Consider the following 72,089-nt stretch of genomic DNA (forward strand, 5'->3'; position numbering starts at 1 on the left):
ATCAGTTCTTCATTTTCTTACCTATCCTCCATCAACAGTCATTTTGTTATATCTTTAAAATACTACTCTTACCATACCACTCCTCTGGTTAAAAGTACCCCTCTCTCTCATACTCCTCTGATTAAAAGTACCTCTCTCTTTCTCTCATACTACTTCACATTTACTAATTCTAATATTCCTCAAAACAACCCTATGAAATAGGTCCTATTACTATCCCCATATTTACAGGTAAAAAATCTGAAGTACAGAAAAGTTAAGTAACTTCCCCAAAACCACACAGCTACTAAATGCTAAGAGCTAGATTCTATGAACAAAGTCTGGTTTCAGTCTGTGCTCCTAACTACCACCCCAAGTGAATCTAACAACTTCATCTTGTCCTCCAGGGCTCTCCATTATCTAGACCCTACCCCCTATATTTCCATCTTCATCTTTTTGCTCTCCTCCCTGTCTAGTATGCTTTAGCACCACAGGATACCTTACTGTCCTCAAAAACACTAAACCCTTCCCTGTCTTAGACCCTTAATTTAACCTAATCCTTACCCCTGCAGCCATCATTCTCTCCCCTTACATGGTTTGTGGGCCCTTATCCTTTAGATCTCAGCCTAAAGATCACTTCCCTAATACTTATTCAAATACCTCCTTACTTTCCTCCATCACCACTGCTCCACCTTCTCGAATTTCTTTCTTACATTCATCTTACCACAACTTTTAATTAATATTTGCTTGTTTATTTTCTCTCTGATTCTTTTCTAAACATTAATCTCAATAAAGACAGAGAACATATCACCAATGTGCACTTGGTTTTTAGCACAGGACTTCAATAATGTTTATTGCATAAATAAATGAAATACAGTTAAGATTCCAACAATTTATAAAACATATGTAACTAAATATAAAAATAAAAAATGCAAATAAACATAATCAGCAGCAGTAATGGGTTTTGTTCTGTCTTCTGTCAGGCTACAACGAGCTGAAGGTAAAGTTGAGGTAGCAAATAACAATACTTTTCTACCCTACTACAGTATTAATTAGACCTAGTCTAGTTCAAATTCTACCTCCAAAAAAGAGGGGGTGAAGGAGGTAAACTCAGGATCCTTCACAACCTAGTCTCTTAGTTTCCAGTGTTTTTAAGTGGATTACAGCAGCTTCAAAGTAGCTGGAGGCCTCTTAACTCTGATGTTGCCACTACCAAGGATGAATGTCACATTTCTGAAACACCACTGCCACCAAGCAAATGCTTCTCCAGGGCTACTGTTTTCACTAAGTCTACGGATTTACTATTGCTGTCTGCACTGTGCATATGCACTGCTGTCCTGGGGGCACATGCCTTATACTCAATTTTTTTCTTCCAAATTTTTCCTTTAAATTCTAGTTAGGTGACATAGAGTGTAAAACTGGTTTCAGGAGTAGAATTTAGTGATTGCTCACTTACATATAATACCCAGTGCTCATCATAACAAAGTGCCCTCCTTTATACCCATCACCCATTTAGCCCATCCCCCACCTACCTCCCTCCATCAACGCTCAGTTTGTTTTCTATCATTAAGTGTCTCTTATGGTTTTCCTCCCCACTCTCCTTCACTTCCCCCCCCGCCCCACAGGTCCATCTGCTTTGTTTCCTATATTCCCCATATGAGTGAAATCATGGTATTCGTCTTTCTCTGACTGACCTATTTCGCTTAGCATAATACATTCTAGCTCCATACATATCATTGCACATGGCAAGATTCCATTTCTTTTTGGATGGCTGAGTAATATTCCTGAGATATATTATATATATAATACATATATTACTCTACATCTTTATCCATTTATCAGTCTCAATGGACACTTGGGCTCTTCCCATAGTTTGGCTATTGTTGATAATGATGCTATAAACATCAGGGTGCATATGCCCCTTCAATCAGTATTTTTGTTTCCTTTGGGTAAATACCTAGCAGTGCAATTGCTGGGTTATAGGGTAGTTCTATTTTTAACTTTTGAGGAAACTCCATAGCATTTTCATTTGCATTCCCATCAATAGTATAAAAGGGTTCCCCTTTCTGCACATCCTTGCTAACATTTGTTTTCTTCTGTTATTAATGTTAGCCATTCTGACAGGTGTAAGGTATTATCACATCATGGTTTTGATTTGTATTTCACCGATAATGTGTGATGTTGAGCATCTTTTCATGTGTCTATTAGCCATCCTTATGTCTTTTTTTTTTTTTTTAATGCCAATTCATATCTTCTGCCCATTTCTTAACTGGGTTATTTGTTTTTGGGGTGTTGAGTTTGGTAAGTTCTTTATAGATTTTGGATACTAACCCTTTATCAGGTATGTCATTTGCAAATATCTTCAACCATTCTGTAGGCTGCCTTTTAGTTTCTGATTATTTCCTTCACTGTGCAGAAGCATTTATCTTGATGAAGTCCCAATATTTCATTTTTGCTTTTGTTTGCCTTGCCTCCAATGACATGTCTAGTACAAAGATGCTGTGGCTGAGGTCAAAGAGGTTGCTGCCTGTGTTCTCCTCTAGGATTTTGATGGTTTCCTACCCTACATTTAGGTCTTTTATCCATTTTGAATTTATTTTTGTGCCTGGTGTAGGAAAGTGGTCTAGTTTCATTCTTTTGCATGTTGCTGTCTAGTTTGCCCAATACCATTTGTTGAAGAGACTGTCTTTTTTCCATTGGATAGTCTTTCCTGCTTTGTTGAAGATTAGTTGACCATGTAGTTGTGTACCTTATACCCAATTTGTCTGTTCCTTTAACATTCCAACCCTCCCCCGTCCTTTGACAGTGAAACTGCAGCTGTTTTCATCCCTTTTGTACCCTAGATCCTATGGAAAACCTTCTTGACCAAAACCTTCTTGACCAGTTAAATAGTTCAAACCAAACAAACAATATCTCACTATAGCCCAACAGTTTTTTTATAGATCCTTTTGATCTCCTTCTTTTAGCCTGGGGAATTGACAGACAGCAAATCCATCCTCCTGCCTTTGTTTCCCAGTAGAATAAAGCTGAGTAAGCTCTGAAAAGGGAGGATCTGGGCAGGGTTAGTACACCCCTTCTGGAAGCCCATTTTCTTATCCCTTTCTCCTGATTGGCTCCTTAACTCTGAGTTTGAGCGGCAAACTTAAAGGATTTCCCCCCTTTCTTTAAATCTCTTGCTATACAATCATAAACTAAGTGTTTGGGAATTGGAAAATAATCAGAACTTGAAAATTTAAAGCTTCTTGGAAGAGATAAGATTTAAGAGAGGGAAAAACAAAAAGAAGAAGGAAGTTTCTAGGCATAGAAAATGCAGATTTTGTAATTCAAAAAAGTGAGTGCATGTTATATTCATGTCACTAGAGTGGGGCTGGTAGAAAAGTGAGACAAACATAATGGGATCAAGTGAAACAGATGCATTTACAGGACATGAAAGGAGTTTGAATTTACAGATGTAGTTTCATAGAAGTTGAAGATTTAGCTTTGGAGTCAAAACAGCTTGAATTTGGATTTCAACTCTGTGGCTAACTGACTTTGTGACTTTGGCAAGATACTTAACCCTGTGAGGTTCAGTATGCTTATATTAGTAATATTATATATGCCTCAGATTGATAGAAATACATATAATTACATGCCAAAGCACTTACCAATTGTTTGCTGCCTCTTTATGCTCCTCACCATTGCTATCATTATCAGTGTTATTATGTGATCCAAAGGGTGACTAGGGACAACTATATTTGGCTGAATAGGAGGAGCACTCATCATAAAGCCTCCAGTATTACAGTGTATTACATAGAAGGTATTCAATAAACATTTAATGGGTAAATAAATAAAAGTTGTAGCATATAGACTACTTAGGGAAAGTTTGGTAAGAACATGTCCATTGTGTGATATATAATATTAAAAAATATGCAAAGGCTATTGTACTAAGCAACATAGCAATGGAATTAAACAGAGATTCAGAATTACTTTCTATCATATCCCTTGCCATAGAGGAGTGGTGGACAAGGATTTAAATATGGCTGAAGATGGTCATTGCTGGCTTTTGCTGTTCCCATGCTCACCAATTAAAAAGTATAAGCACTGCCTTAAGAAGTCAAATATATATATATATACACATACACACATACATGCATATATAATTCTCTCACTGCATCCAGTATTTTTATAAGGAAAACTTTGAATTAAGGAACAATTTAAGAATCTGTACACATTTTTAAATGAAAAAAAATGAATAATCAGACTTCATGGGCTTCATATTTCCCAGAATAAGCCCGAATAAACTAAAGGAGACTTCCCTATACTCCAAATTCCAAAAATCACTGGGAAGGACTTTTCTCGTTCTTTGATCTTCATTATACTGTGTAGGTGAGACGGAAGAAACATCTTCAGAAGCTGAATGGAATGGGCTGTAGCACTTTGTGTAATGATGCCACAAACACATATGAATCCCCAAGCCTACTACACTAGGGATTTTTAGCTTGAAGGCTGACACATGAAGTGATGATAGCCTTTCAACTCTTTCCAAAGCATGCCCAGTCTCCCTGTTTTTAGAACTCTATGACTCTATCAGCAGATAATTTTGCAGGCTTATGCTTAGGGAAAAGGATTCATGGACAGTATTAGACTCTGCAACTGTAATAAAATGCTCTTTGAATGAACATAAGGTTTCCTTGACACATATTAGAGTCTGACCTTTAAAATATTTTTTAGGGGCGCCTGGGTGGCTCAGTCGTTAAGCATCTGCCTTCGGCTCAGGTCATGATCCCAGTGTCCTGGGGTCGAGCCCCGCATCGGGCTCCCTGCTTGGTGGGAGGCCTGCTTCCCCCTCTCCCTCTGCCCCTGCTTGTGTTCCCTCTCTCGCTGTGTTTCTCTCTCTGTCAAATAAATAAATAAAATCTTAAAAAAAAATAAAAATAAAAAAAATAAAATAAAATATTTTTTAAACTCTAAACTGAATGTGAATAATTTGACCTCTATATTTTGTTTTTTGGCCCCCAGGAATTTGAAGTATGTATATCAGGTAGCAGAAGATGTCTGTTCAAAGAAGGGAAAGTAATTTTTTTCACCTAAAGGAAATTGAGTTTGAATGGCCCAAATTTCCTGGAAGCTCAAACAGAATCCCCATATAAAATTGATTCAAAACCATGATAACTTTCACAATGAAAAGATTATACTGGATTTGGGGATATTGCAATGAGCACTCCCACATATGCCAATGTATAATGTAAACCTGGCCTTCTATGTAAGAGCTTTTTCAGACTTCCTTTCAAATTCCCCTGAACAGGCTTTTCCTTCCTCCTCTTTTTTTGTTACTGAACCTTTCATTCATGGATCCTATTATCCTGATTTCTCCTCATGCAGATCTTGTAATAGCTTATACTAGATAACACATTACATATATCAACAATAAAATGTCAGTGCATTATTGGATTGCTGACTTTGCTGGGATATGGCTTCTGAATAACCATTTACAGCCACAGTGCTTGTTCTTGGACACTTGTTATTTGGTATTATGTATTTCAAATTCAGGTGGCTAAAGATTACTATTATTCTATCTGTACGTGGAGACACAGCTCTATTTTTTTCAATATCATTATAGTCATAGAGATATGTACAGTTATATCTAGACCTACCAATCATCTGACTTTGAACTCTAAGTAAGTAAATAAAAATAATATATACTGTTTTAATCTCTTTCCAGAAAATTGAAGGTGAAAATCCACCGTACAAGAACAGGATATAAGCTCAAAACACCAATTAGACTGTGATTCTCAGATTTCGAAATCAATGTCTGCCACTGACTAATTTGTAATCATGGTTAAATACTTTAACCTCTCTGTGCCCTAATTCTTTCAGCTGAGAGAATAATAACAAATACTTTTCAGGGATAATTCAAGTGAGAAACAGAACACTGTGTCTGGCACATAGTAGATATTCAGGAAATATTAACTATTACCATAACCAGAAAAAACATAATTTCCTGCTGATAGGGTACAGGTCTACTGTTAGAAATATTCTAGAGTAGCCATATTTACCAGACATAGTGTGATTTTTAGTTTATACATGTCAGGTACTGTGCTCCACATTGATAATGAAAATAGAAATGATATAGTTTTCCCAAGAAGGTATGATCACTACTAGAAGGGGAGGGACACACATAAACAGAAATTTCTATGTGTAGCTGGTAGAGCCTTTATCATTATCCGGGTTTGCAGGCAAAATGTCCTAAGGGGGTGTTACTTGAATTGAGTAATGAAGAATGAAAGTTAGCCAAGTAAAATAATTTAGAGAGATCCTTCCAGGAACTGGGAGACATGACTAAGGATATATACTGATGAAAAATGGTACGTGAATGAATTGCATATAATTCAGTATCATTGGAGCAGAAATTACAAGAAATGTGAAGAAAGAGAGAAATAGGGGGCCAGGTTATAGAAGCATTGCCTTCCCTGTTAAGAACTTAGCTTTACTCTCTTTACAGCAACTTTGTTGAACTTTTTATAGTGTAGTAAAATAATAATTTAAATGTTCTGGAAGGGATTTGATAAGATATGAACAAGAACAGTGAAAATAGGAATAGAGTGAAAAAATCAAACATTCAAATACACATTCAGAAAACATTTCTGTCACAATATATTAGGTGTTAGATACTTGGGAAAAGGATATAAAATCTCATGGGTATCCTTAACATTTCTGGTTTATGTTACTAGATAGTTATACCACCAACAGAGCTATATATTATGACAAGTTAAGAAAATTATGAATTCTGAGCTCTTCAAACTCATCTATGCAGAAAACATTTGTGTACATGTCTCAAGAACAAGGAGGAACACTGGAGATATATTTTAAATCTTCGGGAGTTAAAATAATTCAGTGCAAAGGATGGCCAAGATGCGTATGAAGAGAGAAAAGCAGTAGACCGGGATCAAACATGAAGGACTACAAAGCTAAAAAAAAAAAAAAAAAAAAGATATTCACAAAGGATGATAATAGATGGCCAGAAAGGTAGAAGAACTTGGTGAATGAGGATCCATGACTAAAAGGAAGAAATTAGTTTAAAGTAGACATGAGCATTCTCAGAAAAATCAAAGGATTCTAGTAACCTAAGAGACTAAAAATTACCCATTAGATTTATAACTAGAAGGAATCTCATGGGATTGATAAAGTAGCATTGGTAGATGAAAGAAGTAGAAGACATGTACTGGGTTGATGTCTAAATAAGTAGTGGGAGAGATGGAGGATGGGTGAGTAAAATCATAATAAAAAAATATATATCTTTCATGAAACTTGGCTAAAAATGGGAAGGAAAGAGTAAAGGGATCTTGACAGAGAAGGAAATGAGAAAGACTTGATCATTTTTATTGATGGAAGAGTAAAGTTCATGGAGAGAAGGCTACTGTTAGAGAACAGATGAGGTGACTGATATAAGCAGTTCTTAGACAGGAAATACGATTTCCTTTGGCTAGGAGGAAAGTCATCTTATTCTATGATATTGGGGTAAAGTATATACTTACAGTAAAATTTGTAGGTTGAGTGGTGGAAAGTTGGAAGAAAAATGAAAAATTAAAGAATAGGGTGTTTCCTTAAGGAGGGTAGAATGGATGATATGGTAACAGGAGAAGAGAGAGCAAACATATAGGGAGATGTGACCAAGAATAAAATATCAGGGGTGCCTGCACGATTCAGTCAGTTAAGTGTCTAACTCTTTGTTTCCACTCAGGTTATGATCTTGCTGTCATGAGACTGAGCTGAGTCCCACGTGGGGCTCCACGCTCCCAGCGGAATCTGCTTCAGATTCTCTCTTCCTCTGCCGCTCCCTCCTCCTCCCCTTCTGCCCCTCTTCCAACTCATGCTCTCTCTCTCTAAAATAAATAATCTTTTAAAAAAAGAATAAGATATCAGAATTTAATACAGCAAAATGGATTGAAGGAGAATACATACATACATATATACATGCATATCAGCAATATGCCTGCTAAATGGGTTTTTGTTTAGTGTTTGAGGAAGTTTGGGAAGCAATGAAATAACCATAAGATCTAACTCTAGAGAAGCTGCAATGTTTAAGTTTAATACAAAATCACACTTAGACATGACTCCCTAATATTGTCACTAGCATCACAGTGATCAGAAGGCCAGCAGAAGGCCAGGATCAGGGGACAGTGAGGTAAAAAGTCAAGTGAGAGTTCCACTAATATTCTTAGAGACTGAAGACTAGAATTTCTATTCAACAAATTTTCAAAACAAATCAGATATATAAACCCTTGACCTTGCCACCTTTTTTATCACCCATTGTTCACCTCATATCATTTCGCTCTTTACTCAACTCATGGTCTAGAGCACATCATTATAATTGCTCTCTTGCAGCCATTCTTAATCCCTTTGTCTTTTCTTTCCATTTTTATTTTTATTACATTAAGTATTCCAACCATGGCAAACCTCCATTTTCTGCCTGCTCTATACCTGAACTGTGAAACTGAATTTGTCTGATAAGAACAGTCAACATTGCTAAATAGCTTAGTTTTATATTTATGATGATGACCTCGAGTTTTCAGCTATACTTCATTATTGGATTATATATCCATAGACAAGTTACTTTCCAGTTCTCTAAAAAACTGTTTCATGCTTTCCCCTCTCTTCTTGTGTAACTTTGAAATAAAAGCTGTAACACAAGAGCTTCCACATACCCCCACTATTGTTTATACAAAACTACAAGAATGCAGACACCCATACTTTGTCTTCCCTCCAGTGACAATGAAAACCATATATCTGTATTCCTGTGGCCAGCCCTTCCACTCGGACACTAGATTTACTTGCTTTCTCATGGACTTTGTCCTTTCTCTTGGACTTTCCTTCCTGTGTCATCAATTTATTCTCTTTACTAGACTATCTCCAGAGCATATAAACATTCTTTAATGCATCCCATATTAAAAAGCAAACAAATCTAATTTATCTCTACCTCCCATAGCTACTTACCTATTTCTTTGCTTTAAGCAAAACTCCTCATGAAAATGTTTTATATTTTACCTCCATTTCCTATCCTCCTATTTTCCATATAGCCCACTTGAATCAGTTTTTGCTTCCAACTTTCTACTGACACCTTCCATATAAAGGGATCTCGATGTAGCAAAGCAAGATGAACTCTCAAAACAACATTTGACACCATTTTTCCCTCTTTCAGTATTGAAATATTTTCCTTGATACTCTGCCAGGATACCTCTTACTTCATTCTTCTTTGCTGATTCTACATGCTCTCACCTTCTTCTGACTAAATTTCAGAAATTCCAAATTTAGCTATAATTTCTCCTTATAATAAAAACTCTTACTTAGCACTTGTATTTTGTTTTAATTCAAATTAGAACACTGCAAGGTAGGTGATATTATTAATATACTTTTATAGATACAGAAAATGAATCATAAGAAAATTACATAAACACTAACTTTATCACTTGTTATTTATTTTCCATATTAATAAGTCCAATCTCTACCTCACTAATGAACTCCAGTTTTTTTGTTTGTTTTTACCAACTCCCTTTCAACATGTCTACCCTGATGACTAATAGATATTACAAAATCAGTATTCCCTACTATTGTAAACAGAATAATGGATGGCCTCATTCTCTGTCCATTCAGGCTGCTATAACAAAATACCACAGACTAGGTACCTTATGAACAACAAAAACTTCTTTCTCACAGTTCTGAAGGCTGAATATCCAAGATCAGTGTGACAGCATGGTTGGGTTTTCTTCCAGGTTGCAGACTGCCTACTTCTCTCACTCTGTCTTCACATGATGGAAAGGGCAAGTAAGCAGTCTGGGGCCTCTTTAATAAAGACACTAATCCCATTCATGAGGGCTCCACCCTCATGATCTAAGAACCTACCAAAGGCCCACCTCCTAATGGGCATTAGGATTTCAGCATATGGATTTTGGAGAGATACAAACATTCAGACCATAGCAGCTTCCAAAGATGTCTACATCCTAACCCACAAAACCTGTAAATGTCACCTTATGTGGCAAAAGGGATTCTGCAGATGTGATTAAGATAAGGATCTTGATATGGAGAGATTATCCTGGATTATGCAGGTGGACCCAATGTAATCACAAGGCTCTTTATAAAAGGGAACTGGATGGACAAAGTCAGAGATGGAGATATGATGAAGCAGAGGTCAGAATGATGCTATTGCTGGAAAAGTACCCCTGAAACAACAAATGAAGGTAATCTCTAAAAGCTAGAAAAAATCAAAGAACAGATTCTCTTCTAATCTGCAGAAGTAATGTAGTCCTTCTGAAACATTCATTTTAGAACATAGGGCCTCCAGAACTGCAATATAACACATTTTCATTGTTTTAAGCAACTAAGTTTTGAATTTGTTAGAGTAGCAAGAAACTGATACATCCAGAATAGACTCATAACAATCAAACATTTCCTTCTACAGTGTTTACCATTTTAATAGATTAAATTACATATAAATGTAGTTGGATAGTCACAATTTGGTAGTGAGTTACCCTGAGGAGGAAAACTAGAGAATCCTATTCCTAAGGCTTTATTCTCACTGAGAGTTTAGTGCAATAATAATCCACTAAAAAGCATCAGGTTTGTCCCAAAGAGTTGAGGAAGAAAGTCTTCAATAGGAAAATAATCACACTGAACACATACACCTGAGAAATGTAGTTGTATGGATCTTGCTTTATAAATAAACTCCAATGAAAACTCTGATACAGTAGAGGCAAACAAGATGAACTAAGAAAAGCAAATAGGTTTTGTGATAAGGGGAATAGTCTATGGGAGCGAAGCAGTGCCTCAGTATGCACTAGGAAATAGCTATAAAATTTGATCCAAAATAACTTGAGGATGTGCTCTTGAGGAGTGATAGAAGTACCTGAAAATCCAGGGCAGGTAAGTATCTGTTCACAATGTGCTAAGCACAACTTTGTAAAACATTTACTCACTGTCCTAGCCTGTTTAGGCTGTTATAGCAAAGCATCATAGACTGGATGGCTTATAAACAACAGAAATTTATTCCTCACAGTTGGAGGCTGGAAGTCCAAAATCAGGGTTCCAGCAAGGTTCAGTTCTAGTAAGGGTCTTCTTCTAGGCTGCAGAGTTCTAATTGTATCCTCACATGGTGGAGAATAGAGAGAGGAAGCAATCTCTCTTATGACTTGTCATAAGAGTATAAATCCCATACAAATAGTCCCATCTACATGATCAGTATTGGTGTCTATATATATACGTGTGTGTATACACATTCATACACACATACATACATATATATATATACATGTATGTATATATATATGTATACATATATAAAGAGAGAGACAGATGGACAGACACTGGTAAAACTGTTCATGTGTATGTATGCACACACACAAACATATACATCCAGAGTCACAAGTACAAGGACATTGAAAAAGAAGATGTTTAAATTAACTGTATCTTCATATTAAAACGGAAAGTAATGATTTGGTTCTTCGTATATACTTTTTATCACAACAACTTGATAATTGTTTTTATACCCTTCAAGATCTTCAAGGATGATTCCAAGATCTTCAAGAAGGACTGAGTAAGATCTTCAAGAAGGACTGAGTAAGATCTAAGCAAATTAAATGAGGACACCAAACCTCTCATCATGTTATAATGATCATACAAGGAGATATTGGCTATGCAAGGACAGGATATGCAAATGGCAGCAGGTCTAACTAGTAAAAAGTTTGGATAGACTGAGTGAGGTACTGGATGGGAGACAACAGAAGGTAGTTTGGGAGATGTCTATGAGCCCAAGACTAAAGGTGGTCATGTGCCCATATTTTCTTCTCAATCACTATTGGCCAAACCTTAGTCAAATGGCCCCATCTATGTGCAAAGCTTGGAAATGTGTCTTCCCAGCACAACTCTATCATGGGAAAGGCTTTACATACATTACATATGTATGTAAATATACATACATATATATGTATATATATGAATCATATATACATGCCTTAGAGATGTTTTAGAAGACTCATCCAATGCTCTTCTATAGAATCCAAGAAGGTGTGTATGCTCATCATGTTCTGAGTCAATTGCAGTTCTAGATCTAAATATACATACATATATATGTATATATATGAATCATATATATATATTCAAAGATATATGAATTATCTTTCCTATAATAATTCATAAACATCCTAGGGTCTCATAAGATGAAAAGGACTTCTGAAATACAAACATCAAGTTCTGTACAGTTTGATAAATATTCAAGTCTTCCAGGATTTATGTGTCATTTATTTACCTAGCATTCTACAAGCTATTAACTCTTTCAGATTGATCAGATGCATTTTGGGATATTGATGGATGTACCACTTGGGCAAGAGTGTTAAAGTGGGAACAGAGAACTCTTAGCTAATCAGCATTGTATTGAAAACATTAATTAGTTAGTGAGAGCAAATGCAGGAATATTTTGATATACGATATCCCTGGCTCCAGTTCCCACTTTCCATACTGAGATCACGTTTCTAAAATGTATCTGAGGTGATCTGATGTCAAAAACATTTAACAGAAAGTTGCTAAATTTTTTTCACACCATGATTTTGTTTACTAAATTTAGGAAAAAAAAGTGAAAGGGAATATTTGAACTATAAAACACAAATCATGATCCTTGTCCTGAGACTAATATTATGCATATCTTATTATTATTAGGATCTTAATATTGATAAGTGGATGTTCTATATTGACTCCAACAGTCAGGAAAGTAAGTAGATATGTAAGCAGATAAATAATTACCTACTCAAAGATCACAACGGAATCATCTTCATGACTTTCTCTTCATTTTTAATCTGTGATGCAGAAATCGTTGATCGTATTAAAGATGCATCTGGATTTTCACTTTCAATTGAAACTAATAGGTTGTCATTTTCTGTTACACAGAGCAGTAAAAAGGTCATATTCCAACTTCAAATTCAAAAAAGTATAGAAATGGCCATTTTTCAATAGAACAAACTATAATTAAATGTAGATTAAATATCCACCTCTAACTCTGGTTTTTAAAAATATTATAGTGATAGAAGAAACACCCTATAGCATTATTTCTTATAGAAAACAGACAGTGCTGCATGGCATGGAACACTAGTGGAGATATGTGTCGCTTCCATAAATTATAAATCAGTCAGCAGAACACTTAAAGAAAAAATATGAAACAGAAAATGATACAATTCATAGACGAGAGAAAGCACAAATAACACACTACAAGTTTGGCTTCGAAAATCTGTCAGCTATTTTCTCATAGTGTGTTAACTGAAGGAGAAAAATAGAGCTCCAGGATATGTGACCATGTAGCATTTCAACTGGAGTCTCCTAATTGTAGAACTTGAAAAGCCATTCTTCCTTTTCAGCTCAAAAAAGTGAAACTTTGTGGCTAGAGGGCAACTTGTTTAGATTTCAGATCTCAGTCTTCTTTACCTTGTATGATTATATTATACTTGGTTTGTAGTTGCCTATAATTTTTATTTACCCAGAAGAATCAAATGCCACTTTTTCTCAACACTAAATGTTTCAAAATTTGAACCTTTGCACCAACATTTTTTTCTTATAGTTTGTATTTTGTCTAGCCTGTTTTAGATTATGTACAATATATTTTGAAAATTCCATATATATATATATATATATATATATATATACACACACACACACACACTCTACTAGAGAAATGATATATATGAAATTTAGTTGAATTAGGTAAATTAAGATTATAAAATAAAATTCACTTTTTTTTTTTCCCTTAAAGATTTTTATTTATTTGACAGAGAGAGCAAGAGAGCACAAGCAGGGGGAACAGTAGAGGGAGAGGGAGAAGCAGGCTCCCGGCTGAGCAGGGAGCCCGACATGGGGCTCGATCCCAAGACCCTGGGATAATGACCCAAGCCGCAGGCAGACTCTTAACCATCTGAGCCACCCAGGCACCCCAAAATTCACCTTTCTATTGAATTAAATACTAAAGGAAGGTCTAGGGCAAATAATTTACTATTTCAAAATGATTTATATATAATAATTGTCATAGTAAAGGGATTTGAATATTTTAAAATTCAAATGGAACATACATATGGTAAGAATTCCTTCCTAAAAAACTGAAGTATATGTGATGTTGCAGATAAATGAGATAAGCTAACCATAAAACATTTCCAAAAGAAAATTTTTTTCCTGAATTTTTTGAACATTTCAGCACATATGCCTTTGATTTTTTTTGTAGTTTGACATTTTCGATCATAGATTGTATTCATGTCTTCCAGAAACAAGTGTAAGTTTCTACAAATTTTCCCATATTCAATTTTAAATGTGGATAGCATATAAGCATTTTAAACTGCAGAAAATATTTTGGGTGACTCTGCCTTAGAGATGTTTTAGAAGACTCATCCAATGCTCTTCTATAGAATCCAAGAAGGTGTGTATGCTCATCATGTTCTGAGTCAATTGTAGTTCTAGATCTAAATATGATTAATGCAATTCAAAATATTTTAGAAGCCCATTGCTACTATAAATGTAAAAATATGCGGTTTTATGTCTTGCTACAGGTTTATTAATTTTGTCAATATTTTTAAAGAACCAGTATTTTTGTTTTACTCACTTTCTTTGATGTTTTCCTATTTTCAATTTCAATGATTTCTGCTCTTTATTATTCTCTTCCTTCTTGCTTTGGGTTTATTTGCTTTATGTTTTTTTTTAGTTTCTTGAGTAAACTATTTATTTGAAACCTTTCTTCATTTCTCATATAAGCATTTAGTATTACACATTTACCTCCTGGCAATACTTTCATTGTATCCCATATATTTCGATATGCTGAATTTTCATTTTTATTCTATTCTATGTAATTTTAAAAAACTTTCTTTGAGACTCATTCTTTGACACCTGGATTATCTAAATCTGTATTACTTAATTTCCACATGTTTGGAAATGTGCCTGTTGTCTTTCTGTTACTAATTTCTAGTTACTACCCACTATGGGTAGAGGACATACTCTGTATAACTTAAATTATTTAAATTTGTTGAGATTTGTTTTATGATACTAGATTTGGTTTACTTTGGTGAATATTCCATGGATGCTTGGGAAAAAAATGTGGAAAAAAAAGAAAAAAATATGTATCCTGCTTTTGTTAGGAAGAATGTTCAGTGTATGTCAATTAGATCTTGTTAATTAGAAATTCTGCCTCCATAACTGCATGTGAGCCAACTCTTTACAATAGATCTCTCTCTTTCTATCTACTTCTCTGTCTCTCTCTGTGTATCCTTTTGGTTCTGTTTCCTTAAAGAACCCTAAATAATAATCTTTCAGAGTTCTCTTGTGCTTGCTTCTTTTGATATTTAAAATTTATTGGTGTACTTAGTGGGGAGAAAAACAGAGAAACAAGTTTACATTATCCTGTCTAGGCCAGAAGTTCTAAAAATATACTGTAGTAAAACCGTGATCATAAGAAAAATATTTCATAAAATTCCTGTAAAATTATATACTATATCTAGGAAATCTCAATTTCTTCCTTTTCTCTTCTTCATTTAACATACTGTAATTTGCTAGAGGATAACTTGTCGCAATAGCCAGTATAAATGTATCCTTTCTGAGGTCCCACTGCTATTTGGCAGTCATTTTTAGTCATCTGATAGAGACTTTGTTGCATTTACCACAGCTGTTATCTAAGATCTACTCTCTTTCCTCAAATCTATAAGCAGGCTACTGTAGCTGTCATCCTTATCTGTAGAATGCAGCTTCTACTTCATTTGTGAAAACCCAAGTCACTTGACCCAAAATACCTGCATAGTCTTCCTCTTTACTCCAAAATCTATCTCTCCCTATTCTTCCCCATCTCAGAAAAAAGTATGTCCCTCTTTTCTTGCCACTATTCATTTCATTGATATCATCTTTGGGCCTGAATCTATCCCTTATTTCTTCCATAATTGATTTTTTTTTTTTAAATATTTATTTTGAGAGAGAGAGAGAGCATATATGCACAACCAGGGGGAGGGGCAGAGGGAGAGAGAGAGAATCTGGAGTAGACCCCCAGCTGAGCACGGAGCCCAACAAAGGGCTTGATCTCACGACCCTGAGATCATGACCTGAGCCGAAACCAAGAGCCAGATACTTAACAGAGCCACCCAGGTGCCCCATATAATTGGAATTTTTAACCTCTCACTCACTCTTGTCACTCAATTCAATGAAATTAGTGTTCCCTAGTATTCTGCAATGTGGTGGCCCTGCAACATAGAACCAGAATCTATATAAGATCCCTTTCACAGTTCAAGGGTGAATTCTCTAGAAATATTTTTTGTATTGAAATCCATTTCCAGTAATTGTAATATTTGAAAGGATGACTGACTAATTCACATTAAAATATCACTGAAAGATACCATTTTTTTATTTTATTTTATTTTTAAGATTTTATTTATTTATTTGACAGAGAGAGACACAGCAAGAGAGGGAACATAAGCAGGGGGAGTGGGAGAGGGAGAAGCAGGCTTCCTGCTGAGCAGGGAGCCCAACACGGGGCTCAATTCCAGGACCCTGGGATCATGACCTGAGCCGAAGGCAGACGCTTAACGAATGCGCCACCCAGGTGCCCCGATACCAATTTTTTTTTTTTATAGTTGACTGTGTCTTAACAAGTGACAATGCTAGAATTAACGAAATGTAATCTCAAGAAAGATATACATAATTTGAAAGTTATTATTCAGAGAGGTTGCACCCATCTTATAAAATATTACAAAAACTAAAGAGAAATAGACTTGAAATGAGAAATTGGAGAGAAGAGGTAGACAATCATTTCCCTCTTCAAAAACCTTTGATCTCATTTCAAGAGGAAGAGAGATAAGGTGTTTTCTATATTTTCCAAAGGATAATGCTAGGATACAAGGAAAAGATTGGAAGAGAAACAGATTTTGGCATAGTATCAGTAAAAATTAACCTAAAAAATAAAATTTAGCAGTATTAAAAATAAATTAGTTTCCTTCAGTAATTTGAATTATCAGTGGAGTAATTCTTATGGTTGGAATCCATGAGACTGGGCAATATTTCTGCAAAGATATTGAAAGAGGATTTAAACATCTAAAGGAACTTTAGATCAAATGTCCTCTAATGACCTTTCCAACCTTGAGATTATAAAACTGAAGCTTTGACATTTCTCCAGAGAGAAAGTAGAGCTTATATTTTGGGCTGAAGAGATCTTTCTAATACTCATAAACAGCAACAGAAGAAAAAATCTTTTAAAATCATTCACAGAACTACTGACACATATAATGTGAAAAAAAAAAAAAAAAGGAAACAGTGGTTTATCCCAGGACTACCAGCATAATGTCTTTGTTCTCCATGTAATTTACCATCTTTATGTGAAGATTTAAATGTTTTTGATCCAGATAGATTGAATTTAACCACACTGTATTTTCCAAAAGAATAGGATTACATTTGAGATTTCTACCACTATAAGTCAAATGCTTCCTTCACTAAGCATATGCTTATTTGTCCTGCACTACTTAGAGTCAATCATAGCATTTGCTCTAAATTTATTAAGAAGATATAGATTGAAGTTTTCTGATTTTAAATTTTCATATGGAGGAGCACCAAAGTGGTGGGGGGTGGGAGGGATGGGGTGGCTGTGTGATAGACATTGGGGAGGGTATGTGCTATGGTGAGTGCTGTGAATTGTGTAGGACTGTTGAATCACAGACCTGTACCTCTGAAACAAATAATACATTATATGTTAAAAAAAAAAAAGAAGATAGTAGGAAGGGAAAAATGAGGGGGAGGAATCAGAGGGGGAGACGAACCATGAGAGATTATGGACTCTGAGAAACAAACTGAGGGTTCTAGAGGGGAGGGGGGTTGGGGGATGGGTTAGCCTGGCGATGGGTATTAAAGAGGGCATGTATTGAATGGAGCACTGGGTGTTATGTGCAAACAATGAATCGTGGAACACTACATCAAAAACTAATGATGTAATGTATGGTGATTAATATAGCATAATAAAAAAAACTAATGATGTAATGTATGATGATTAACATAACAATAAAATTAAATTAAAAACAAAAAAGAAAAAATCTCAAAATAAAATATTTGCTGCTTAAAAAAAAGAACATTTATAACTCTGCTTGCAAAATGAGTTCATTTTGTTATTGTTTTTTTAGAAACTCATCCTAAAAAATGAAAACATTGATTTGCTTTTTTGTGATTTTTAATTTACAAACTTTTATAAAAAACATTGGCTTAATAATAGTCATTTTATAATGTCTTCAGAAAGATTATCAATTAATTGGCTTGGGAACCTACTATTGCATAATTGGTACTAATGTTACTACAATATACTTATGATTTTAAGTGAATCATTCTGATTTCGGTATACTTTATTTTTTTTTAAAGATTTTATTTATTTATTTGACAGAGAGAGACACAGCGAGAGAGGGAACACAAGCAGGGGGAGTGCGAGAGGGAGAAGCAGGCTTCCCGCTGAGCAGGGAGCCCGATGTGGGGCTCGATCCCAGGACCCTGGGATCATGACCTGAGCCGAAGGCAGATGCTTAACGACTGAGCCACCCAGCAGCCCCTCAGTATACTTTAAAGTGCATTACCTAAATCATGATTACATGGGGGAAGAGGAGCTGTTGATAGACCAGTCCTAGCCTTTCAGAAGCAGATTTCTGAGAATAGAGTCTGATAATTTGCATTTAAATAAAGACACAGGGGCATCTGGGTGGCTCAGTCAGTTAAGCATCTGTCTTCAGCTCGGGTCCTGATCTCAGGGTCTTGGGATCCAGCCAACAGGAGCCCCAACACCTTCTCGCTCTGCCCCTCCCTCTGCTCCTGCTCTCTTTCTCTCTCTCACACAAATAAATAAAATCTTAAAAAAAAATAAAATAAGGACACATTCAAGTCTCATGACAGAGACAATAAGCAAAATAAAATAGTAAAAAAAATAAACTAATGAAGTGAGAAAATCACTTTAAATTATTTTGAAGGTCTATGAATTTATGTATAAAACAAAAACTTTGCCTTGTTTCATATAGATGTATATATAAAAATATATACGTCCATCAGAAGATTAGCTTCTCATCTGTGTTATTTAGTCAACAGAATCTACTTTAAAAATTCTATCAATTGTATAGGGAAAAGCAGGCTGAAACATATGAAAAACCTAGTATTTGAGAATATAATTTTCACAAATTGAAAAGTGGTTGAGATTTAGATAAAAAGTTCCTAAGGTCTATCCTTAATGAGAGAAAAAAAAACTTTGTTCTTAATATTTTAATCTAAGGAATTACTAAACAAAGAACATGATAGGGTAGGGGAAGGGGCTCCAGGTAGGATGGCTGAAGGAGAGTTGACCTAATCTGGCTGTGGGTTGATTTATTGCTGAGTCAGCACAACTCATCAGCAAGGCACTATACTGATACTGCTCTGTGGGGTGGGCAGATGGAGATTTTCCCCTTCTTTTGTTTTGTTCATGTGTACTCCAGTATCCATATGTTGTCTCAAATTTTGTGTGTATTTGTGTGTGTGTGTACGTGTGTATGTGTGTTGGGGGGAGTGTGAAACCCAGATCCAAAGCTTAGTCCTATCATTGTTTTTCATGACAATGAGCCTATGCATATAGAAACATTCCATGATTTTGTACTTCATTAAATATTGAAGAGGTCTTAAGGATAATAAAATAGACAATCTTCTGCAAAATCTGTTATTTTCCTTTGCTTCATCTCTCTCAGTTCACAGTACTTGGATATATCTACAATATACTTTCTACTCTAAAAGAAATATCAAGAAATGTATTTCCAATGCAAATAATTGTACCTATGAAAGATGTCCTTATTTTTTTCCCACATGACAATGTAAGTTCTCATCAGGCATGAATTTTTGCTTGTTTGTTTTTGTTGCTCTTTGTCAAATCCCCAAGGCCTAGATAAAAATTCCCGGATCATAGCAGATCCTCAATAATTAATTGCTGATTGAATGAATAAGTGAGATTATTTTGTCTGCTGGGTTTTTTCTTATATGGGGTCAGAATCACGTGTCTTACTCACTTTGCCTTAACTTTTCTTCTGTAGGACAGGAAAGAATTCTCACTAGTACAGACTACCTTGTGATATCCATCTTCACTCTAACCAATTAAGCTAGGAGAGACTCCTGGTCTTCTCACCTGCCCAAATAATTATGAGTCCATATCTATTTACACACACACACACACACACACACATCCCAGAATACTGGTATAAGTTTAAGGGGCATTCTGATAATAGGGGGAAACACTGTTCCTAGGAGGGCTGGGGATAAGATAGACTGAGTCATATGTACATCAACTTCAGCTCCTTAAATGAGGCTAACGGTGATGGTTCCAACCTGGCTTTCTGGTCTTGCTTCATGAGGCTACCTTATGGTTTCTCACTCTCACTCTTTCTCTTTAGAATTAGTCACACATGCACTTTTCTGTAAATTACTCCCACAGTAACTCAGGTAGACTTGGATAAATTTCTCAGGCAGTACCTCATTTATCTTACTGTTTCAATGCAATATACAGTATCTCTCTTCTTTAATGTTTTCTAACAACAAATATTTAATATTGTCTTAGTCTGGTACCAGTTTCTAGTTTTGGAAACATGTAGAACTTCTACTTCTCCAATTGAGGCTCCTCTCCCTCTCCATGAATCACTCTGTGTTTTCTAGAATTAGGGACTTTTTGTTTAATCTATGGTTTCTAGGCTACAAAGATGGATGGAGAATTATTCTCTTGGCCACGGGATTAGGGTAGGCAAAATGGCACAATTTGAACATGTGCAATAGTCTAGTTGGTGCTTTAAATATGTCAGCCTCTAAGTTGCAGCATCTCTAGTTCTTATAAGCATCATAAACTGCCAGAATAAAAAAAAAATGAGATAAGTGGGGAAAAAGGATGTTGGCAGCAGCCATTGAGGAATCATTTGCAAAGGTGATGTTAAGAAGCAGAGGACTACTTTTTAAAACTACACTAAGACTTGTTTGTGTCTTTTATTATCCTAAAATACCATCCTGCTGCATAGCAGAGAGAATTTGATTTTTACTCCCTGAAAATAATCACTTGACATGCAATATAAGTCTCTGCACTTTAAAAATTGTTTTACCACTTGTCTCCAGGATAGTTATTTTACAATCCAATATAAATGCAATAATCTGAATAAGAATGTGTGGGCCTCTCACAGTTTTAGAAACAAGGGCTTGTAAGGATATTCTTTCACTGATATTAATGCAGTAACTCTTTTAGTATCGAAGGTAACAAATCTTTAGTAGTAGAAAAATATTAGGCCTCTCATTTTTGTTTACCAAGCAGCATTTCATGAGATTTCGTTCCTGTGCCATTATCCATGGAGGAAACATTACTGTCATAATGGAAAAGCTATACAGCAAACCTGCAATCACCAGATTGTCTACATAAGTAACACCGATGTGGATTTCCATTCAATAATTCACACTCCTTCAGCTCCACTGGATCACAGTAGGAACAGGTATTGTATATATGTCTTACCCAAATAAACTCCTAAATGACATATAGTCATCTTCAACCATGATTTATAACATGCCCTCTTCCTCACTCTTCATGTCAGAGATGTTGCTGCCGCCTTTGTCATTATAAATGTGAAAACACAGCAATGACTCACACATGAACTCCAGTTTTTTTAGAAAATATGTGAGTTCTGAAATAACAGCCAGGAAATGTTAAAAAACTGAAAAATTAATTGGGAATATTAAATCAGGTACAGATTCAAAGGTACAGCTGACCTCCCTATGTATTTAAATCCAAACAAGTACTTCTACCCAACTGTGTGTGCCTGATGGGCATCCATCTCTGTCTGGCAAAGCCTTAAAATGTGTACTTTTGATATATTGCCAAATCCAAAGAACAAGATATTAAGGTGGGTGCACACATCTTCAAAAAGTTTGTTACTCAGGCAAACTGCACCCAAATAGCTGTGCCCAGTACGAATGTTAAGAACAATGTAAGAGGCTGAAATTTAGACAATCTAATTGCCTGGAGATGAGAAATGCATGCATGCGTATAGTTGGGAGGGTGCCCCATAAACTTTATTTATGAAACTAATGTCTAGCCCATTGGCATTATTTGTCAATCTGATGTATTTTTTAATAAAAATGTTACATTAAATCATTAAATTACATAATTTGGTTCCTGAGTTTTTCATACCTTCTTACATTTAATGCCCAAGCTCTGAATGCCAAAGATGAGTTGCCAGCTATTATTTAAGGACACAGGTAAATCAAGATACACATCTAGCAAAAAAAAAAAAAAAAAAGATACACGTCTTGCATTTTGCTATTAATTTTAATAACATTGTCTCTATTAGAAAAGCATTTTGACCTCCAATTAATTATTTTTAAGAATTTTATTTTGGAAGATGTAGAAAGGAGAGATTGATGTTCACACACACACACACACACACACACACACACACACACACACTTCCAGGTTTTTCCCTGAGGGATCAGGAGTAATTTATTGCATTTCATTTCAGAGAGATCTCCACAATCATCTGAAGCATGCATGGTGTTTTGTTAAGCACATGGAAGTCCCTTATGACCACCCCTAAAGTGCACTATGTTTTGGGGACGAAAGCAAGTTAATACCTGGCTCCACATAGAGAATACAGTAACAAAAGTGTACATAATTCCACTGGGAAGAACACAGTGACAGCTTTGGGGGACCCCCAAGGGAGGTCGATATCAATCAGGGCAGTTGATAGTGCCTCCAATGTGCCTCTCCAGTCAGCTGGTAAACCTCACAGCTCCCATTTAAGACAAAATGACTGAGTCTAGTCCTCGTTTATACAATGACTACCTGAGAGCTTTCATTTCAACCTCTCTGCTTATCCCCATTACTGGTAATATGGCACTTTTTCTCTTTATAGAGTGTTGCAGGGATAATGATGGGAATAAGGGTGAGGAATACAACTAGAGGCATTGACAAGTATTTCACATGGGACGTACAGGATCTAAGGCCATCTCTTGCTGTTTCCAATGATTAAAGGAAACAGTGATCAATTCTTGTCAGAGTTGTCTATTTGGAGATATCAGACCCAATAGTCAGTTACATTTAAGGATCTAACATTGGTTTGGGAGAGTTGCACTAGGGTGTTTTCCTTAGTGGGTAAAATTCCAGGGATGACTGTAAAAGACAAAGATCATTAATCCCCCCTCACTATACTGTATCTCCAGGAGGTTTTCCCTTTCCAGGTATCAGAGCTGTTGCTCTTCTGCTGCCAAATCTAGACGTCCCATTCCGGTAGCCATAGTTTTACCTATTTCTAATCAGTACTTACTGGAAACCAGCTCTTCCATCTGAAAACATGAGTGTATAAAGAAAAGTGGAATGTTACAAAATGTACAGACATCTATTTGTCCCTTACTTTGTGGGCCAGTGTAGGGGGACTTGGAAATCACTGCATGCAAGTAAGTGTTCGTTTTCCTTATGATCTATTATCACATTAACCCATCAAGAGAATACAGGTAGCTGAAACAAAATTGTTTGCCATCATTTGGCTGCCTTACTAAGGTGTGTGGACGGGAGAGGGGAAGGGAAATAGAGTTATAAATTATTTGAATGGATTTTTGAGGAGGGTATTTCAATACATTATACCAAATGCTTGTGGATATTAGGGGGTGTGGAAAGTCTATCAAAACATTAATTACCAGCCATCGTTGAGTGGCTTTTGTGAAAAAAATGTGCATCATTACCACATGGGAAATTGTCCAGAAAGCTGAAAACATAACACAGTTTAGTTCCAAGAGCTATAATTATATGGCCCAAATCAGCTGATTATACCTTGAAAAAGTACCAACTTTGTTGTGGTCCCACCAGATAGTCTTGACAGTGGTCAAAGTTCTGGTACAGTCAGTACGTCAGGAGTGAGCAGGAGCCATAATCTGCACCACACTGTTATGCGACAAATGAACCAACTTTTGTCAGGAGTCACAAATCTGGCACATAGTGCTGGTCCCTGCATCAGAACTAGATTTACTTTGTGCCCAGCCTAGAATAGTGGTTCAGTGCCATGTCTGGTACAATTATTAATACAGGCAGTAGTGCTGATAATCTAGATGTTGAAATATCTTAATTAGAGCTTGACTTTGTTTGGTCTCTTCAGATAAAGGGCCCTTACTGTGTGCCTCTTATGTGAATGATCCATAGAGTCTGGTTAGTAGCCATGATTTATTTCCACCATATACATTCCCCAAGAGCAGTGTCTTTAATCTATCTGTCTGTAGTTTTGCAATGGGAGACAAAACAAGAACCCAACCTCTTGAGCAACAGCCCAAGACTCAGTGAAGATAGAACAAGTTAAATCAAGGGGAGTATTGGCCAGATAAATGACAACAGCCTTGGGTTCAGCCCACTAAACAGAGAGACCATGTCATTTTCAGTTCTCCATAGCTGATGCTGAGATGGAACAGCTGCCACCAGTGGGTGCCACCAGGTTTGGCCTCAGCCAAACTATCAGTGAACCTGGCCAGATATTTAGGGGAAGCTCTGTGAATTGAGGACCCCATTGAGTCAGTAGCTTTGCTTCAGTCCATGGAGTAGAAAATGGAGTCTTCCCTAATGAGATAGTTGCCACTTTTTCATATAAAACTCAAGAGCTACTGGGGCCAAGTCAGCTCTGTTCTTGAATCTAACTTTTCCATTTGACTAGCTAGGTTTCTGGACCCTATCTTCTTTGTTAATCATTGAGTGTGAGTTGATGTACACCTTAATAGGAATATTTGATTTGGGAGTCAGAGGACTTTCATAGGTCATGTGCTTGGTTTATACAAGAGTTGAATAATAAGCAAATAGCTGCTTTTGAAAATAAATGTGCCTGGTAGCCATTCCAGGGAGATAATGAATATAAATCCCCAAGGAGAAGGCTGCTTCCCATTGCCAGAGGTTCCAATTTTCAAAATCATCAGTCACAAAAACTCATGTTTAACAGGATTATTAGAATGGTGGGACCCTGAAGTTCTTAGCACTTCTCTACATGTGTTTTTTTGTTTGTTTGTTTTTTCCATTAGGGGAATTCCTTCTGGTACTTATGAGAAGAGAAGTAGAAGCATTTAACACACTGATTCCAACTACATATTCAGGTGTAAAAGTAATGACAACAGTTGCACAGAACTGGCTGTAGAGGTTCCAGTAATATCTTCCATGAGCAAGGATATGTATTTTCTTCTTTTGGGCAGATAGTGTGAAGGGCCAATCATCTCAATAAAATAGGGGATTGAGCTGGGTTGAGAATGGTTTATAGGTATAGTTAGACTCAGGGCAATTCTGCTTAACCCCAGTTCCACAGATGGATTCTGCTACGGTCTGAATGTTTGTGACTCCTTCACATTCATATGTTAAAAATCTAATGCCCAAGGTAATGGTATTAGGAGGCGGGGCCTTTGGGAGGTGATTACGTCATGAGGGTGGACCCTTCATGAACAGGATTAGTGCACTTATGAAAGAGCCCACAGATGGGGCGCCTGGGTGGCTCAGTCAGTTAAGTGGCTGCTTTCAGCTCAGGTCATGATCCCAGGGTCCTGGGATCGAGCCCCACGTCGGGCTCCCTGCTCAGTGGAGAGTCTGCTTCTCCCTCTCCCTCTGCCTGCCTCTCTGCCTACTTGTGCTCTCTCTCTATCTCTCTGTCAAATAAATAAATAAAATCTTTAAAAAAAAAAGTCCACAGAGAGCTAGCTTGTCTCTTCCACTATACGGGGACACAGCAAGAAGCCAGCAGTCTGAAAGCTGGAAGAGGGTTTTCACCAGAACCTGACCATGCTGGTACTTTCATCCTGGATTTCCAGACTCCAGAACTGTGAGAAATAAGTGTTTGTTGTTTATAAGCCATCCAGTCTGTGGTATTTTGTCATAGCAGCTTTAATGGACTAAGTCTCCTTACAAACTTTTAATTGAAACTAAGGCTCCTTTTCCTCAACCTTGAGAGTTCTATCCTCCAGAAGTCTTGAGCTGAATTTTTTACCTCATTCCAAGGAGATTAAAAATTGCTGAGTGAATTAAGGGGAGACCAACCTTGGCTTTGTTGCAGGCCCTTCATTCTAGCTAGACCTTGTATCCAAAGCACTGTGAAACTATGGGTGAATGCACTCCACTTTTCTGGCCTAGTCCATTGACTCAGAACTCAGAAAATACCTCATAGTGAAAAGTCCTCTTGTGTCTGGGTCAGGTGCATAATGTGGTGAGGCAGATTGTACTTGCCATAGATGGCCATAACAATAACTCTCATGCTGCATATTCTTCATGTAATGTGACTTGTGATATTCTTCCAGTGAGGGGTGGAATCTCTCTCTCCTTCAAATTGGTCAGGATTTTGTTTCAAAAGTATGATGGAAGGAACACAACGTGAGCTCTAGCTCATAAAATATGACTCAGCTTCAGCCTTTCTTGTTGGATTCTTTCACTCTTACAGCCTTCTGAGGCAATGTTAACAATTAACTGCCTGAGGCCACCAAACTGTGAAGAATCCCAAACTATTCCATAGGGATTATATGAAAAGCTCTGGGACCACATGGAAAGAAAAAAAGAAAGAGAAACCGAGACAGAAAGAGCCATTTAGCCCTCAGCTATTCCATCGTTCCACCATTCCAGCTCTAGTCACACCTGAATGCAACCACTTGAGAGACTCTAGGCCAGAATCACCCAGCTGATATTTCCTGGAATTCTTGTCCCACAGAAACTACAAGAAACTAAGATTGTTGTTATTTTGAGTCAAAGTTTAAGCCTAAATTTTGAAGTGTTTTTTTTTTTTTTTTTTTTTTTTTTTTTTCCCCAGACAAATGTATAACTGGAACATCCAGTTTCCGGTCTGAGATGCTAGCACTATAAGATGGTCAAAATTTCTGCTGTTTCTTTATTCCCCTATAAAATTTGTCTAGTAGGGCCAATAGAAACAACTTATGCCAAGATCTAGCAAATTCCCAGAGGGAATGAAATAGCTGGCAATCATTAAATCATTTTAAAAGGCTTTTTTTCTTTGGAATTTTAGTGCATCTGGTCCTTGTTGCTTCAACTGGTCTCTGATATATTTAAAAACACATTTATTTATTCATTTGTTTATTTATTTGCAGTTTATTCTTTTATTTCCTAGTTACCATGGAGGAATTCTTGGCCTGCTAAGACATAATGCATTCTGTTCCAGTTCTGTTTAAAGGCAAATATCCCCTTTACTCACTATACCTACTTCCAGCTAAGTTTTACCATTGCATCTGTCACTATTTAGAAGACACACACATACACATACACAAATGTTTTGCTCAGTTTGTTATAATACCTGTGTACTAATCAATATACTAATCTAGACTACTCAGTATAGAATTCAGGATTTTCTGACTCCAAAATAAAGTTACAGATATGCTATTCCTTATCTTGAATGATGGATAATTTTTTTCTAACTTTCACCATTTCAGAGTGTTATAGAAATAAATAGTAAAGGCAGTCATACCCAGAACAAAACAGATGCCTTCTGAAAAAGCTGTCCCACTTCTCAATGGCTCAGATTGGATCACACAACCATATACTAACCAACCACCACAGTACATCCGGGATGTAATAATTGATACAAGTCAATTAAGGCTCACTCCTGTACTTGGGGGGCAGAATGATCACTAAGAATTTTGAGGTTCTGGTTAGAAGGGGAGAGGAAATATACTAGTTGGTATTCTTAATACCAAACAATATAGAATTATTTCTGTAATTTGTGCTAAAAAATATTAGACAGCTATCAGAGGGTCCATTGTATATACAACCTAGCTAACCACTGTAGAAATGGAATGGCATACAATTTAAAGAAATACCATAAATCCAAGAATCTGTTTAGTAAAATTCCACCTACAATAAATTTGCTGCCATGCTACAGGATCTAGACATTCCAGAACACTCACCATTGCACTGCTTGCCTATGGCTTCCTAGGTTCCTATTCATTCCAAAATGATGATTCTGAGAAGAGGCATATTGTCCTCATTTAGTGTTTAAGCCAGGCCCCATATCCAACTTCTCCTGGATTTATCTGAAATATTCAGATGCTGCCTAGTAAAAGAAGAAGAACAACAAAGAAAAACAAATGTCCATGTTATGTCTCTTCTTTTTCCTTACAATGCTAGTCACACATTTCCAACACAGGTAAAGTACAGTTTAGGGTTTCTCAAGTACATCCATTGCATTAGAGGTCAAATTCAATTGTGCTCCAGACTTTCATGACCGTGACTAAATTATATCTATTGCTTCGGTAATAAATTACCACAAATTTAGTGGTTTTAAATAACTAAAATTTATAATCTTCCAGTTCTATATGTCAGAAGTATGGCATGGGTCTCACTGAGCTGAAATCAAGGTGTTGGCAGGGCTGCACTCCTTTCTGGAGGCTCTAGGGAGAATCCTTCAAAGAGAGTAACTTTTTTTTTTTTTTTTTTCCTGTGGTGTCACATTTTTGTCTGGCTAACTACACCAGGAGTTTCTCCCATTTTGATTATATTGAGCCCATTTTAACAATACAAGATAATCTCCCCATATCAAGGACCTTAACCCTAATTATGCCTCCAAAGTCCCTCTTGCCATGTAGGGTAACATACTCACAGGATCTGTGGACATTGGCGGGGGGAGGGGGAGTGTTTGAATGGAGTGCCTAGTTTATTTCTGACGTAGATGAATCCCAGCACAGTGGTAGATTCTGGGACGAAGGTGTGGGTGTCACGGTCTGAGCTAGCACTCCATCTTGCAGGTGCAGAAGGCGTTGACCTGTGTGGACGCTGTGCCGTTGCCCGCAGCACTGTGACGCCCAGCACCTGGTGCATAGCGTACGTTGCCTCGTATTACTTGTGCGTCGTCACGTAAATGAAGGTGAGTATTGGAGTCATCTGGAGGTCACGGCCCCACTTCTGCTTGTGGGTCAATAGCCTGACCAGGACTGCACCCTCGCCGTCTTCCTTGCACGGGTCTTGGACGCTGATGACGTAGCAGGGCATGCACACCCGCGAAAAAACCCTCATGCACCAGGTGGGCGCTGCCCAGATGTGCAGGTAGGCCAGGCTGAGGTAGACCCAGGGCAGGGCAGGGGAAAACGGAGGGAGCCGGCTGCCGGATGACCCGGATAAGGACCTGGGCCCCTTGTCACTCACTGGCTTCGCTCCGGACTCTGAGTTGCCCACTGGCCTGGCCCTCAACATCCACCCTCCTTGGATTGGCAATTACCAGAGTGGCTTTGAGGGAGGTAGTACCAGCGTTGGGGTGAACCAGGGACTTCCTCATATTGCTGAGGCCCTCATATTGCTGATAGCCGGGGCTGCTGCGGGGAGGGTGAACAGCACATTCACCCTCGCAGAGGGTGAGGTCCACGATGCAGATGTTGGGCCGAAGAACGCCGAAGTCCGTCTTACCCTCGGCGGAGTCCATGGTGCCAGGGGACGGTGGGTAGGGACTCGCCCCTGGCGCACCCGCCCGCCCCTGCCATTGGAGCTGCAAGGGGAGAGGGATGTCGGTGCCATGGGTACAGCCTTGTAGTGCGCAAGCTCTCCCGACCACTCCAGACACAAGCCCTCGTGCTGCGAGGAAGTAGAGAACCGCGCATGCGGCCCGGGTGCGCGAGCCTCAGCCTGTCCCCCTTCGCCTTAGTGCAGTGGTGCGCTTCAACGCAACGCATGCTCGAAGGAAGCCGAGAGGCATCTCTGTGTGGCGTGGAGAGCGCAGCCGCCCTCGGCAGGCAGCGAGGGAGTGGTCACCGTGGGTGAACCACCTGGTCTCGCGTCCATGGCCAGCAGGGGACTTAGCGACAGCCACCTGCTGACCTCAGCCTGGTGGGCTCCGGCGGGCGAGAGAGTGCGAGGGCAGGAGTTGCTGCTGACCAAAAACAGCTCCAGCGTTTTCTCCTCCAAATTATTGCCGTCTGACCCGAGGGCCTTAGCCCCACTAGCAGGCTGCTCTCCAGGCTGGGCGTGGCCACCATTTCGGGGCGCCTGGAAGTTGCTTGGCTGATTCTTCCACACCTGCAGCTGGAACACGGTAGGAGCTACTGGGCGCTTTCTCCGTGAATGGGACACCTGGGCGGGATGAGCTGTGCGCTCTGCTGGGCTTGAGGGCTACCTGGAGATCCGCCTTCCTGACACCAACCACAGGGGAGGCTGCCCTGTGTACCTCCCGGGGATGGTTCTGAGGGGTTCCTGGGCTTACCTCCTAAGGGACCTGGCTGCAACCGGGGAACAGCATCTTTCTTGGTGGGGCCATGGGGTGCCCCACCAGCCAGGCACACATGGAGGCCAGCGTGCAGTCGGTGTAGGCTGAGGTGGGTGCAGCTGGCCATAACTGTCTTCTAGAAGGATTTGTCAGGCTGGGCAGGCAGTAGCCAGTGGCTCAGGGGTAGGGGTGTGATGCTCCGCCAGTCTAGGAGGCTCTGGGCTAGCTCCGCCTAGTACTCACAGGGCACCAGCTGTGAGGCACACTGGCATTGAAAAGCAGGACACCCTGGTTGGGTGAGATAAGCCTGCAAAACCTGCCTTCCCTAGAGCCTTCACCGATGGCCGCCTCATCATACTAGTCCAACTTTTGTTTTAGGAGACTAGTGAGGCCACAGAGGCTGTCAAGGCTCAGGTGGGTCACCAGGATGGCTCCTACCTGGTCCAGGTGCCTCATTAACTTCTAGAAGCTCATTGAGATTATAGCTGCCTTTGAGCAGCACTGTGAAGCCACTGATGGTGAAGAAGGTGGCATCACCAAGGCCTTAGGGGAAGATGTAGCAGCAGGCCCTTGAGCCTGAGAAAGCCCACTGAGGCTGGTGGCTCCAGCAACTCCACCACTTACCCTAAGAACACTCCTGGGCCCTTGGAGACTGACAGCTTCATGCTTCCTGCCCAGGGTGTGGAGTATTAGTCTGGTGTGGACGTGGGTGGTTAGCTACCGTTTTTGCACCAGGGGTAGCAAGGAATGAAGGGTGGGGATCACTTTCTTTTTCTCATAGAAGAGGTTTTATCGCAGGTTTTCTCCTTCTCACTTCCACCTCCACTCAGTACCTCAGAGCCCCTTCTCTCCCCACCTATTGTCATGAGTCTCTAGATTACTTGATAGTGCTTTTTGGGATCACCACTGGGGCTACCTGAGAGGTCAAGCTGGGCTCCAATGAGAAGGAGCTGATCCTGCTGTTATGGAAAGTTGTGGATCTGGCCAACAACAATTACACAAAGTAACTGGCACAAAGTACTAGTTAGACTGGATCAGTTGGAACTGATGGAAAATTGTAAAGAAACTAAATCCATGCCAAAAACCTCCCAGCAGCAGGTGGACCCAGCCCTGAGACAGTTTAACCAGTCAGTGAGCAAGGAACTGATCATTGGGGTAGGAACCTCCTTCTGTCTCTATATTAATAGGCAACCTCATGTCAGGCAAATCCTACATCCCATGGCTTCCAGGAAGAATGTATTATTGTCTGAATACTTCTTCTTCATCTTCTTTTTTTTTTCTGTCTTTGAAGAGAATTCAAGAACTGTTACTCTGGTTCATCTGATATTGATAAACGGATATTGCAGCAATGACACAGTGTTTAAATTTTGAGAATAGTTCAGTCTCCCAGTATGGAACCTCTCAAGTTAGATGTGGGGAATATAATTTTAGCAATGATTTCAGAGCCCTATAATCATAGGTTTTCAGATCCAGAGATAGTAAGTTCCAAATTTCAAAGTGGCACTTGCAGCAAAATGGAACTTATTGATAACACTGTAGTCAGGACTCAAGGTTTACTATGGCAGTCCAGATCAAGATGTTGCATGATTCTTCAAATGACCTGATATTGCTGTGGGAAGTACAACACTTTGTCTGAATGCCCAGGGGGAAGGAATAGAGAAGCCCCAGTTAGGTTTGTAAGTGAGGAGCACAGAGACCTAGCACTGCAGAGGCTCAAATATCACATGGAGACCCAGTACACTGAGCTTTACAAAGCAACAGGTGATGATTTTCTTCTTACTTGTGGTACATGCAAAGAAGTAGCCCAGTTCCTCTCTAACGTCATCATCTGCATGTGAGTGCTCACAACTGATGAAGTGGTGGTCTTTCATTACTGGAAGGAAGACATCTTCTTTGTTACTTCCCTAGACAGTAGGCCAACAGGAAATGCTTTTGTCTTCTTTGTTCATGAGGAATATGTACAGAATACATTGAGGAAGTATAAGGACTTGTTGGGTAAAAGATACATTGAACTCTTCAAGAGCTGCTCTGCTGAAGTTTAGCAGGTAATGAATCAATTCTCAGTCCCTCTCATTTCTCTTCTAACCATTATTCCAGTGCTGCCTCAGCAGTTTGTACTCCTATAAATGTTAAAGACCATATACACCTTTGAGATCTTTCCTATGCAGCCTCAATTGAGGGCATCCTGGACTTTCTTGGGGGAGTTTTCTACAGATACTCAAACTCACAGGGTTCACATGGTATAGAATCATCAGGGCTACCCATAAGGAGATGCCATTATCCAGATGTAGTCTACAGACAAAGTATGGCAGCACAGAAGTGTCCTTAAAAACAAACAAAACAAACAATAACAACAACAACACACACACACACAAACTGTGAAGGAAGAGATCAGAAGTCTTTTAGTATTCAGATGAGGAATTGAACTTTGTGTTCATGGGATGGGGTACATTTTGGTTTTTTGTTTTTTGTTTTTACATTTACCAGTTTATTATATAATAAAACCTATGATAAAGGATACAGATGAACAGCCAGGTGAAAATGTACATAGAGTGAGGTCCCAAGCACAGGAACTTCTGTCTCTGTGGAGTTGGGGTGTGCCACCCTCCTGGCATGTGAATGTACTCACCAACCCATAAGCTCTCTGAACCTCATTCTAATTGAGATTTTTTTTTTTTTTTTTTTTTTTTTATGGAGGCTTCATCACATAGGCATGGTTGATAATTAACTCCATTTATAGTCCCTCTCCTCTCTAGGGGGAATGAGAGGTAGGGCTGAAAGTCCCAAGATTCTAGTCATAGCTTGGTCTTTCTGTGACCAGCCCCCATTGAAGAACCCACCAAAAGTCACTTCATTAGAACAAAAGACACTTCAGGATATTCCAAAGGATTTAGAAATCCAATATTGGATGTTGCTATTACTCAGGAAATTGCAAAGGACTTAGGAGCTCTGTGTCAGCAATTGGGATCAAAGATGAAATGTTAGGAAAAAAGATTCACCTAACACCTCTATTACAAGAGGTTTTAGGAGCTCTGCATCAGGAATCAGGAGCAGATAGATATATACACACACACATTATTTCACACCAGGTAATCTGAGTTTCTTTTTTTCCTCCCACACCTCACCTTCACTCCCCCAACCAACTATACAATTAATCTGGTTAAGCCAAAATCCTGCTATTGAGATTTTATTAGATTAAGCCACAGCCCTAGTGCCAAGAGGCAGTGATAGGATGTCTGTATTAGTTTTCAATTGTTACCTAACGAATTTAACCCAACTTAGTGACTTAAAGAACACTCATTTATTCACAGTTCTGTAGGTCAGAAGTTAGTCATGCTTGACTGTGTAGGGTCTCACAAGGTCAAAAAGTATGGGCCAGGCTGGGCTCTTACCTAAAGGTCATTGTGTTTTGCCCTAGCCGAATAGCCAGAGGTGGGCCAGTGAGCCCCAGATAGACCACCTTACCATGATTCCTCCTCACCCTTGTTGGGAGAGATAAATGCTGACTCTGCTCTGAAAGCTCCCAACTGCAAAGTTTTCTCCTTCAGCTGTTGTGGCTGAAGGAAGCTTGGGGACCCCACCTGCACAGGGGCTTTTTCTTTCTGAAATCCACCTGTGCTTTGCCAGGTGAGGGCCTGTGGTTGTAGAACTTTTTAATCTTCCCTAGCACAGAAGCTAGCTAGATGCTTGGACCAAAAGACAACAAGTAAACCAAGAAGATGTGGGCGGAGCCATTTCTGTTCTTCATCTCAGAAAGCACATCACTCTGGATTCTGGTAGAGGGAGTTAGCATGGTCTGGCCAGAAGGTCATATTATGATTTCAGGTATGGAAGATGGCATGGTGACCCCAGGTGCCTGTAAAAAGCCTTATGAGTCTGGAGCCTTGATAGCTCTGGTGCGAACAATTACAGAGAGTATGACATTCACATAGAGGGTCTGCCAACTTCAGAAAGCACATTCATACCTAAGAGGAAAGTCAGAGTACTACAACCCTGCATGTGGCAACTATTTACTCCATGGAGAAAGAGGATGGAGGGACACAGACAACAATTGAGAAAGATGGCTTGGTGACAGTGACCTTGGTTGGAATCAGCCATTGCATTCATTAGTGGGATCATCGTTGCAGTTGAGTGAAAAATGTTGGAAGGATACCCTGAAGAGCTAAAGAACTGTGCCATTCTACCCACATGTTTATTTTTTTTAATTTATTTTTTAAAGATTTTATTTATTTATTTGAGAGAGAGAATGAGAGAGACAGAGAGCACATGAGAGGGGGGAGGGTCAGAGGGAGAAGCAGACTCCCTGCTGAGCAAGGAGCCCGATGCGGGACTCAATCCTGGGACTCCAGGATCATGACCTGAGCCGAAGGCAGTCCCTTAACCAACTGAGCCACCCAGGCGCCCTCTACCCACATGTTTAAAAAAGAGAGTTTACTGGGGCACCTGGGTGGCTCAGTCGTTAAGCGTCTGCCTTCGGCTCAGGTCATGATCCCAGGGTCCTGGGATGGAGCCCCGCATCAGGCTCCCTGCTCAGCGGGAAGCCGGCTTCTCCCTCTCCCACTCCCCCTGCTTGTTTTCCTGCTCTCGCTGTGTCTCTCTCTGTCAAATAAATAAATAAAATCTTAAAAAAAAAAAAAAAAAGAGAGAGAGTTTCCCGTTTTTCCCATCCCTGAGCATGTGGAAATGGAAATGCTTGGTCAGTCCACTCAAAATCCATGATGATCCCTCCAATTGCCAATAGTAACCTAAGGAAAGATAATTCATAAGACTTGCTCCTCTAAGCATTTGTCTTCTAATTTTCATATATATTTTGTGTATATATATATTTAGTATATATTTTGTAAAAGGTGATTTAAAAGACAAAATGCATAGAAAATGGGGCAAAACTATGTAAGCTGATTTGTAACAGAGAAAGACAATATAATTCAGTGTGAGAAACTATGATAATGTCTTTGTTCTAATCATACTGTTATTGTTAAAATGCAAAGGGGATATTTATACCAATGGAGTCCTAGGGCCTAGTGCTACGTCAATAAGTGGCATACACATTCTGCAATTTCTAGTCTGTTAAAATCTACACATCCCAGTCTAATCTGTTATATTTTTAAAGCTTGATTTGGTGTGAATACTAAAGTAGAAAAACTAGACTTGGATAATATGTAATGAGCAACTGTCTTTCACTTGTTTAGATAAATCATTACAAAAGCATCCCTTTTAAATCATAAATAGGAAGTTTATACTTTGGAGAAGGCATTTTGTTTCTCACAACAAGGACACCAGCCTGCAGGTTTGCTTTACTGCATTCTCCAGTGACTTGATAACTTTATGACTGAACGTTTGCCCCTACCTTCCACCTGCATTTCTTTTGGATGATGGGGAGGCAGAGCTAAGGAGGCAGACTTCTTTCTTGTCTATGGCACAGGTCCTTCAGATTGGCTACTTTGTTCGGGAATATGGGGATCTCTGTCCTGATTCAGAGGAAGCTGCTAGACGCTCAATGTTGATGCAGGCTCAAGTGTTCTAGAAAGTAAGAACCATGATGGTTCCCAAACTGAAAGAAACCCTGTGTGTGCCCCTAGCATGAGAAATAGAGCCTGTCCATTTTCTAATGCTTACTTCTGCTTCAGAGGACAAATGTGAGAAGCAAAAAATAATCTTGCAAATACTAATTTTAAATATGTAGCTTAAAAATAAAAGATACTCCCAGTCAGGGCACCTAGGTGGCTCAGTCAATTAAGAATCCAACTCTTGATTTCAGCTCAGGTTGTGATCTCAGGGTTGTGAGAGCAAGTCCCGCCCTGGGCTCTGTGCTAGGTGTGGAGTCTGTTTAACATTCTCTCTCTCCCTCTGCCCCTACCCTCCCTGCTCACACACACATACTCTTTCTCTCTCAATAAATAAATAAATACAGACATACATACATACACAAAACAGATGAGTACATATTTTTTAAATGTAGATACCTTGTTTGAGCCAAGAAAATTGCTAACTAAAAGTAATTATTAATGATTTAAATGCAAAGCCAAGAGTAGGTTAACCTTTAATTGGGAATATTGGTAAGTATAGGTTCTTTTTATTTTTTTCTAAGTATTTTTTATTTTATTTATTTTTTTAAAGATTTTATTTATTTATTTGAAACAGAGAGAATGAGAGAGAGAGAGCACATGAGAGGGGGGAGGGTCAGAGGGAGAAGCAGACTCCCTGCCGAGCAGGGAGCCTGATGCGGGACTCGATCCAGGGACTCCAGGATCATGACCTGAGCCGAAGGCAGTCGCTTAACCAACTGAGCCATCCAGGCACCCTCTAAGTATTTTTTAGCTATACTAAAAATTATTGTACCCAAAAATAGTGTTAATGTTAAAAACAAAAACATAACCCAGGTTACTCACTGTCAGAGAATGAAATTGCAAATAAGCAAAGGAAGAACACTAAAAGAAACCCTGTGGTATTGGAACAAGGTGGGAAGGATTAATGTGCACTTGTGGATTAAAAAACAAAACAAAACAAAACAAAAATGATAGATGAATAGAGATAGGAAAGGAGGGAACAAGTTATACATGGAAATAAAATATAGATGAATATGTGTACATGGGTTAGTATACATATATATATTAGTATATATACACACATATTTCTTGCCACTGTCTACTAAGTTGGAGGACTAGAAGTGTGGCATTCAGGTAGCAAGGAGCATACTTGAGGCCCAATCTTGGTTTCTAACTACCATCATTCAATAAAAGTTGGCAGTACTCCTTGGAGAGCTCTATGACTCCAGCCCTGGTGTAGGAAAAAAATGCAAAATAAATCTTCCCTAGATTTCATGATGTTATCATAGAAACCTTAGCCTCCTGAGCTATGGAAAATATTATGCTATAAAGACAGAATGTTTGCCTTCACTTCCCTTAAAATAGTTTTTATATTTCACATGCAATGAGGAACAGATGAATGGCCATTTGTTTTTTTGTTTTCTTTGTTGTTGTTTTTTTTTTTTTTAGTGATGAAACTAATTGATTCCACCCATAACCCTTCTCTCTTATCTCCCAAAGACCCAGGTACTTGCATTCTATGATGGACATTTGGATTAGAGTATTATCTTCCTATGTATTTATATTTCAAAAGCGATGGGATCCTGGACAGTGGTGACATCTTTAGATTGTGAAAAATCTTATCTTCCCTTAGAAAGATAAATTTATATGCCAAAGTGTTAACCTAAAGATTCTTTCCTATCTGTTTCTAAGGCAACTCAGAAAAAAAGAGGTAGGGGGCGCCTGGGTGGCTCAGTCGTTAAGCGTCTGCCTTGAGCTCAGGTCATGATCCCAGGGTACTGGGATCCAGCCCCGCATTGGGCTCCCTGCTTGGCGGGAAGCCTGCTTCTCCCTCTCCCACTCCCCCTGCTTGTGTTCCTGCTCTCGCTCTCTCTCTCTCTGTCAAATAAATAAATAAAATCTTTAAAAAAAAAAAAAAAGAAAAAAAGAGGTAGGAGTGATAAGAGCAATTAATGGTCTTTTTCTCCTTTTTAAGTAGAGTAAATTCCTCTTTATCCCTTGCTTAGAGAGTGAGACTGCCACTTGCATAGGATAGTTTTCTACCTAGCTCTTCTTGGGTTGCTTTTGAAGAGACTGATGCTGCAATATTATTTTGGCTGTTGATTTTGCTATAAGGAAAATGAAGTTTTTTTTTTCTTTTGTTGGATGTTGATGCCTCTTCATATTAAGAAAAATATATACATCTCAACAACTATATATGTTGGTGTGTGTGTGTATGTATGTGTGTATATATAGACTATATATATATATATATATATATATATATATATATATATATTGCCCTTAACATATGAATTCTGGAACATCTGTGGTACCAGAAACTGATAAGGTTCATAATAGAAAAAAAGGGTAAGTGTAAAGGTCAAAGCTATAACCATTTGTGGAGGAAGAGAAGGAAGAATGATGATGATGATGATGAGTTATTATTGGATGGATTGGATAACCTTATCCGAATGATTAAGCTCTCCAGCAGTAAGAGTCATGATAGAGGATGATCCAAGATGGTGGCATAGGAAAATCCTGAACACACCTCTTCCCACAGCACACCAAATCTACAGATGCACATGACAATTCCTTCTGAAAAAGACCTGAAAACTAGGTGAAAAGCTTCTTTATAACAAATGATAAAAGGCCCACATCAGGATGGGTAGAAGAGTCTAGAATCTGGTTTCACCAAAAACTCCATCCCTGGCAGAGTAACCCACAGTCAGCAAAGGTGTCACAAATCAGAATCTTCTCCTTGAGGAGTGAGAGGTTTGTGCCCCACATCAGGCACCCCAACCCTTGGGACTTAGACCAGAGACAAACCCCCCAAACATCTGGCTTTGTAGGGGACTGAGATACTGCTCTTAAAAGGCGTGCACACAGACTCACTCCAGGGGCCCAGTGCAAAAGCAGCAGTTTGAAAATTCCTAAACTGTATGTGAAGAGGATCATTTTGCCAATTTAAAATGTCTGCCAGAAGGGCAGTTGCTTGTTGGTACTCTCTCCAGGGACAAAGGTGCTGGTGGGCACCATTTTCATTTTCCTTCTACCTTGTGTCATTGGGTCCATGCAGTCCCTGCTCTTTCCCACTGCCCTACTAAAACCTGGTCCTGTACTCTTCCACTGCCCTGCTAAAGCTGGAGGATGTGCCCTACTCTGTACTCTCCCTCTGCCTCACTAAATCCAGCAGGCATGCATGGTCTGCAGAGGGGGCCCTCCTTGATCACCTGGCTCTGATGGCCAGGGAGACTTATATTCCTAGATCCCATGGGACTGTAATGATTGGCGAGACAATTCTTGTCAGGCTACCACTCCCAGGGCACTGCACAGGCAGCAGACTGAAACACATCTTGACTCCTTCTGTGGAAAAGGGCTATTTACTTGTCTTAAGAGCTTCATCTTGAAGAGCAGGCTTCAGGCTTTCTATATATTTAGAGGCTATAGAGTTGGTCTCAGGGAAGGTAGGCCCAGTAATACCATCTTTGCACTCCACCTTTGCCTCACTAGCTCACTGGTACTTGCCGAAAGAGAGCTTATGTACTTGTCCATAGTCCTGATTTTTGTAACTGCCACCCAGTGAACACCTTCAGATCACCTGGTATGGAGGTCAGCAGGGTTTACAATTGAGGCCCCACAGGACTGTATATATTTATATACTTTAAAAACTCCTGCCTGAGGGTCTGGCTTTAAGTCACCCTGAAAATATGTGCTGACTGTGATCCCTCCCTTTGGAAGACTGACACCCTAACAACTGAGACCTATCAAGGACAAGTCGGTCTGCTTAGACAAACACAAAGGTTTGAGAGACAACCAAGAGCTAGGTCAATGTCAAACAATAATGTTTATCTCCTCCACAAGGCCATTCTTAAAAGGCTGGAAGAGATAGCTGTTTCACCTAATAGATGAAAAGAAATAAAGAGTCAAGCAGAAAAAGGAAACAGAACAATATATCCCAAATGAAAGAACAAGATAAAATCTCAGGAAAAAAATAAATCATAATGAAACAGAGAAAACTGGTTGACCTAATAAAGAGTTCATAGTAATGGTCATAAGGAGGCTCACCGAACTTGGGAGAATGGATAAACACAGAGAGAACCTCCACAGAGATAGAAAATATAAGAAAGTACCAAACAGAAGTCATAGAGCCAAATTCAATAACTGAACTGAAAAATACACTAGAGATGTACAACTGCAGACTACATGAAGTAAAGAAAGGATCAGTCATCTCAAAAAAGTGGGGCAATGGAACTCATGCAAACAGAACAAAAAGGAAAAAAAAAATTAAGACGTGAAGACAGCTTAAGGGACTTATAGGACAACATCAAATAGAATAAATAACATTCACATTACAGGGTTCCCATAAGGACAACAGCTTGTGAAAGGGACAGAAAACTTTATGTGAAGGACAACAGCTGATAATTTACTTAACTTGTTGCAGGAAAGAGACACTCAGATTCAGAAAACATGGTAAGTTCCAAGTAAAATGAACCTTGAGCAAGTCACTTCCCTTCAGTTGCTTTTGCCATAAAATAATGGACATTAACTAGATGTTTCTGGGTCCGTTTGGCAGTCACAATGTTATAAATTTATTTCTGCATTTTGTCTCAGTGGATGCACACACTGGTTCAAGCCACGTGGCTGGTGGCCTGCAAGAAGGGTGTACTTTTTTTTTTTTTAAAGATTTTATTTATTTATTTGAGACAGAGAGCATGAGAGACAGAGAGCATGAGAGGGAGGAGGGTCAGAGGGAGAAGCAGACTCCCTGCCGAGCAGGGACCCCCGATGCGGGACTCGATCCAGGGACTCCAGGATCATGACCTGAGCCGAAGGCAGTCGCTTAACCAACTGAGCCACCCAGGTGCCCAAGAAGGGTGTACTTTTGTTCTGCTTCTAGTCACTGTTGTTTTTGCTCTACTGTGCCCCATCAGCAGATTTTTCAGAAGAAACTGCAAGTCAGAAGGAATTGGCATGATATATTCAAAGTACTGAAAGGAAGAAACTTCCAACCAAGAATACCTAGCAAGTTTACTATTCAGAATTGAAGGAGAGATAAAGAGTTTTCCAAACAAGCAAAAGCTAAAGGAATTCATTGCTTGTTCTTGTTCCTGATTTTAGAAGAAAAGCTTCCAGGAACAAAATCGGGAACAAGACAAGAATAACCACTCTCCTCACATTATTCAACACGGTTTTGGAAGTCCTAGCAAGGACAATTAGGCAAGAAAATGAAGTAAAAGACATCAAAATTGGGAAGGATGAAGTAGGACTGGTCACTCTTTGCAGATGACATGATTTTATATATAGAAAATCCTAAAGATGCCACCAAAAAAATGTTAGAACTAATAAGGAAATTCAGTAAAGTTTCAGGGTACAAAATCAACATACAAAAATCAGTTGGGTTTCTGTACACTAACAACAAATTATCAGAAAGAGAAATTAAAGAAATAATATTATTTACTATTACATGAAAATAATAAAATACCTAGGAATAAATTTAAGCAACGAGGTCAAAGACCTCTACACTGAACACTATAAGACGTTGATGAAAGAAAATGAAGAATATACAAATAAATGTAAAGATACCGTTGCTCATGGATTGAAAGAATTATTTTTTTAAATGTTCATCTTACCCAAAACAATCTATAGATTCAATGCACTCCCTATGAAAATTGCAAAGACATTTTTCACAGAACAAACAATTCTAAAATTTTATGGAAACACAAAAGACCCCAGGTAGCCAAAACAATCTTGAGAAAGAAGAACAGAGCTGAAGGCATCACACTTCCTTATTTCAAACTATATTACAAAGCTATGGTAATCTAAACAATATGATATTGGCATGAAAATAGACATGTGGATCAATGGAACAGAATAGACAGCCCAGAAATAAACCAACACATACACAGTCAATTAGTTTATGACAAAGGAGGCAAGAATATGGGGAAAAGACAGTCTCTTCAATAAATGGTGTTGGGAAAACTGGGCAGCTACATGCAAAAAACAAAACAAAGCACCTATCTCATATAATATATAAAAATTAACAAAATGGATGAAAGATTCGAGTATAAGTCCTTAAATTATAGAATTCTTAGAAGAAAACATAGGCCATAAGGTCCTTGACATCAATTTTGTTGGTGATTTTTTTAGATCTGACCCCAAAAGCAAAGGCAACAAAAGCAAAAATGAACATGTGGTACTACATCAAACTAAAAAGCGTCTGCACAGCAAAGAAATCATTAACATAATGAAAATGCAAACTACTGAATGAGAGAAAATATTTGTAAATTGTATATCTGATAAGGTGTTAACATTCAAAATATATAAAGAACTCATATAACTCAATAGCAAAGAAAAAAATCCCATTAAAAATGGGTAGAAAAGGGGCGCCTAGGTGGCTCAGTTGGTTGAGGTCTGCCTTCGGCTCGGGTCATGATCCCGGGGTCCTGGGATCGAGCCCCACATCAGGCTCCCTGCTCGACGGGGAGTCAGCTTCTCCCTCCCCTCCTTGCTCATGCTCTCTCTCGCTATCTCTGTCTCTTTCAAATAAATAATATCTTTAAAAAAAATGGGTAGAAGATCTGAATAGATAATTTTCCAAAGACACACAGATGGCTAACAGGCACATGAAAATATGCTCAACATCAGTAATGATCAGGGAAATGAAAATCAAAACCACTGTGAGATATTACCTCGCACCTGTTAGAATATTATCAAAAAGATAAGAAATAACAAGTGTTGGTGAGGATACGGAGAAAAGGGAATGCTTGTGCACTATTGGTGGGAATGTAAATTAGTGTAGCCACTATGGAAAACAGAAGGGAGGTCCCTCAAAAATAAAAAATAAGAACTACCATACAATCCACCAATTCTACTTTGGTGTATTTATCCCCCAAAAATGAAAAAAAAAAATCCTAATTGAAAGAAACATATACACACACCTATGTTCATTGAGACATTATTTACAATAGCAAGATATGGAAATGACCTAAGTTTGCATTGATGGATGCATGCATAAAGATGATGTGGTATATATACAAAGGAATACTACTCAGACATAAATTACAACATGGATGGACCATATAGGTATTGTGCTAAGTGAAATAAGTCAGACAGAGAAAGACAAATGCTGTATTATTTTACTTATATGTGGAATCTAAAAACAGACAAAACCCCAAAAGGAAATGAACAAACATATCTCATAGAGAACGGAATGGCAGTAGGCAGAAGGGAGAGGGCTTAGAGGTGGGTGAAAGGGGTATAGGAGGTCAGGAAGTACAATTTTCCAGCTGTAAAATATATAAACCATGGGAATGTGATGTACAGCATGGTGACTGTAATCAATAATATTGTAGTTCATATTTGAAAGTTTCCAAGAGAGTAAATTTTCCATGTTCTCATCACAAGAAGAGGAAGGAGAAAAGAAGAAGAAAGACTCATTGGTATCTTGAACCCCCATTCAGTCACATCATTTCTGTGGTGTTTATGCCCCCAATTTAAAACTTCAATCTAATTTTATGGAAACATTAGACAAGCACAAATTGAGGAACATCCTACAGAATCAATATATGACTAAATTTTTGCAAAAATATTAAGGTCTTGGAAGACATTGACTGACTGTCAAAAATATTGGAGGAATCAAAGAGACATAGCAATTAATGCAATGTTGTATCCTTAATAGATCCAGAAATAGAGAAAAAGGACATTTGTGGAAAAACTGGTGAAATTAGAATAAAGTAATAATTTAATTAACATTATCATATGAATGTTAATTGCACTGTGGTTATATAAGATGTTAACATCAGGAGAATCTGGATAAGGATGTATGAGAACATTATTTTTGCAAATCATCTGTAATTCTAAAATTATTTAAAAATGAAAATTAAAAAAAATATGGCTAGGAAACACATTATGAGAAAATAAACTAAAAATGTGTTGTTCGAACCTGGTAGTATAACTAATATTTTACACTGCATTTTATATTTATTTACATTTCCATATCTCAAGAAGACATTTAAGATATAGAAATGTACATATATTATAGTATTTATGACCACAAAACTATTTAAAATATAAGCAAGGAAAAAGCTGGAATGAGCACACAAAAGTATCAGCAGTTGTCATTTGTTCAACTATATGTTCAAAAGCTATTTAGTGAGAATCTATTATGCAACAGGTACTATGATGGACTCTAGAGGAGTGTGAATGAACAAGACAGAAATAATCTTTGCCTTCAGGGAACTTACATTCAATTTTGGGAATAGATTAAAATGATCCTATAACATAAGTATTTAGTAACTAAAATAAATGCTATAAAAGCAACAAAAAAGTGGGTAAGATGGAGGTTAACGGGTATGGACAGACCCACTGTAGAAAGAATGGTCAGGATGGTTCTGGGAACAAGTCAGGTAGGGCAAGTGCTGGACAATGAGGAAAAACTGGCCCGGCAGAGAAAAAATTCCAGGAGAAAAGAGGAAAAAAAAAAGAAAGAAAAAAAAAAAAGTATGTATAGCAGTCTTCAAACAGCTAAGGCTGTGATGTCCTGGATGAATTAAGTAATTGAACTTAGTATGTGATGAATGTAGAGAGACAAAAAGTATTCAGAGATGCAGGGCCTAAAAGACAGTGAAAATGTGTTTGGGTTGTTATTTTTTGAACAAAATGTGAAGTTACTGAATTGTTGTAAGTAGGGAAGTGAAAGTCGAATTGGAGGGGATAGGAAAGTGTGGTCTTTCAGGAAGTATTTCTTTTCAAAATTCAGATAATATATAACGGTTCCTGGGCTGAGGGCTTACACTGGAATGTAGAAAAATAGCTTGAAAAAGCTTTGCAGATAGAATGTTATGGTGACCTGGATATGGAGTGAGGAAAAGGAAGAAATTGAGACTGACTTGGATTGTTGTATTGAGTAATACTGTGAGAAGTAGAAGGAAATGAAAAAGAAAAGAGGGTTTGTTTGCTTTCTTAGCAAGGGCATGCTAACCCTCCCAGAATTATTTTGTTGTTAGCCATGATGGGAAGGTTAGGGTCAAGAGTGAACAGGGGCTAGGAGAAGGTAGGGATTACCATACATTTATTTTTAAGAATGCTATTTGAAAAGTATGCTGGTAGCACAGAGGTAACCGTGTTTTTCCAGTAGAATATTAGAGATGTACTGTTTTTTTTTTTTTAAACTAACCTTCTAATTGCTGAAATACAATATTATTCCATAACAATGTTGATATCCCCTTAAGTAATTGTGTACATGTGGTAATATTTCTGACATGGATAAGACATAAAGGAAGAAAAGATTATTCCTGGGTAGCTCTGAAATGTATTTTTTACATCTTCTACTTTAAAATATTTCACAGAGTGAATATATATTACTTTACAACTTAAAGCAATGGTAGTTATAATGTATTAACTAACTGGCTTGGTGGAAAAGTAAACTATCACCAAATAATTGTTATAGATGGAAATCAATTGATTTCAGAATCAAATAGTTATATTTCACTTTGCAAGGGAATTAATATATTAAATATAAAAGCAAATGGATATTGGTACTCACAAGTCTTGTAGACTGAAATTTTATTTTTATTAATGCGCATGTGAGTCTTAGAAGTTTCCTAAATTTTACTTATTAAATCAGAATGTAGTTAGTATAAAGAGAAGTTGACCAATATGATTTTTCTTCCTACTCTAAGTGTAATGCACATAATTCACATGAGTGGTTGACCTTGACTTGGCTTAAGTAAGTTAAATGAAGTTTTCATGCTTAAAAATCTGTTAAGAAGAATTATATTATCCCATCCCATGCTCTTAAAGTTCTTTGAAGTAATATAACTGATATCTAGATTTTAAAATCACATGATTTATTTTTTCAGTCACATCTTGCCCAAGTGTGAAAAACTAATATGTCCTACTGAATATATATATTTTACATTTCAGTGGCAAAGAAATTACATACCTCTATTGAAACATAAGTACCTTTTACTTTTATATGGGTTTAGTTCATTTCAATAAATATAAAATTTTGTCTTTTTCATAGCATGTTTGGTAGCAAGGAAAAGAAAACCTACTCAAATTAGTTGATAGAAAAAATGATTTTAACAATGAATAAAACACCCATATGCAAGAAATGGCACCCACAAATAAGAAATGGAGTATAATATGTATAGTCAAGTCATAGAATGACTGGAACTGGTGGCTTGTCACTCACATTTGCATTTTTTTTTTAATATTTCCGCTTCCCTATAGAGACTTGTTTCTGCTCACAATACACTTAGTATCTCATGCCTGTAACTGTTTTGCACATGATCCTGGATTTTTCAAAGTCCTGACCCTGTTCTTAATTTTCTGTAAATCTGGACCTTCAGTGTCCAACACTGCCTATTCACAGACTCAGAGACTTGTTTTCAATTAAGAGTAAAGAGAATTTAGTTGATAACTGACTAGGGCTGTTTTAATTAGCTAAGGCTCAACATTTAGGCTAGGGGTAAATGTTCTTTTATTACCAAGAAAGAAAACACAAATTAGACCTTTACCCATTTTCTTCAGTTTGGAGACCATTAAGGAGTTTCAGACTTGTATCCTTGACCAAGTGTATGTAAGTACAGTAGTAATTCTATTAAACCAAAGTCTATCAATATTTATTGAAAATTAGCATCAAGTTGACAGGTGTCATGCCAGTTGATAAGTCTTGCTGAGTATAGAGTTGAGAAGGATCCTAAGGCTTAATCTGGGTTCAGTAGTCAAGGGTGCCTTGTTAATAATTAGTGATATAATCAACTGGCATGGGAGAGTGAGAAAGAGACTAAAATGCAACACATTTGCCATCATAAAAAGCAATGAACAAGAAATAGAAGAATGTCAGTCCTCAATACCAACATTTTTCCGTTGTTTGTGTACAAAGAATTGTCTTGTGAACTCATAAAAAGTTTCAGGTGTCCACTCTGGAGATTATCATTTAGTAGGTTTGAGATAGGGTTCCTGAATCAGCATTTCTTTCAAACACCCACGTAAGTTTGATTACACTGGAATGATATTTATACTTTGAAAGCAGTGTTCTCTTTAACAAACTTTCTGTTCTCCCTACAGCCCTCCAAATGCCAATCAACTAGATAGTTCATTGAAATGATAAAATATCTGAACTAGTGAAAATGTGAGAGGCTAGCCCAAATATCTAATCTTTCACATGAATTCTTGCTATAAACAAATAAGCAAACAAATAAATACAATATATTTTATTCAGATTGTTTATGCAGCCCCAGGATGGAGTATCCTTGATGTCCTAGAGTATCTATGATGATTTTATGGGTCAAGTCAATTTATTTGTAGATTCCAGCAACTAGACCTTGTTCTGACTTTTGGAATGTGCTCAAGTGATTCTTTTTTTTTTTTTTTTAAAGATTTTATTTATTTATTTGACAGAGAGAGAGAGCGCACAAGCAGGGGGAGAGGGAGAAGCAGACTCCCCACTGAGCAGGGGGAGCCTGATATGGGACTCGATCCCAGGACCCTGGGATCATGACCTGAGCCGAAGGCAGCCTCTTAACCTGACTGAGCCACCCAGGTGCCCCTGTGCTCAAGTGATTCTAATCACTTTTTCCACAAGTAGTCCTCCTATATACTCTTTTCCAAGAAACCTCCTGCTTTTAATATTTCCCTGTATTTGTGGCTTAAGTCCCTTTTCCATCTGAGTTGCCTAGCAGTTTGCTAATGACAGTCATAGTGATTTTTGCCCAGGTTTAAATGTAGTTTCCCATGTGCTTTCATGCATGAATAAGTGCAGTTTGATCCCTGTTCATCATCCAGGCACTTTGTACCCATTAAAATTGCAGTTCAGCAAAGTCCTAGAGAAATTACAGTAGAGTATAGTGGTTAAATACTTGAAAGTTGGCCTGAGACAGAAATAGGTTTGAATTCTGACTCTGTTTACTTAGATGTCTGAAATCATGCAAGATTGTTACATATGGATGGATGGTAAATAATTTTTGAGGAAATGTGTTTAATTCATTTTCTTCTCATAATGCTGAAAAAATAATAGAAAATTTGTTAATTTGACTCTTGGATGAAAAACTCATTTTTAAAGTAATTTTCACTGTAGGAAAAATCTAAATGAAAAAAAAAGTTAGATATATAATTGTGACTGGTAAGATCCTAGCTGTACAGAGAATTTGATTATATGACCGGCTTCTTATCATTCGAAATTGAACTAAACCCAATTAGCACTGCAGACATGATCTTTTCTAGAGCCAATATTTCCATTGCCAAGATGTCTTGTTTGCTTGGATCATAACAACAAACTGGCAGACCTGCCCAGTCATGGCAGTTGCCCGCCTGCATTTCTCCTGGCATTCAGAGACCTGAGCTCCATGCCAGGTGACCCATCTCCCTTAACTGATTCCACAGTTCTTTTTTTTTTTTTTTTTTTTTTTTAACTCATCTACTCAGAACTATCTAATCACTGTCCTTAATCCTTGTGACAGAAACTGCTGTTTGCCCTTTCTTTATCAATTCTCATCTTTTTCACCAACAGAAAGCTGATTTTGCTGAAGTGGAATGTGCCTGGCAAAGAATGTACAAATAGGCTGTACAAATGGTGTGTACAAATAGGGCTAGCTTGTAACTAAGACCTGGTCGATGAGCTTTAACAGTAGTTTTTATTCATGAAAATCAGGAATTTAAAAAGCAGAGAGAGTTTAAGTCAAACTGACATATGTCATTTTATCTTTCTTCTTTCTTACTGCCTGAAAAGCAAATGCGATGGTGAGAATCCTAGGGATCATCTTGTAAGCATGAGGTTACTTTGAGTATGGAAACCCAAGGATGGCTAAGCACATATATGGAAGCAAGTAGGAAATCAATAACATCATTGAGGTGGCCTGAAAAAGCCAACTGTGCATTTCATTATTTGAGAGTAACTTCCTCTCTTATTTTAAGCATTATTTTCTAATTTCTGCTACTCACAGCCTAACACATTTATACATCACTCTGAGAGAGGTAACACAGGTAAAAATGATGCCAACAATGGTTGTATAGAATGCTGCAATTTTCTAATGGGACCTTTAAAGGTTTGTACACATATTTCTTTCTTTCAAGTACAGATGAGTTATTAGGAAAGAAGGGATTGCCAATTCTTTGAGTTATCAGAAGTTTAGAGGAAATTAAATTCTAAGCTAAATATTTCCTACTCTCTTGTGAAAAGTATTAGTGAATAATGCAGAACTATAAAGATTTTGAAGAACATAATAATTAAGCATGTATGGTAAAATACTTTCTATAAAATTCCTAATCCACAAAATATTCACATTCCTTAAATCTGTTAGAAAAAAATTGTCAGTTTTGAAGAATTATTGGAACTTCGGGTGAGGCAATAATTTGTAGTTAGGAGTTGTCCTATTTATTGCAGAAAGCTTAACATTTCTGGATTCTACCCACTAAAACGATATTCTGCCCTCATTCAATATAAGGGTCAAAAAATGAGTCCTGAGGAGATATTAATTCTTTGTCCCTCCTTCCCTCAACTCTTCTTCCCTCACCTCCCTTGTTGAAAACTACTGCATCAGCTGGAATCTGAGACAATTTTGTTTTGAGAACCTATTTCATTTATTCCTTTATTTACTTCACTTGTTCCACAATTAAGTCTCCATCTCCATTAATTTAAAATATTGAAGTCAGGTAACCTTTATTTTTCTCTAATTAAATTTTGTCTATCCATGCCTCCCTCCTCTCTTGATTCCCATGCAAAATGTTGGAAGATTGTAATCAACATAATTTTAGGAGATACATATTAATGAAATAGTTAAGGGTCTATAATGGAAACAATAGGGAATTTTAGTCTAGATCCACTCCTAATTTGCTACAACCTTTTAGAGTTTTTATTCATCAGTGAAGTATGGTTAACGATATTTTCAATTTCAACCACCTGTTAGTGTTATTAAAATCATATGGAATAATGTGTAATCATTTTACATGAAACCCTGGGATAGTGATATTTCTTTGAAATGTAGAAAAGTTAAAATGACTATATATTTATATATTTATGAATTTATATTTTGAGGCTCAGAGAGTCAGATTATTAGATATATCAGTTTTAGGTTAGTTGTATCAGACATACAACTATATATATAAAAAATTGTAAATGTGCCATTGTCTCTTATTTATATTTAAATTTATGTCTATAGTGATAGGGAAAGAATCACAGATAATTATAACCATTCCCCATAACTCACATGTCCTTTATACTGATAGTACTGAAGTATGCTTGGTATGAGATCTATTTTCCAAAAAAAATTATATATATATATATATTTAATAAACACTCATATAGCATATGCTTTGTGCCAAACTCTGTTTACAAGTATTATGTCATTTAATCCACCTTAAAAACTTAAAAACTACTCTATTTTAAAGATGACAAAACTAGGTCACAGAGAGCCTAAAGAACTTTTGAAAGGTCATATGGTTATTACTATTGGGATGCAGACTGCAATTCAGGTAGTCTGACTGAGGGGTTCACATTCTTAACCATTGACAATACAAAGAATTTATATATTTTATGTACAAATTATTTTGATACAATAGTCATTCCATTTGAATTCTTTTTTTTAAGATTTTATTTATTTGAGAGACAGAGAGTGAGAGAGCGCAAGAGCAGGGTGAGGGGCAGGGAGGAAGCAGACTCCCCACTGAGCAGGGAGCCCGATTCGGGGATCAATCCCAGGGCTCTATCCCAGGGCTTGATCCTAGGGCTCGATCTCAGGGTTCCAGGATCATGACCTGAGCTGAAGGCAGACGCTTAACCCTTGAACAATGCAGGGGGATGGGGCACTGACCCCCGCATAGTCAAAAATCCCCATATAACTTTTGACTCTCCAAAAACTACTTAATAGCTTACTGTTGACTGGAAACCTTATTGATAACATAAACAGTTGTTTAGCACACATTTTGTATATGTATTATATACTGCAATATTACAATAAAATAAACTAGAGAAAAAATTAAAATCATAAGGAAAAAGTACATTTATAGTACTGTATTGTATTTATTGAAGAAAAATCTGCATATAAGTGGAACCACATACTTCAAATTTGTGTTGTTCAAGGGTCAACTATATTTGTTTTCCTCTTGCTGTTTTTGGCAATAATGGAATTGAGCTTTTTGTGTATACTTGGCAACATTGTGACAGGAGAGGGTATGGCAGAAAGAAAAGATGGGAAATATTAATCAACTATAAGGTATCAGTATACTTTTAAATAGAAACTATATAAAATGCTGTAGATATTCTTAATCTTTCCTTAATGACTCATGACACAAAAATAGGGAGGGAAGGGGTGCCTGAGTGGCTCATTCGTTAAGCGTCTGCCTTCGGCTCGGGTCGTGGTCTCAGGGTCCTGGGATCGAGCCCCACATCAGGCTCCCTGCTCAGCGGGAAGCCTGCTTCTCCCTCTCCCACTTCCCCTGCTTGTGTTCCCTCTCTCGCTGTGTCTCTCTCTGTCAAATAAATAAATAAAATCTTTAAAAAAAAAATAGGGAGGGAAAAGATAATATTAAATTGTGAAAATATTCTGCTAACATTTTAAGTAACACATTAGTCCATATTTTTATATATCACATATTTAAATGAAATTTTATATAAAAAACCATCTCATAAAGTAGAATCATTAATACATTTGGTAAACTGTCAAAAAATGACTTAAAATCCCTCCCTCATGCACAGAGTGGAAATAAAAATATTATATCATAATATTTCAAACTATTTCCTAGTAAAAAGAACTGTAAGAATCCTAAAAGGTATTTAACTTATTTATTTTTCATGATGTTAAATATATTTCATGATCATGAATTATTAATGAATATAATGAAATATAGATGATGTCAGAAAAGGAAATTTTCAGGCTTTTTTGTTGCATTTTAAAGATAATGAAATTGTTCTTATAGTCATCTTAGTTTACTTCCTGAGAAAATCCTATTATCGATAGGAATATATTTTCTTTTCAAACTGTCATATTTGGCAAACATTTTAAAAAATGAAGCCTATAAATAATTACTATTTTATGTCTGTGAATTAGGTGATATATAAATGGAAATAAGTTTGAAATATAGAATTTGTTACTGAATTTATAATTTCCAGATTTACAAACTCATGACCTACAGTTCCATGTTTTCCATTTGGTAGTAGGTTTTGGTAATGTCTGACAATTTTTTTTTTTTTTAAAGATTTTACTTATTTATTTGACAGAGAGATAGAGAGACAGCACAAGTAGGCAGAGTGGCAGGCAGAGGGAGAGGGAGAAGCAGGCTTCCTGCTGAGCGGGGAGCCCGGTGCGGGGCTCAATCCCAAGACCCTGGGATCATGACCTGAGCCGAAAGCAGCCACTTAGCCGACTGAGCCACCCAGGCGCCCCTAATGTCTGACAATTTAATAACTTGTATGGCACAGGCACAGAACAGACACTAAGAGCTTTAAGAAAAGACAACCATATCGCACAAACGAAATGTCAGCCCTCGTATGTCACACTGCAGTTCAACAATTAACAGACTTATTTGTACATGCACTTTGCCCTCTGGGCCATTTTTTTGGATATCCGGGTGACTTACTCTCTTACCTTTTTAAAATTTGCTCAAATATTACCTTCAAAGTGAAGATCATTTGACTACCTTATTTATTCATTTTTATTTAATTAATTAATTTATTTATTTGAGAGAGACAGAGAGAGCACAAGCAGGGTCAGAGGCAGAGGGAGAAGCAGACTTCCTGCTAGGCAAGGTGCCAGATGTGGGACTCGATCCCAGGACCCTGGGATCATGACCTGAGCCAAAGGCAGACACTTAACTGACTGAGCCACTCAGGTGCCCCTTGACTACCTTATTTCAAACTGCACACACACTCACTATCACCCTTATCCTACTTAGTTTTTCTCCATAGCACTTTTTTGTAAATAAGATTTTATTAGCATACAACTATGCCTAATTATCTATGTATTGTCTATGGTTGCTTTGCCCCTGCAGTGACAGATTAGTGTAGTTATGAGAAAGACAATATGGACAAACAAAGCTAAAGCATTTACTATTTGGCTCTTTACAGAAAAAAAAAAAAAAAAAAAAAAGTTTGCCTGTCTGTACCCTAAATAATTGGCTTATTTATTATGTTTGTCATCTATGTCACTTCACAAGATTATAAATTCCTTGGAAGCAGAGATTTTTCTGTTCTTTTTTTCTTTTTTTTTTTTTTCTCTTTATCACTTTGGTATCCCCAATGCCTATAATAGCAGCTGACACATAGTAGGAAGTTAACAAATATTGATGTATAAAGGGTAAATAAAAAATAAAGGAATGAAATGTTGATCACTTTTTCTATAAATTTGCTCTGTTCATTCAGTAATCCATTAATATATTTTAAGACAGTTTTACATTTCTTAAAAAATAGCAAGCATATATAAACTTAAAAGAAATGAAGTAGCATATAAGATTATTTACAGCAAACATTATAATTGTGGCAAACTGACCACAATAAAAATGAAATAATACATTATTAAATGATTTATAACATGGCTTTTTTAATATTGTAAATATGTCATGTATTCTGATTTTTATATCGAATAGATATAAACCACTGGCAGAGAGAAATGTCAAGGTGCTTTCATCTCTTTGAAAGTAGAATTGACAATAGATATTGCTACTTTGCTTTTAATGTGACCAGAAATAAAAAATGAATTTATGATGTGGAAAGAACCTAAAAAGAAGAGGCTGCTTCATTTTAGTTTTCATAATAGGCAAGGAAAGTAATGTGAAGAATTGTCAGACTTGAACAAAAGATATTAGGAAAGTAGATTTCAAAAAGGTCATGGAAAATATAACATAAAATTCCAACAGTCTTTAGGTGTGACCATAGCTTAAAATGAATGGAAAATATGTTAAGGAAATTCTGATAAAACAGTATGAGGCACTATCAGTGAGGAAGAAAAGAATAAAAACCTAAGAAATCTGAGTAATTGCTCAAGGTACTGGTTATGCTAAAAGCTTATATACATGAAAATGTCGAACATTTTCAGTCAGGAAAACCTGAGACAAACTGAGACTTGAAAAGTGATGAAGGCCAAAAAACGCATGCTCCCCTTTCTAAGAACCAAAGATGAAATGGAAAGTACTTGTGCCTACCGATGGGAGAAGATGGTGTACAGATCTACACTGAAAATGAGAAAAAAGAATCGCTCACCTTACTATAGCAGGTTGGGTTCCCAGGTGCTAGGAAACAGATTCTGAGACAGAGATTACCCTGCAGGATGTTTATTGGGGGGTTCTCTTGAGATTAACACATGTGGAAGGGAGCAAAATAAAGAACTGGGCAAAGGGAGATGAGTCCCACTCCCCAAAAATAGGGCACACTTGGGGTGCTCTGGAGCGCTGATGGCCCATCAGAATTGCTCCCAGTTGGGAAGAGATAACCAGGGCATTTTATGCCCATGTTGATCAGTCATTGAGTGAGGCTGCCACTGGAAGAAATACTAATATTTGTCAACATAGTTTTCTTCAACAAAGCAATCGCAAATAGGGCTTAAAACTGAAAATGTCTTTTGGCAGCACTCAAAGTTGTGTCAGTGAAGGGCCAGGTACAGGGGAGTTCATTCTTGAAAGGAGATCTGGGCAGTGCATTATAAGTAAACTGCAGTCCACCTATTTGGATAGGATCTAGGAGTAGTTCCTTATGGATCCCAAAGGAATCTCCTTAGCTAAGATACTTAGAAGATGAAGGTTAGTGGATTAAGTATGAGCCATTGAAACTGCAACTAATGTCAGGACCATAACAAGACAACTCCATCTAATGCTATACATTCTTAATTCTCCTGACTTGATGCTTTATTTTGTGTCGTGGAACCTAATCCCTGAGGATTCTAAAACATTGGTTACCATGCCCTTCTTAGCCTGAGGTTGCTTCATTCTTCCATTTATTCTTATTTACCATGTCTTCTATATCTTTGCTGATTTTTGGTCCAGTAAATTTATACATCATTGAGAGTGGGGTATTAAAGTTTCCAACTCTTACTGTTCATTTGCCTGTTTCTCCCTTCAGTTCTCTCACTGTTTGCTTCTTATATTCCTATATTGTGTTTATGTGTGTATATTTTTACAAAATTGTATCTTCATAACAATGAACACTTCTATCATTATGAAATATTTGTCTCTAGTAGCATAATTTGTTTTAAAACTCATTTGATAGTCTTTTCAGCTCTTCCATGTTTTATTCTTATGCATTGTATTTTATTTTTTCATTATCAGCCTATTTTTGTCTTGATTGGGGATAGAATTTCGAGTTGTGATTGACAGCCCTCTCTCCATCAGTTTATTGATATCATTCTATTGTCTTCTAACTTTCATAATTTTACACTAGAAATTTTCTGTATGTCTTTTTTTTTCCCCCTGAGTATGTCTCTTTTCTCTGGTTTCTTTCAGGATTTTTTCTTTATCTTTTCCTTGAAGGATTTGAATGTGATCTATCTTATCGGTGATTTTGCTGGGGAAGCATTTATCCTGCTTAGTTTTCTCTGAGATTCTTGGATCTGTGGCTTGTTCTTTGTTATTAATTTTGGAAAATTTTCATCCATTATGTCTTGACATATTTTTTTTTCTCTTTTTGGGATTGAATTGCATGTATATTACAGTATTTGATGTTGATTTATAGCTCTTGGTGATCTTTTTCTAGTTTTGCTTCTTTTTCCTCATGGTGTTTCAGTATGGGTAATTTTTAGTGAATGCTCTGTAAATTCATTAATTCTTTCCTTGAATGTGTTGAATATACTGCAGTACCTTCTTTCATAGCTTTTTCATAGCTTTAAAGACATTTTTCATAGCTTTAAAAATATTTTATATCATTCCATTTAACTTTCCTTTTAGTTTTCATCTCCTCTCTGAAATTTCCCATCTGATTTTACACCTTTTCCACTATAATCATTAACATATTAACTATAGGTATTTGAATTCTGTCAGTTTAATGTCAGTGTCACATAATGCCTGTGTGTGGTTCTGATGATTGCTTTGTTGTCTTCTGAGTGACTTTTATCTTGCATTTTATTATCTCTTTTTGTTGTTGTTATTAAAAGCCAGACATCTGTGTAGGTATAGACTAAGATAGTTTTATGTCTGGAAATATGCACTCCTTTCCTTCTATTAAGTTAGTATAATTAGAGTATGAATAGGTTTGATTTTTTTTTTTTTTTTGGTTGCTATGACTACTCTCAGGGAGTCACTGATTTCAAATTTCTGTAGATGTATCTTATGTTTAGTGTATAGGTTGATTTTTCAGAGTAATCCTGTTGAAGTGTGAAATTTAAGTTTTTCTTTGTGCTATGCCCCACGGAAAGTTGTTTGCATTCTCATGTTCTATTCCTGTGCTTCATCCAGGAGTAATCTGCTATTGCTTATTATTCAAAGTTAGTTGGCTTAACAGTTAGAAGGATAGTTGGAGGAGTTAATTCTCTGTTGTTCTAATTAAACCTCACCCTTAGGGATGTACTAAATTCCTGAGTCTCAAGACTGTGCCCTTATTTTTTCTCACACTTTAATGACTGTAGTTGTCGGCAAATGTGTATTCTTGTCCTTTCCTTAGGAAAAGTTTTCTTTCTACTTTTTTCCTTCCCCCAGATGCACTGAGTCTTCACTGATGACTTAAAGGCAGCAATACTTGGTGTCCTTAAACCCATATACTAAGGCTTTGTTTCATAGTGGAGGTAGGAAAGAAAGATCCTGGTGAAATCTCTTGTACTTTCTGCACAGCTACTATTTCCCTACTCCAGTTTTGTACCTCAATGAATACTTCTTAGAGCTTTTTCTGATCATTTCTGTGAGTGCTCAGTGAAGTTTGTGGAGAAATAACCTTCAAGAGGATGTAGAATTCCTCAATTTTTATAGTCCCAGGTCTCAGATTTATACTGCCTGTAAATATTTAAAGGTCATTTTCGGGCACCTGGTTGCCTCAGTCATTAAGTGTCTGCCTTCAGTTCAGGTCATGATCCCAGGGTCCTGGGATCGAGCCCTGCATTGGGCTCCCTGCTCAGCGGGAAGCCTGCTTCTCCCTCTCCCACTCCCCCTGCTTGTGTTCCCTCTCTCGCTGTGTCTCTCTCTGTCAAATAAATAAAATCTATTAAAAAAATTTAAAGGTCATTTTCTTTTTTTTTTTTTAAAGGTGATTTTCAACCTTTACTAATTTGTCAACTATCCTATTGGAACTCTTTTTACTCATGCCCACTTGTATCTACCCAGTTGAGCAAGTACTCACATCAACTCTCTTTCAGCAGAAATCATCTATCCTTGTACTTGCCCAATTTGTTGTCCTGCAACCTCAGCTATGCAGTGAGTTTGAAAAAAATTAAAAAAAAAAAAAAGCTCTTTTCAGTTATTTATATCCAGGTATAAAATTATACTTAATTTTTAATTGGTAAGTAATTATTCTCAGCTTTTTCTTTTCCAGATTATATTAGCAATACAAGCCTAGGGGGCGGGCGCCTAGGTGGCTCAGTTGATTAAGCGTCTGCTCTGGCTCAGGGCATGATCCAAGCGTCCTGGGATTGAGCCGTACATCGGACTCCCGGCTGAGGGGGAGCCTGTTTCTCCTTCTCTGGCTCCCCCTGCCTGTGCTCTTTCTCTGTCAAATAAATAAATAAAATCTTAAAAAAAAAAATACAGGAATAGAAAAAAACATCCAATTCCATTTTTTTAAAGATTTTATTTATTTTTTTGACAGAGAGAGACACAGAGAGAGAGGTAACACAAGCGGGGGAGTGGGGGAGGGAGAAGCAGACTCCCCGCTGAGCAAGGAGCCCAATGTAGGGCTCGATCCCAGGACGCTGGGATCATGACCTGAGTCAAAGGCAGAAGCTTAATGACTGAGTCACCCAGGCACCCCCAATCCCATGTCTTAATAGCAACTATTTCTCCTTCGTTATATTTCTCATCTAAACATTGCATAATTTGTGTCAGTGAATGTATGCATTTCATAATATACTATATTGATTGACCACCAATGAAAGTTTTATAAATTACATACCTACATTTTAGGTAATATCTATGCTTTATCCACCTCCAATAGGATTCTTGTTGTTTTCAAGGCAGAAAGTGTTACAACTCCAAAATTTCATCTTAAATTTTTTTTTTGACTAATCCTGTCCCCCACACATTCAAATTTGGTTCTATGAGAAACAGAATACAATCCACAGCTAACCATGAAGAACATTTATGGAAGAGTGCTCTTAGAATCAACGTTTTTGGGAGACAAGGAAAGGAAGGAAGATTGGACATATGGAGAATTTTAGCCAATGCAGTCCCAATAAAGACTTCAGCTGACCTCCACAGGGACATCTGGAATTAGGATGGTATGTGAGAGAGCCCTGAGTTGGGATAAGGGGTTTTATACTCCTGTATGATAGATCACTGGAGGAAGCTTTTCACAGAAGGAACATGACATTGAGAAAAGTAGTTTTCTTGGGCTGGGGCTTATAACTAAGACTTGCCAATTGGCAACACTGTCAGTAGGTAGGGGGATAAAATCTTTATTCTAGAGGAGAGATTTGGGTGGCATATTACAGTAGCCACCATAGTTACTTTTACTTACCTTTTTTTTCTATCAAATAAAAATACCTTAAAAGCAATAGCCATAATTATTACAGATCTGGAAATTAAAATATTCACATTTTCAGTTCCACAGAATCCACTGACTAGTTGGGGATAGAGAAGTAAGCAGGCAATAATTACTATAGGGTGAACATCTAGATCATTTGGTTGGCACTTTTTCTGTTCTGAAAAGTATTCCTGTATCCTTCTACCTTACGAATAGGAGCATCTGTGTCAATATAACTTAAATATTTGTTCCAAGAAATCCTCACCCAGGAAGTTAAGGCTGGAAACCAATAAATAACTTTACTGTTTGCTTCAGGAGATTGTTGTAACAAAAGTATCTGAAAAAACAGTTTGCTCATCTGAGCAAAGAGCTGTCAGACAGTATTTTTCATACCTGGAGAAACGGCTCATTTATCATGACAATAGTTCCATCAAAACTTACCTTAAAATCCTCACCCTACTTTGTCTACTGATTCTATACTATTATGTAAACTAATGAACAAAAAAACACTTTTAATTCTAAAAGGTTGCCCACCTCAAAAGACCCGATTTAAAAGCACTTGAAGTGAAACTTATAATCCTATAAATATTCTTCACTAAATTATCCTGAGACTTTACTAAGACTCTATCAAGGTACTGTTCTCTGTTGTTACAGCATATTTAATCAATTCAGATTGATTTAGTCAACAGGTTTTTTTGTTTTGTTTTGTTTTTGGTCTTTGTGGGAGACTATAACTGTCAGTTCTGAAGATCACACTAAGGGCCTTCCACTATCTTCTTTCTGGCACAGTTTACTATATTCTACTTAGAAGCAGTGCCTTCCTCTAAGGCCTTATATCCCATCTAAGGATCTCTCTGGCCACAGTAGTAAATTAAGCCCCACATTTAGTCTGAATTCTGATTTGTGTTTGTCTTGATCAAGGATTATCAAAGTATGGCCTCCAGGCTATATTTCTTCATTTATGTCTATGGCGTCTTCCCTGCTGCAATAGCAGAATTGTATAGCTGGGACTAAGACAATATGGTTTCCATAGCTGAAAATATTTGCTATCTACTTTTTTAAAGAACAAGATTATTGATTTATTGTCTAGATCCTAAATGCTAAGTTTATCTCCTGAGAATGAGGATCTCTTTTTAAGTCATTTAATTATATGCTCATGAATTGATACCATATATACATATATATGTATAGTATACAGTTATATATGCATTGTGTGTATATATATATATATATATATATATATATATATATGTACACTTTTTTTTCTCTAGCTGTTCTTTTCATCTTTGTTTTGAATCTGTAAAAGGAGTTCGTAAGACAGAGTGGGCATCGGTCCAAGAAATCTGTTCTTCAAGGTAGTTCCAAGGGCTGCAAAGATCAGAAAGTTTTATCATATCTGTATTGTTATAGGATAAACTTTCCCATGGTCAACTTTTCAAAACATTGTAAGAAGTTCCCTATGTCTTGTCTTTGTCTGTCTGTTTTCTGTTTGTCTAGATACATTATCACTAAATGATGTTCTGTTGGCCACACTCTATTTTTTGTGAATAGCTAGGAATTGCTTTATTTGGTTGCTTCTATCTAACACTGGATGTTTTTTGCACTACAATTGGCAGTAGTCTTCGGCCAGATTATGGAGACATTTGGTTTTATAAACACCACTCTTACCAAACCATTGAAGTTATTTTAAGGTCTTATCATTTCCACTGGACCTGTGAGTCAAATACAACTTTATTTATGTTTTAATTCATATGTGTATCTGACTGGCATGATTTCACCAAGAACAATTTGAAAATTCACTAGCATTTTCAGGAATCTTTTGACCTGAAGACAGTTGTTCAATTTAGAACACAAAGGAGAGAACCTCCTTGAGAAAATTCTCTTTCTTGTCTGTCTAAAGGGAGATTCCTTGGAGTAACATAGGAAACACCCTTCTTTGTTTCCATGCTTCAGAGATTAATAATCTCTCACAGTTTAATCTGTATGTCTTTATTTATTATTTTTCCATCTATTTTATTTCCTCTTTATTGGATTAAGTTTCTAGTCTGTGGACGGATATCTATTAACTATGATACCCATAAGGTCCCTATCATTAATACTTTGCATCCATAGTCACTTCTTGGTAACAATATAATACTTGACTAAATTAACTTTTGATTTTGCTAAAATATGGAATGAAAATGACTGTTAGGTTTGTTCTCACTTTGTTCTGGGTGAATCCAGCTCCCTCTGATACCACTTCAATGGATCATTTGATTTGTGGGGTAATTGCCTTCAATCACTAAACAACTTTTATAATGTAAAATCCATTACAGGCCAGAAATCTCTAATCCACTATAATGTTCTATCTACAATGAGATATTTCTGTCCCCATCTTCCCCCCCCAAAAAAAAATACCCAGGAAATCTTACATAGGAACTAGGCTTGCAATTAAGAGTTTATACAATTAGATCATGAAAAAGATCATGGAAGACATGTTAAATATATAGAAGTATCTTTTATAGAGCTTATAGGAAAGAGTCATTATAAGTTAACATTCTATTCACTTATATTCCTATCTCTAATAATCTCTTTCCTATATAAATATAACTATTTAGTATTTGATTATTCTCAATAAATAGCACTGAAACAGAAAATATTGTTCGACAAACCAAAAGGATATTTGGGCTCAAAAAGACCCCTGGATGGTCCATAATGACTGCATTGATGAGTGGATTATATGGGAGAGAGCCAGTATTTGGAAAATTAGTTTGAAAAATTTTAATTGAAACAGAAAGTTATGAAGTTTTGGACTAAATATTAAAAGAGTAGGGATATAAGAAGATGGATGAATCACCAGGACTTTGAAATTTATTGATTTTTAGATTCCTAACTAAAAATATGGAAAATACCTAAGTAATTTATCTGTGATCATATTTTCAAACTAATTTGTTCATGAACCAACACTGGATGATTGAAAATATTGTCAGAATGGTTATCCTTCACATCATAATTCAGGGCCGTGGGCTTACAGAGATTCTTCCATCTTCAAAACCATGTTTCTAAAGTAACTCACTGAAAAGAGGAGAGTGGCAATTATCATTCTAGTGGTGACAAGACATGGGGAAATAGCTATAGGAAGATTTCATGGGTTAACTTTATATATGTCACATATCATTTTTATTAACTTTGCATTGGCTATAAGTCAGTCCCAGAAAAGGAAAATATAATGTATTTTGGTGAGTAGATAGTAGCCACTTCCAAAGTTATTAACAAAATTTAATCTTAGAAATCTTTGGAATCATAGAGAATAGACAAGCACTATATATAGTACTATAAATCTAAATCTAGATATAGAAAATATTACACTGATCACTAAAATGAGGAAAGATTAATATCAAAAAAAAGAGTTTGAACCTGAAGCTGATTTCTGAATATATTGTAGGATAGATTCTTAAAAAGGTAGTTTGTGAATTTTATAAGGAAATTAATGACCACTAAGTGCGATTTGCATTCTTCAACAAAAAATCAGGCCAAACTAAAATAATAATGTTATAAAATGTTGATACTTTTTTTTTTTTTTTTTTACCATGGCATTACCTTCAGCACTATGTACCTAGAATTCAGCTTACATTTAACATGAGAAAAAACTTTGGATAAACAATGGACTAAGACATATGCCAGAGAACTTGAAACTAGACACACACTATAAAAGGGCAGATCTCAGCAACAGACACAATGAAGTTCCCTCAGCGATAAATAACTGTAAATAAAAATGGGGTACATCTTAAAAGGTATATAATATGAAGTATAAGGCTGAGGTCCAGGCAAACAGAAAGTCAGTGAAGAGTCTGGAATCAGGCTGTAAGTACCTAAGAATGGGGGCTGGATTAGAATCTACCAAATCTCTGGATTTCAATATTCCTGGTAAGAGTTGGAGAGAATCATAATCCTGTTGTATCTGAGGTATTGGAAATGTCTTTCTCATGGCAAGCCAAAGGTTACTTCTCAGGCTAAGAATGGCATGCTCTCTCTCTCTCTTTTTCCCCCTTGCTGCAGGTTCTTTACTAATTGGATAGGTGGCATTATTCACATGATTTCTTGAAGTTCTGCTACCATGAAGATGGGATGCAGATCAAGAGAAAAACCCCCAATTTCTCTTGTATTTAGTGGCTGCTATAGTTTACCACTTAGACCCCTCATCATGACTGAGGGCACTCATTCCACACATGCTAAGATCATTGGCAGCTGATGGCTCAAAGCTGGGCCTGTTTTTGGGAATTGTTCTCAGCCAAGGAGAGATGCTGCACCCAAACTCATAAGCTTTCCCTAAGGTCAGGCCATATCCAATAAAGTCTAAAAACTTGGGTTCCTTGCATCAAAGACAGAACATCTCTAAAGGGTCATTCAAAGCTTAGCATTCCAGTGAGATTAACTGAGTCATTTGTTGCCACTGAACGTTCTGAAAATAATTTAGAAAAATAGTTTAACAATTGAAAAATTTATGAATTACACTATCACAGTGCTAAGTCTGGGTCTCTTTAAGAGAAAAGGACTGTGTGTCTTAAATGCCTCCTGTTTAGCTACGTTCCTAAATTTACTTAGACAATAATCTTTACAGAATTCATTGACAGGACAGCCTGATTATCAGGTCTGTTTTGTATTCTACTAATTTCAAAAGATATATAGCTCGAGTGCAAACATTCTATTGCAGATGAAAGTTTCCAGTTAAGTACAGAGATATTTAATAAGCTCAATAAACTTACATTACAATTTATTAATAACTGTAAAAATGGAAAAGAATATTCTGTTTGTCTACCGTTTTCATTCTGCAATTTTCCAACCATCTAAAACTATTAAAAATGAAGAAATTTCTCTGAAAGAAATTTCTAAAGTTTTGCATTTTATTGAGCATCTTACCTTAGTGCTTCATTAAATTATGAGGAGGCCATTTTAGCTGATATTTTGGCATAGTTGGAAGATGAATTTGTGATACTCCACTTTTCCTATTTCACTTACTGGCCATATTGTCATATATAGATCAGTTAATCTCTCCTTGAAAATAAAAGTTTTAAGTAATTTTTAATGCAGCAAGTTGATGCATTTTGCTTCATTGTCTTAAAAAGAACACTACATTATTTCAAGAGTGGTGGTAGATAACTTTATTAGGATTTTTAAATATTTTTAAATTATTTACTAAGATAAAATGAAAATTCAGCCTGGTTATGCAAAAATCATATGAATTTTATCATGCTTTACATCCACACAAAGTTATATATATATATATTTTAAATAAATGATATGTGGAGATGCTACACATTCTTTCTCCATAAATTCTAGTGAAATGTGCCTTTTTGAAAACAATTTACAAATATTTAAAAATTGGTCTTTTGTGTTGTTGGTATATAAATAAAACATGGGAAGACAGGGGCTTCAGTAATGTGGTGATTGAGTTAAATCTTTATCTTCAAAATCAAATTCAAGGCTGCTAAAGAGTATGGGAAGCTATGAATAAGTTATCAGTAAATAAGAGAAATTAAGAGATACAGTATCTGCCCTCAGGAACGAAGTACGTTGGCCTTTGAACAACATGGGTTTGAAATATGTGGGTCCACTTATATGTGGGTTTTTTCAATACATACAATAATGTAATGTATTTTCCTTATGATTTTTTAGTATTTTATTTCTTCTAGCTTACTTTATTGTAAGAATATAGTATATAATTCATAGAACATGAAAAATATGTGACAATTGACTGTTTATGTTATCAGTATGGTTTCTGGTCAGCAGTCGCCAATTAGTAGTTAAGTTTTGGGGGAGTCAAAAATTATACACAGATTTTCAATTGCATGGAATTTGGTATACCTAACCTACCACTTTATTCAAATGTCAGCTATATAATGATATAGTCAAAAATATGTAAAATATAACAAAAATTAAAAGACTGTCAGAGCCATTATGCAATTAGTTAACAAATACAAATTTCAAGTAATAGTTCCCGGAGTTCAGTGGATATAGATGGCTCAAGTCACTGAACAGTTTTGGGATGACTTCATGGAAAGTGGCAGGACTTGAATTAAGCCTTGAAAAGATGTATAGGATTTGAAGGATGAAAATGAATGGTGGCAATATGACATGCAAAAGTGATTAAAAGAGCAGAAGTGAAAAGTCAAAAGGGTGGGAAATACTTTGGGGGTTCAAAAAAAGACATCGATTAAATCAGGTGTTTTATCAGGGAATAGTAGAGGATATAGCTTAAAAATAAGTTGGGGCAAAATTCCAGTTTTTTTTTTTTTAAAGATTTTATTTGACAGTTTGAGAGAGAGAGCATAAGCAGGGGGAGCAGCAGAGGGAGAAGGAGAGGCAGGCTCCCCACTGAGCAAAGGAGCCCGATGCGTGGCTCAATTCCAGAACCCCAGGGTCATGACCTGAGTTGAAGGCAGATACTTAACTGACTGAGCCACCCAGGTACCCTAATTCCAGTGTTTTGAATAATTAACTCATTTGGGCATGCCATTAGATGTAAACAGTAATTAAAAATATTTGAGTAGGTGAATGGCATGATAAAGAAACATACTGCTTTAGGAGAATTGGAAAACAATCAGTTGCATAGGAAGAACTGAGTGTTGCAATCATCATATATTGTTTTTCTGTGCTGTGAATCCTATCTCATTGATTGTTATTCTCTAGAGACATGGCAAAACTATTTTATTTTTGAACATCTACCATTTAGAAGTTGGTATTTTTATATCCTGGAAGTCTAGCCTAAGAATATAGTATATAATTCATAGAACATGACTATTGGCATGTTGGCCAAAACCCAGCACAAGTATGGCATAATTAATTAACTTCATAATTTTTATCCCACCTTATTCTAGATATTTATAAACAGCTATAAAAATGAAATTTTATTTTATTTTATTTTTTTTACTTTCCAACTTTTATTTTTATAAAAATGAATTTTAAATAAGATTCTCAGTCCATTGGTTGGGTGGGGAGCAAAGTAATATTGGTTAGAAGACTGTGGAGGCAACTCCAAAGAGGCAAGATCAGTGAGAGTGTTCATTAGATCAGTGGTGCACTAGGATGGGGAGCAAAGAACTAAAATTGTGGAGACAAAGAAGGCAAGATTTTGTATTCAATGTATGCAAGAAAGCAAGAAGGATAAGTTAAAGGTGAACTGAAGTATTTCAGCTTGAGTAGCAGACTGAATGACCTGACACCAAATGAGAGGTCAATAACTAAAAGAAGTTTAGTTTTAGGAAAAATGATGATACTTCCTGCATATTCCATGCTTGGAAAGAATTATGGTGAGGAGAAAATTATGGTGGCCCTGAGTAAAGAGGTGGCTAAGGAAAAAGCCATGAGGAAGACTGAGGAGGAAAGTTTAGAAAGTTTTGAGGAGAAAAAGAAGAGCAAAGATGTCATGAAAGCCAAAAGGAGGAGTGTTTCAAAATGCAGTGAGTGATCAATGATGTCAAATGTGGCAGAGATGTCCCATAACATAAAGTCTGCCAAGATAATGAAGCATTCTAGTAAAGTATTAATCTAATGAGGCCCTAGGTACAGTTTATAAAGAATTGGTGAATGTTTTTCTTTGTGGAAAAAAAAATCCTTGATTTATATTCATTACAATGCACTGCAAGGATAAGATGCTCCATTTATTGTAATAAATTGTCTCTAGAGCACATTGAACTTCCCAGTTAATTAAATAATGTCATAATTTATTTCTATTTATGTTTTATTATTTTTCCCTGGTGGAATCTAAAGCATTCTTAACGTCTTGGGTCAGAATGTACAGTGCATTTTTGGAGCTACATTAACTCTTTCCTCTTCATTCAATGCATTGAAGACAATAATATATCGGTATACCCATACAAATGTAGGCAAATTGGCTTCGTTCATCTGTGTGATCAGGGACAGTTTCACATTAATCCTAGAAATGATCTCTTAATGTAGGCAGTCCTCTTAATGTGTAAATTACTTTCTGTGAGAAGTGAATCATTTTTGAGTCAACACTAATGTTTGCAGATCATGATTAGTTACTGACATAGTAAGTTTACATAACAGTTTATATAACAGCTACAAAAGCAATGTTGAGAAGGAAATTGTGGACCTTTAATTTATACGGACACATAAATATGTATAAATGCATATACACACAGACAGATATAATCAGAATATAAGATAACAGCCTTCTAATTTATCCTTTTTTTTTTTTTTCTGAACAAGTTCCTTGCTCATTTGCTGATTGAATGGTAGATAAATTGATTTAACAAATATTCACTGATTGTGTACTAGGAGCCAACACTGATATCTAGGGACATAGCAGGGAACATAGAATATATTTTCCTTCTTGTCATGAGGCTTACAATTATTTATTTTATGATAAATAAAATAAGTGAATAAAAGTATTAGTAAGTGGTATGAAGAACCTAAAATAAAGGAATTCAATAGAAAGTAATAGGTTAGGAATGTCCAACATAAATTGAATGATATCATTTTTGGTTGCCCATGAAACATCCATTCTTCTCTTATTCCATTTCACTATAACCACAGTCATTATGTATCCAACCTCCTAACACCATGCAAAAAACTGGTCTTAAGGTAAGATGATTCCATTCAGAGCTCCAGTATGAGTCTTAATTAACCATACTCAGTCAGAGCATGCATACCTTGCTAACTGTAGGTGTCCCATGGTGGCCACATGACCTAAATTTCTCCAATCAGGTGGAAAGAAAGGACTTTATTTCATGGATGACTGAAAGGTTGAAAGATTCTTTGTCTTACAGGTAGTGATGTGACAGGAAAACATTTCCCTTAAAGCCATTCTATAACCACAAAGGTTAAAGCTAGTTTGTTGATGGTGGAGTGGAAAGACTAAATATAGATTTCTGCTAATATCATTAAGCCACTCAATCAACCAATTCTGAAACCTATCTGTATCTGAAGATTTGCTTTTATGTAAAATACATTTCTTTGTTAGTTAGGCCAGTCTGATTTTAAGTGAATGTTACTTGTATCTCATACATGTTAGTACTAACTAATACATCTAGCATACTAACTAATACAGAGATATCCTCTCTGAGAAACGCATTTATTTATTTATTTTTAAAGATTTTATTTATGTATTTATTTATTTAACAGAGAGAGAGATAGCAAGAGCAGGAACATAAGCAGGGGGAGTGGGAGAGGGAGAAGCAGGCCTCCTGCGGAGCAGGGAGCCCAATGCGGGGCTCAATCCCAGGACCCTGGGACCATGACCTGAACCGAAGGCAGACACTTAACAACTGAGCCACCCAGGTGCTCCTGAGAAACACATTTAATTTGAACAGTAAATTCAAGAAGGAGACAACTATGCAAACATCAGCAGAAGAAACATTCCATATAGTAGGAGCAGTGCAAAAACATATGGGATAAATAAATCCAAAATATTAGAGCACAATAGAAAGAATCCTAATATGGATGCAGTTTATTGAATGAGGGGAACAGATTTTTGAAGATGTTGTAAAAGTAAGTGGGGCAGATCATTTATAGCCTTGTAATGATAGTTCATCATATATAGAAGTCATGGATATATACACAGTGTGTGTTAAGTATTCTATATCTTATATACAACTCAAGGAAGAAGGATAATGCATCAAACATTCTGTGAGACTTGCTGTATTTCCTTTTTAAATAGGGAAGCATTGCATAAGGAATTGATGCCATATTTTGCCATTTTTAAAAAAAATTTGAATCATTAATGAAACATCAAACTATTTGCATAGCTAAAATGATATGAGGTCCTTGAAAGAGAGAAAGAATCCAGCGTATGTCAGTTTGACTATTCACTGCAGATAAAGATTCATAAATATGTGGTAGGAAATTATAAGAACTTAACCAGTTTATTGCATATCTCTCTGAGAATAAGCTCTATAAGACCTTATTTCTACAAGAAATAGATGAACTTTCTTTCTTTATTCACACTCTCAAAATCAAAATCTTCATATTATTGGTAATAATGATGCTATTAATTTTGACTATTGTTTAATTCTTATAATTCATCAAGTACCTTGTGTTAGGCCTTTATTAATATTTTAAGAATATCCTTTCTACATTTTTCACACATTTTATTGAGAAAATATGTATTGGCTATCTACTATTTGTCATTCATAGAAGTAATGAGGTCACAGTTGATTAAAATTCATTCTACTCTATTGTCAGAGCTTCCATCCAGTAAGAAAGGCTAAAACTAACAATGATTGAGAGATGACACTTTATTTCCCCATTTTTGTGAGAAGGCAACTTTCCATTTGTTCTATTTGTTCGTGTGTGTTTTTCTGCAAGCCCTGTAGTGGAGTGTTTATACTACTCCTTTTTTTTAGTGAGAAAGGTAATTTCCACTTGTTAGCTTGATAGATATATTAACCTTATGGCACTTTCTGGGGAATATTTTCCAATATTCTCTCTGACTACAGTGAGTTGTGAATTTGCTATTTATTCATTTCTAATACCACAGAGAATACTAAGCTCTAGAATAAAGTACAGGTAGCTTGAGAATGAGGCAGCTATGAACCGCTGTACACATCAACAGAGAAAGTGCCGGTCTTTACAGATTTCATATAAATGCTTTAAATCTGTCTGTAAAACTAACAGAGGTGTGTGTGTGTGTGTATGTGTGTGCGTATGTGTGTCTTTATATCTGTGATTTGGCATGTGGTCCTGGTAGTATTAACTCTACAAGCTCTCCTTGATTCTGTCTTCTGATAGTAGATTCTACTCCCAAGACCACAGGGGTGAGCATGAATCTCAGTGAAGACATTTATTGTTCCCTTCCGTAGATGGCTTTACTGGCTTCAATGTTTTTAGTCCTTTCTGATCTGTACTCTTTGCCTTGTGATCTGTCTTACAGAGGGAACTAGAAGAAGTATGTGATTTTTACATCTTTGTTTCTTAACTTTGGGCTTGGCCATGTGAACTGCTTTGATCAATAAAAATAAGACAGAAGGCATAGGGTAGTGTATCTAAACTTAGGCCCAAAGAAGGCTTGCAGGTGTCCTCTTGCCATCTTGTGCTTCTGCCGTCCCCATAAAAAGAACACGTTTAGGCTAAGAGGATGAGAGACATGGAGCAGAGTTGATCTGACCAGACCTGATGAGCTGGCCTTCAGAATTGCAAGCTAAATAAAAGGTTATTGTTTATTGGGATCTTATGGGGCTTTTGTTTTATGCAGCATTAGTTGGGCTACTGTTAAATTATATATGTCTCCAATATACCAGGTCTCAATGATAAATAAAGGTGTAAGCAACAGACCTGAACTAAGTAAATCTGAGTCCTTCCCGGGCATTTGATATTTTAATACATCGGAAAATAATCCTTTATCATCTAGGATCACCACGATGTATGGATAAATTCCAAAGCTGCACATTTTCTTGTTTTTTGGCAAAAAGAGAGACCCACAGTAAAAGAATAGGAGGTTGACACAAAGGGATAAGCAGACATTAGAGATCGGAAAAAAGAGAGCACTAACAGTGCTTTAGTCCCTGGAGTCTGTTATTCTTAACATCATCATCTCCACTCTTTGATTTCAGTGGTGTTAAAGCTTGAGTGATATTACAAGAGGCAGACTTTAAAATGTGAGACTGGTTGGGTTGAGGCCCTGAGAGGGGCAAGATCCTGAGGTAGGAAGATGGACTTCTTGCTATAGGCACTGACAGGTGTTCTGATTTTTTGTTTTTTGTTTTTTTTATTTCCCCTAAGGGGATCCAAGCAGGGACTGCACAGGCTTAAACTCTGCCCCCTTCCTTTATATATTTTAATAATATATTATTTCTAGCTCTTTAGAGCAACTAGAATTATATCTAGGTTTTATTTATATTCATATTATATTTTCATATATAAGATAAAATTTTACTTTTATTAGTAGATAGACAATTGTCCGAACATCATTTGTTAGTCTGTCCTGTCTTTGAAATGTCAGCTTTGTTATATATTATGTACCACATATGCTTGGATCTGTTTTGATTTTCAGTCTTCTGGTTTATTTATCCCTTTACCTTTCCTTCAATTGATACCAATTGTTTTAATTACTGTATACTTTAAATTGATATTATATAAATATTTATACCCAGTATGATTATTCCACCACCATTCTTCTTTTCCATGATTTTTTTTTTTAAAGATTTCATTTATTTGACAGAGAGAGATACAGCAAGAGAGAGAACCCAAGCAGGGGAAGTGGGAGAGGGAGGAGCAGACTTCCCAGCAAGCAGGGGGCCCAATGCAGGACTCAATCCCAGGACCTTGGATCATGACCTGAGCCGAAGGCAGATGCTTAATGACTGAGGGACCCAGGTGCCCCTCCATGATTTTTTAAATATTCTTAAAACATTTTTTCAGCTAAATTTTAGAGTCAGCTTGAAAATTTATTTAAAATGCATTTTGGGTTGAATTTATAAATTAATATGGGGAAAACAGATGCCTTATAACATTCAATCTTCTCATCCAGGAATATGGTTTTTCTCTCCATTTCTTCAGTTCCTCTTTATTTACTTTGGTAGAGCTTTACAGATTTATTTTTGTCATTATTACACATCTTTTTTTTAAAGAATGTATGTTTACAAGATTTAGTAGAAAAGTGTCTGGTTATTGAATCTTGTTTGCTATTCTTTGTGAACTGCAGTAATGTACTATAGAAATGTAACAGACTTCAACTTAAGGAGGCCATCTGAAAGCAAAAAATAAGAAAGTTACATAGTTTTTTCTAATAAAGATTCTTTATGCCTCTGGTTAATGCTTCTAGACAGCTGACAAGTGGGCAGACCAGAAATGGTGATATTTGAGAAAGCCAGAGGGACGGATGGAAACTATTCTTACAGACTTATTTTTAAACCTTCCTCTTGTGAATTTCTCTCCCAATAAAGAAAATCAACTTTGATGGGTTTTGGGGATCAGAAAGCCAATTAGCCCTGCTGCTCAAAGGAGTATGTCTTTTCATGTTGTCTAAGGTAGAGAGACCAAGGCAGAAAGAAGTCTTTGATCTGAGGGCTGGATGGTTGACTGGAAAGAAGGAGACCACAAGTTCAGTGTGCAGACTCCAATACCACTGCCTTAACAAGTCTAATACTGACTATGTGGCAGTGAAGTTGTTGGAGGAGGTAGAGAGTACATGACAGTTGTTTGACCCCTGAGCTGGACCCAGGCAATCAGAGGCTACTCACCCCCCGCTTTCCTTAGGATGTGCATTCCTCTTCCCTTCCCTGATTCCAGAAGGTGCCCCAAGGATACAGCCTTAAGATAGAAAGGTGGTGTTAAGACTGTTTGGACAGTATATGTGGCTGAACCCAGTTAAGGCCTTTATATAAACTTTTAAGATTTGGTGGGCAGGTATGGAAATCTACTCATCTTGTGGCAGCCCCAAACAAGCCACTGCCTTCGGTGTATGGGAAAGGTGTGTGTGTATTTGTCTGTGTGCGTGTGTTTGCGGGGGGGGGGGGGGGGGGGGGGGGGGGGGGGAGGGGGACTGCTTTCAGGTTAAACAGAAGCTCCTAAGGAGGTTGTAAACCAGTAAGAGTCCTTCAAATTGAAAATGATAGATGGCCACCGAGAGTGTTAAGAAACTGGTATTGAGAAACCCTAATTTTGGCAAAAAGGAGCCCAATATTTCTCAACATTTACAGTATCCCCTAGGTGCTTATAACTAGTCCAATAGGAAACATGTATCTAAATGGAACCACCTTCAAAATAAAAATCTGCTGCTCTATTTACTGTCATTTGGACAGTGCATAAAAGAACACCATAGCTAGTAGGGAAAACTGGAATCATCAGCATAGGTGT

The 72,089-nt window shown here is 37.0% G+C and overlaps 1 pseudogene; it reads left to right on the plus strand.

Annotated features, from left to right (window-relative positions):
• Positions 1-29,014: 29,014 nt before the first annotated feature.
• Positions 29,015-40,918, plus strand: LOC118000979 (annotated as a pseudogene).
• The last annotated feature ends 31,171 nt before the right edge of the window (positions 40,919-72,089 follow it).

The sequence above is a fragment of the Mirounga leonina genome, unplaced genomic scaffold, assembly GCF_011800145.1.
Source record: "Mirounga leonina isolate KUSES-001 unplaced genomic scaffold, KU_Mleo_1.0 Mir_53, whole genome shotgun sequence".
NCBI classification, from domain to species: domain Eukaryota; kingdom Metazoa; phylum Chordata; class Mammalia; order Carnivora; family Phocidae; genus Mirounga; species Mirounga leonina.